Source organism: Prionailurus bengalensis, chromosome E2, assembly GCF_016509475.1.
Source record: "Prionailurus bengalensis isolate Pbe53 chromosome E2, Fcat_Pben_1.1_paternal_pri, whole genome shotgun sequence".
Lineage (NCBI taxonomy): Eukaryota > Metazoa > Chordata > Mammalia > Carnivora > Felidae > Prionailurus > Prionailurus bengalensis.
This window is the reverse complement of record NC_057352.1, coordinates 34,741,481-34,802,499: the sequence shown is the minus strand read 5'-3', so window position 1 is coordinate 34,802,499 and position 61,019 is coordinate 34,741,481. Positions and strand designations below refer to the sequence as shown.

At 52.2% G+C, this 61,019-nt stretch overlaps 3 protein-coding genes across 4 annotated transcripts; all 3 read right to left on the bottom strand.

Annotated features, from left to right (window-relative positions):
• Nucleotides 1–4,391: 4,391 nt before the first annotated feature.
• CCL17 (C-C motif chemokine ligand 17) lies at nt 4,392–7,001 on the bottom strand. Its single transcript, XM_043599279.1, has 3 exons — nt 6,856–7,001; nt 5,307–5,424; nt 4,392–4,670 (listed from the first exon to the last, which is right to left on the bottom strand). The coding sequence occupies exons 1-3, from the start codon at nt 6,920–6,922 to the stop codon at nt 4,559–4,561; spliced, it is 297 nt and encodes a 98-aa protein (XP_043455214.1). The 5' UTR covers nt 6,923–7,001; the 3' UTR covers nt 4,392–4,558.
• Nucleotides 7,002–22,300: 15,299 nt separating this feature from the next.
• Nucleotides 22,301–34,117, bottom strand: CX3CL1 (C-X3-C motif chemokine ligand 1). Of its 2 annotated transcripts, XM_043599276.1 has the most exons (3): nt 33,899–34,117; nt 27,323–27,443; nt 22,301–25,469 (listed from the first exon to the last, which is right to left on the bottom strand). In XM_043599276.1, exons 1-3 carry the CDS (start codon nt 33,966–33,968, stop codon nt 24,359–24,361), a joined length of 1,302 nt encoding a protein of 433 aa, XP_043455211.1. In that variant the 5' UTR covers nt 33,969–34,117; the 3' UTR covers nt 22,301–24,358. The 2 variants fall into 2 exon arrangements, with proteins under 2 accessions (XP_043455211.1, XP_043455212.1); XM_043599277.1 differs by lacking the exon at nt 27,323–27,443.
• A 7,183-nt stretch (nt 34,118–41,300) lies between these two features.
• Nucleotides 41,301–47,595, bottom strand: CCL22 (C-C motif chemokine ligand 22). Its single transcript, XM_043599275.1, has 3 exons — nt 47,441–47,595; nt 45,903–46,026; nt 41,301–43,031 (listed from the first exon to the last, which is right to left on the bottom strand). The coding sequence occupies exons 1-3, from the start codon at nt 47,511–47,513 to the stop codon at nt 42,947–42,949; spliced, it is 282 nt and encodes a 93-aa protein (XP_043455210.1). The 5' UTR covers nt 47,514–47,595; the 3' UTR covers nt 41,301–42,946.
• Nucleotides 47,596–61,019: the final 13,424 nt, after the last annotated feature.

Here is a 61,019-nt window from a genome sequence, read left to right as displayed (position 1 = left end):
AAATTTCATTCAAAATTGTAAAAGTGGAACCGACACCAGTCATAAGAATAACAAAGCAGATGAGTGTTGTCTGTGACCAAAAACACTGCTGCAAATCACACAAATGTACAAAGTGCAGGACAGGGATACAAGAGCTGAGAACTGATTAATAAGGCATGAGGAGAAAGAGAGGGATTCCTGTGATGGAAACCTGAAATAGCAGAGTTGAGGCAAGGCATGAAGAAATCTAAAACCCCAAAGATGAAGTCGATGTGAGAGGGAGAGCTAGGAGGAATGGATAATGCTAAAAACGGGCGGTGAGGACAGGGGTAAGAAAACGAAGCAGGGGCACCTGGGTGGCTCAGTCACTTGAGCTTCCAACTCTTGATTTTGGCTCAGGTCATGATCCCAGTGTCATGGGATCGAGTCTCACATCGGGCTCTGAGAAAACCAAAACGAAGTGTAAATGAGAGAATCAGCTAGAAAATGATTTAGTCACAGAAGGTAAAAGAAACACAGCATCTCAGAATAATCACTTAGAGACAACTCAAGAGGGGCGCCTGGGTGGCTCAGTTGGTTAAGTGTCTGACTTCGGCTCAGGCCATGATCTCACTGTTCTTGAGTTTGAGCTCCGTGTCGGGCTCTGTGCTGACAGCTCAGAGCCTGGAGTCTGCTTTGGATTCTCTCTCTCTGCCCCGCCCCCACTTATGCTCTGTCTCTCTCTCTCTCTCTCTCTCAAAAATAAACATTAGGGGCACCTGGGTGGCTCAGTCGGTTAAGCGGCCAACTTCGGCTCAGGTCATGATCTCGCGGTCCGTGAGTTCGAGCCCCACGTCGGGCTCTGTGCTGACAGCTCAGAGCCTGGGGCCTGTTTCAGATTCTGTGTCTCCCTCTCTCTCTGACCCTCCCCTCTTCATGCTCTGTCTCTCTCTGTCTCAAAAAAATAAATAAACGTTAAAAAAATTAAAAAATCAACATTAAACATTTTTTTAAAAAGATACAATTCAAGGAATTTTCCAGAAATAAAGCAAGAGTGGATCTACACATTGAAGGAAAAAGTGGTACAGAACGTTCAATACTAAAGATAATGGTTTTCCTAGGTGCAGTCCCTGACCCCAGCACATGCAGAGTTCTGTGTGTTATCAAGGAGGCGCTCACTGTTAATTCTGAAGTTCCCTTACTGCTAAAACAGGGTGATGCGATTTGTAAATCAGTGCAATGAAGATTTTTGTGGTCTAGAAAAGTTTCCGGTTTGTGCTTCTCTATTCCCTCAGTCTTCCCTTGCTTCCATGGCTGTTCTGTCACAGTAACAGACTTGGGAACAGGGAGGGTGGAGCGCGGTGGGGACAGCTGGACAGTGGGCTAGGGACCGAAGGCTCCACTCAGCCCCTCCTTGGCGTCAGATCTCACTTTCCGTTGTCACTTCCGGGTGGTCCAGGTATGACCTGACCCCGCACCCACCGTCTAGCATGAGGCCTCCGCCTTGGAGGATCTGGAAGCTGCATTTAGGCTCAGCGGGGCTCAGAGGCAATTAAAAGTCCCTTCCTCCCTTACTCTCTTCTCCGTTTACAATTACTTCAACATTTTTTCTTTTACATTAAGCCAGATTTCAAATACAATTAGATGCACTGTAACACAGCTGGCTTTGTTTGTTTTTCATTCAGATCAACTCTTTAAAAAAAAAAAAGGAGAAGTTTATTGAAAACACCGCAAGGAAGCAGCTGGCAGGACAGCAGAGGAGAGGCCGTCTAGATCAACTCTATTTCTTTTTTTTTAATACGTGTGGCGTTCACAGCTGTGTTAACCCTTTCTCTCCCTTCTCTGCCCTCCCCAGAGGTGTTCTCTCTCCTGAAGTTGATGCATGGCACACCCATGCTGCTTTTATATCATTTCTCTGCAGAAAAGAGCTTATATGAAACGTGTCCTTTTGAGGTCAAATTGGCATAACACAAAATTAACCGTTTAACGTGAACAACAGAACCTCTACAGTGTTGTGCAGCCATCACTTCTGTCTAGTTCCGAACGTTTCCATCACCTCCAAAGGAAACCCTGTACCCGTCAGGCATCTGTGCTTTATCCCCTAGCCTCCCTGCCTCTGGTAACGGCCAGCTGCATTGTGTCTCTGGGGACTTGCCTATCCTGGGCATTTTATTGGAATGGTAGGTGACCGCAGGGACCTTCTGTGTCTGGCTTCTCTCGGCATGTTTTCAGAGTCCATCCGCCTTGCAACCTGTATCAGTACTCCATCCTGGGGCTGAATACTATTCCATCGTGTATATACGCCACTATTTATCCCATCGTCCACTGATGGACATTTGGGCTGCTTCCGCCTTTTGGCAATGGTGAATAGCGCTGCTACGAACATGTGTGTATGGGCACTGAACACAGACACCCTGACCCGGTCCCTGAGTGGCTGCAATCAGAAGTGGGTAAACCGAGCCGGCCCCTGGCGAGAGCAAAAAGGCCTGGCCTTGGCTGTCAGGCACCTCGGCTCAATCTTTATCGGGAAGCCGACGCGCCCTCTGGTGGCCAAGCGCAGAGCAAGTCGATTCTAAATTCCGCTTAAAGGCCAAATTTGAAATCTGGTTGTTTTACCACCGCACCGGTTCCTCCGGGATTGCTCCTTCTCTGTGTCTGCCCCTCGTGGAGTTCAGCCGGGGGCTTGTTGATGAAGATGTAAATCAAATGTCCACTATGCACGAAGCACCTCTCTCCCACCCCCTTACAAATGAGGCAGGGACTGAGTCAGGCAGGGCCTGACTCAAATACCAGCCCCTCCCCCCCCCACCCACCGTGAGCTCATTGGCAAGACAAGCGAGCAATAACTATAATAAAGGGGGCAGGGTATGACAGAGGTCAGGCTGAAGGCAGAGCTGGGGGCTGATGGAGGGTCAGTACAGCCACGCTGAGCTCTGAAGGGACACTGGATTTCAGTCAAGGGAGGGGACGTGCCTTCCTGGTGGAAGGAACAATGTGATGCCAGAGCCCTCACTGTTCTCTGTTCTCTGGTCCCTTTCTGGTCTATTTCTCACCAGTCAGGGGAGTCCGCGAGTCACAATTCCTTAATGGCCCCTTTGCAGAGGGATATGGTGGCTAATCTCTTCTTCTGCGTCTCGCTCGCTGCCCCCCAACCCACGTTCCATCCTGATCTTGCTGTTAAACATCCTCACTGTCCACCACGCAGCTCTACTCCTCTGAGTTTACAAATGGGCCTCTGAGGAAGTTTTCGCTTGGACCAAAAGGTTTTGTTTCTTTTAAAACAACTTTTCTCTGTACGTGGATGAAATGTGTGTCCTCTGAGTGTCTTAGGCTCTGGACGGCAAGGGTGAGGGGTCCCGCCCCAGCCCTTGTTCTCCTTTGCTGTCACAGGGGCTCCTTCTTGCCTCCCTCTACTTTGAGATCATCTTTCCTCCAATTCCCACCCCCCCACCCTGCGGCCCCACCCAGTGGATCCAGAAGACACTTTTTCACAAAGCACTCAGACGAGGCTGTCCCAGGATTCCAGGTCCAAGGCAGTCGTTGGCGGGGTACTCCTTGGGATCAGGGCAGGGGAAGAGCCCACCTGGGGGCAAGGAGACCCTGGGGCTACAAAGAAGCCAGTTCACCATCAGCCTCATTATTGTTGTTTTTCTTTTTTTATTCCTGCCCCTACTGGAAAGTGGGCTTGGGTCTGTCATCTGGCCTGCAAGAAGACAACTGACCACAAGGGGGAAACAGGAGGCAAAACTTTGCCTAAAAATAACTCCTAATTGCAGCCCCCTCGGACAAGGCCGATCACAGACCCCTAGGAAGAGAAGGACCCCGTGCTCCTGCCCCCAGACAGCATCCCAGAGAGAGAAGCCATGAGGCCCCGGCTGATCAGGAGAGTGAAACAGAACTAGAATCCAAAGACCCTAATTCTCCCCAGCACCCTACGCGCTGTGGCTCCAGCCCTGAGTTGGGCTTGCACAGAGGGGTCTGGGGGAAGGGAGTCCATAACTTCCCCACCCCCCATCCTTCTTAACATGTAGGTTGTGGGGTGCCCTGGCTGGCTCACGGAACTCCCTTCAGTGGAGGAGTCAGGACTGACAGACGCACAAAGGGGTCAACTGGGAGAACAATGCCATCATGGCAGGCTGCCCCACGGTCCACAAGAGCCAGAGGCATCGGAGCAGGAGAGAGAACCCGATGGGCAGCCATTCTTGGGGAAGGCCTCCTGGAGGCTGGGCTCATCCCACAGACCCCCTTAGCTCCCCTGCCTGGGCCGCTGTCACCGGGGCCTTTGCTTTCCCTCACATGTAGTCTGCGGTAGCCATGTCCCCCTCTAAGCCTCAGTTTCCCTTCCTGGCCTGGACAAGGCAGGACCAGGTAGATGTTCTTGAGGGCCCTTCCAGTGTTGACAGGCTAGGTGGACAGAACACGCTGGCCCAGACTAAGGTACAAAGAGAGACTTTAATCAGGGCTCTTTCGTGCCATGGTTCCAGACCAGAAAAGAGGGCAGGGGTCTTCTTTCTCCTTGTAGGGTCTTCACTGGATTCAGGCAGCTTGGGGTTGGGGTCGTGAACTGAGGCAGGAAGTCTCCAAATGGTCCAGGCAGAAATCAGGACTCCTGGGGCACAGGGTTCATGATGCTTTGCAAATATCTGACTGTCTTCTTCACCCTGGTGTCCTTGGGGTTGGAACAGATGGACTTGCCATGGATAGTTACAAACCTACACAAAAGGGAGAAACCCCGTCCAGGGGGCGTCAGGGCAAGAAGGCCTCCCAGAGCCCCAGGATCAGCCTTGCTCTGCACTGATCAGGACCCTGAGGCCTTGAGAGGAGCAAGAACTTGCCTGAAGTCACATAGCACATCGGTGACAGATCTGAGACATCAGGCTCTATCCTCAGTGATTCTTGACCTTCCCAAGGTCCCTGCCAGTCCTGGCCCTCCCAGGGAGCCAGAACTGCAAAGCCTCTGCCCCTCTACTTCAGCTACACCCATGCCCACCTAAAGCCTAGGAATTAGGGGTGCACAGGAGGGGCCCGGCTCAGACCAAGCCATGGGAAGTGACCACATTGGCTTTGGACTGCCCGTGTGACATGGGGCTGCTCTGTCTCTCTCAGGGCCTCAGTTTCCCCATAAATCAATGAAGAGTTGAACCTCACAGCCTGGGGCTTTTTGGGTCTCACAATGTGGGGTGCAGGGGCTTCCCTGAGGAGCAGGGCCCGAGTGGGAAGGGGAACACAAAAGCCCTGCTCTCCCCTCTCCCCAGTGGCCCTTCTGGGAGCTCCTGGGTCTGCATTCTCCCAGACTGAGCTCCCAGGAGCAAGGGGGGGGACAGAGGGTGGGGTCAGGGCACACTTACACGATGGCGTCTTTGGAACACTCCCCCGAGGTCCTATACCACCCTGTCAGCTTTCTGAGAGGGATGGCCCCTTTGAAGTACTCTAGGCAGCACTCCCGGCCCACGTTGGTTGCTCGAGCTACGGAGAGGGGAGACAGGAACAGGTGTTCTGTGAGTGTCTGTGTGGGGGGTGGGGGGGGTCCATGGCTGTGGAGGGGAGTCCGTGTGCATGTCTGTGTGCGTGTGTGTGTGTGTGTGTGTGTGTGGTATCAGAGGGCGTCCACGTGTGTGTGTTTGGGAGTCTCTTGGTAGGGGGATCTTGTGAGTGTGTCTGTGTGTGTCAGTATGTGCACACGTGTGTGTATGAGGTCTCTGTGCTTGGGGGGGGGGGTCCCTGTGTGCTTATGTGTCTCTCTGTGCGTATATCTGTGTGTTTGGGAGGAGTTGTGTGTGCATGTCTCTGTGTGTGTCTGTGAAGGTGTGTCTTTGCGTGTCTGTGTGTGTGTGTGTATCTGTGTGTACACATTTGTGTGTGAGATCTGTGTGCCGCGGGGGTCCTGGGTGTTTGTGTGTGTGTGCTAGCACGTCTCTGTGTGTGTTCAGGGGGTCTGTGCACATATACTGGCATGCATCTATGTGTTGTCCCCGTGTGTCTGCATGAGTGTGCACCTGTGCGTGCACACACTCAAATACCAGCCCCAAACCACCCTGGAATTTCCTCCGAGCCAGGCTCTGGGCTGGGCCTCTGCCTGCAGGAGCTCATTTGGTCCTCCGCAGTGCACCTAGAGACAGGTACTATCACTACCCCATTTCACAGATGACTATGGGGAAGCCCAAGGCGTGAAGACACTTTCCTGGGGCTCGGCTTCCTTATCTTTGCACAAGATAAAGTACCAATACTTGCAAACAGGCAAACCAGAGACGTGTGGCTTTAATTAATGCCATGCTAGAGTGTTTTCTAAGAAGCCCCCAACTGTCCTCCAGCCATCTCGGGGGCAGAACTTGGTCTGACTAGCCCACGATGCTGCCCTGGCCGGTGACTTACAGAAGTGAGAGTAAACGAGCAGTCACGGGCAAAGGCTGGGCGCTAACCAGCTGTGTTCCCACATCCCGTCTTACTTTGTCCTTTTCCCCCCCAACTGCATATAAACCTCCCTCTTGCACATGCTCTGGGAACTAGCCGCGTTCATGCTGATTCCCTCAGTGTAGACCCATTAATAAAACAGATGCTAACCAAGACTCCTAAGAAGGGGTCGTGTTCCACTGTCAAAACACAGCCCCTGTCATTGCCCCACAACCACTGCGGCGCGAGACGGGCCAGAACTTTGCTCCTCCCCAAGCTGATCCCCAAGCTCGGGGGCCGCATCCTCTTCTCCGTCCTCCCCACCCTCCCCCTCATTTTCCCTTGACTGCCTCCCTCAAAGTCCTACGGCTGCCACCAGCCTCCCCCTTCTGCAGGACCAGGTGGGCTGTAACTCATGCATAAATAGTGAGTGTTGCTGCTATGATCTCAGTGCCCCCACCCCTCCTGTCCAGGGCGCCTTCCTCGGCCACACTCCTCTGCCCTCACCTGCATGGGTGACCTGCAGAGAAGCCCCCAGGAGGAGCATGACCAGCAGCAGCAGCTTCAGGGACATCGTGGTGCCAGGAGCCCGGGAGAGGATCTGTGCGTGTGGATCCCTCTGCTCCAGGAGAGACGAGGATGACAGCCAAGTGTGGAGGTGACCTATTTAACCTCTTTGGGGACCTTGCCCCACCTCCTGTCACCTCCCCCCCCCGCCACATGCCTCCCTACAGCAGTGGAGTTTGAAGATGATTCAGCACAAATGCGGTCTTGGAATGTTTGTGGCTTTCCAGAGAATGGGCACTCAGCTGAGGACAGAGGTGGGGTATGTGTGTCTGGGGGCTACGACAGTGACATACTTCTCTTTTCACAGGGACATTTCTTGGTTCCTCTATTAGCAGGGCTGAGAAGCCTCTATCCTAAACCGGGTTAGCATCTGCCCCGAGGCTGGTGAGCCTCCTTCAAGCACCATCGCGCCCCGTGTGTGGGGTGGGGACAGCCAGGCAGGAGCCAAGAGGGCTGCTTTGGCACCTGAGGTCCAGGCCTGGAGGAGCTTCCCCCTCCGCCTCCAGGAAGGCTTCCTGTGGGGGAGGGGGAGTCCGCAGGCCGCATGGGCACAGGGCGTCTTCACAGGGAGTGCCCCTGCTCCATCTCATTCTGAGAAAGGCCTGGGGCCCACACGACTTTGGTTGGGAGGCTTCCCCAAGCAGGGCCCTGACACAGGAGACCAGAGCCCAACAGGTTTTAATCACCATTTAATCCAAATGGGCGCCTCTGCAGATTGGAAGCCCGGTTCCCCCACATGGGGCATCCCACCCTGGGTTGCAGAACAGCACGCAAGGGTCTGTGAGGACCTGGTCTACAGTGGACACGTGGTCAGGGTCCAGCGCGAGCCAGGCCCTGAACAGAATTTCCATCCACCCCATGGGCTGCAGCATCCCTGCATCAGGCCACAACCCCGGCCACCAGAGAAAGTGGCCAATTGTCTGCCTAGGGCTCCCCTGGGCCAGACGGTGGGAGTCCCTTAACCAGGAGGAGAGCCCTGTGCCCGCTTCCAGGTGGACAGCATCTCAGCAGGGTGACCCCTGACCTTGGTTTTAACACATGGGATCCGGGCCTGGCTCCACTGTATCCCAAGGGACCAGGAGCAGCTGAGATGAGGCCCCTGCAACATGTTGGCCGGTGCACGGGGCCCTCTCAGCACAGCTGGCTCTGGGTTAACCTGGAGCCATTGTTAAATTGTCATCAGCGGTGATGATAACCACAGCAGGCGCTGTTTGTTGAAACCCAGCCCCACCAAGGGAGGTGCTCAGACTGTAATCCTGCCTGCTGGTCCTCACAGGGCACCTGTGAAAGGAAGCCATGGTCAAGATCAAGGGAGGGCGAGGCCAGTGCTCCTCCTTGTCCCCGAGGGCCACTTTGGCAGGCTATGGCTGCTTTGCTTCATGTGGGGAGGGGTGGGGGGAGTGCCCGTCCATGGCAAAACGTCCCTCGGGCAGGATCCTCCGTCACCATCTTGCTATGTGACTTTGGGCAGCTCATAGACCCTCTCTGGGCCTCACTTCACCACCCGTGGAGGGATGTTTGGACTGTCCCAGGGACCCTGCCGGAATGTCAGATCTGAGAAAGATGGGGTCCTCTCTTAGTGGATCTCACAGCAGCATTTCTCTGCTTCTCATAGGCTCACATCACCCACTCCTCAAGCCGCAGCTAGAGGGGTTCTTGCCCCCAGCCTGTCTGGCTGAGCCATTCTCCCTGTCTCTGGGACAGGCTGCCATCTGCCTGTGCAGCAGAGCGGAGAAGGGAGTGGATCTTCCTGCCTGCGCTCATCTTCGGTGCTGGCTTCCTGCAGACAGTGGGGGTAACCTCCACCCCAAACAGAGAGGTAGCCGGCAGGCCCCATCCTGCAGAGCTGGAGGAAGCCTGTCTGGTCAGGAGAACGGGTGCCAGTGCCCTTGGTGACTGTGCCCGGGAAAGAGCAGCTCTGGCCTGGAGACAGAGCCTTAGGCCCAGCGGAAATGCCAATGACCAGAGGTGCTTGGGGAGGGCCTGGGTCCTAGGAGGGGCAGAGGATGTCTCTGCCGATACTGCCCCTGATGGGCGGAGTGTCTCATGACCCTCTCTGTCCTCCAGTCCCTCTGCCCAGTGGCTTTTCCACCCACCACAGAGGCCACGGAATGCTCTTCTGTGTTGGACAACAGGGGACTGTTAAGATGACAATTAGCAGCTTTATTACCGGCGAGGCCACCCCAGCCCCCACTGCCGGGGAAACCCCCTGAGTGGGGTTTGAGTCCCCCTTGTTCTGCCACAGACTCAGAATTTTTCTCCAGAAGGACCCAAATTCCCCTGTCCCTTCTAGGGAATTGGTTGTGACAGCAGGAGCAGAAGGTTCTGGACTAGCCCTGCTGGTGCAGGATGCCTAGCAAGGGAGGGATCAGAGCAGCAAGCATGCCAACGAGAACCTGCTGCATGTCAGGTGCTGTGCCAGGGGCCGTGGGAGGGTGTGCAGCAGCTGGCAGAGGGGACGAGGCCTGGCCCCACACAGGAATGTGCAGGTGAGATAAAGGACTGGGGCCCAGGGCAGGGAGATATTGCTTCTGGCTGAGAAACCTTGGAGGGCTTCATGGAGGCAGCAGTCAGTGAGTCTTGTGACTGGGAGGATTCACACCGGGAAGCTGGGTGGCTCAGTCAGTTGAGGTCCGACCTGGGCTCAGGTCATGATCCCACAGTCTGTGAGTTCGAGCTCCGCGTCGGGCTCTGTGCTGACAGCTCAGAGCCTGGAGCCTGCTTCGGATTCTCTCTCTCTCTCTCTCTCTCTCTCAATCTCAAAAATAAACATTAAAAAGTTTAAAAAAAAAAGAGAGAGAGAAGGAGGAGGGGGCATTTCACACGAGGGAAGCACTTAGCGTGCAGAGGAGGGTGCAGAGATAAATGAGAGAAACAGCACAGGACTCTGTTGGGGGAAATGGTCCCGATGTGACATGGAGACCATAACCATGAGACACGCCCGCACACAGGACGCTTTCAGTGAGGCTTGACCGGGGAACAGGGGGCAGAAGACGAGGATAAGGAGGTGAGCCGGACCTGGAGTCTGGGAAGGAACCGTGGGGCACAGAGCACCTCTCTGCCTCACTTTGGAGGCAGCACAGACCAGGGACATTTTAGAGGTGGTTTCCTTGCCTGGGATTAAGTGGCTTATTCCTCCTCAGTTCTCCCAGCTATGAAATGGATTCCAAGGGACCTTCCAGATGGAATGTCCTAGAGTCCGTGACTATGCTAAGGGCCTCGAGAGACCTTTACGGCGCTGTGCAGACTCTAGGGCTTGGAAGTCGGTCAGGGGAATCAGGAACGCTCCCTGGAGGAGGCGGTGGTGAGGCAGAGTTCTATGGAGGGTGGCAGCGGAGAGGGTGCTGGAGGAAAGGCCAGGGCACAGGCAGGGAAAGCAGAGCAGATGCAGGCCTAGTAGGACCACAGAGGTAAAGGGGAATTGGACCTGAGTGGGAGGAGGAAGCCAGGGTGACTGCCTGTCTCAACACCTCTGACTCAAGCTGACTAGACGCGCCGCCTGTACACCTGCCACCCTTCCTGCCCCAGCCCCGAAACCACTGCCACGGGGAGTTCCTTGGGGAGTGGAGAGGATCGCTATGTCCCCACTTTAGCTTGAAGGGGCTGCACCGGCCAGAGTCTGGGGCCCTCACCCTGAAAGCGAGGGAGGGAGGGGTCCCGCACCACCTCTGGCTCTGCTGTGGGCTGGGAGGCTGTTGTCACAACCCTGAGAACTTAGCCGCAAGCCCTTGAGCAGGGGTCAGGTTTCTGAGATGGAAGTTCTTTATCGTCTTCAAATTGCAGATGACAGTTGTCACTGGGGTGGCATGTCCCATGTCAGCTGAGGCTCCAGGAGATGCAGTGACTTGCCTGGAACATCCCAGTAAGGATCCGGCCTTTCATCCATCCAGCCCCATCCTCTGACGGCTGAGACTGTATGGTCTTGTCCTGCCCGTGGGGGCTGAGACACGAAGGTCCCAGATGTTACCCCCATCCCCCAATCCCCAAATGTGTCCCACCCTCCTGTCCAAAGGGCCTAATGTGCTCACTGGTGAGCCTTTCCTGACAGGTTGCCGGTCGGCTTGATTCCTTGGGTCAGAAACACAGCAGTAGTCGTTACCCTGGGCTTCCCCTCCCCTCTCATGGTCAATGGGTAAGGCCTGTTCAGCCTGCCACCTGGATGTCTTGAATCTGTCCCCTTCTCCCCACCATCTCTCTGTTGGACCACAGCCCAACACTCGTCTCCCAGCTCCCCCATGTACCCCTCCAATCCACTCTCCTCTCTAAAGCCCAGACCTCTTTCCAGAACACAAATCTGAGCAAGGCTCTCCCCTCTCAAAATCCTTCCATACCTCCCCCTTGCCCTCAGGATGAAGTCCAGATTCTCACGGACTTTTCCAGACTCAACTTTTGCCCCCAGCCCCACTGCCCACACCATTACTTTATTCTAGCCACATGGACCTTCTTTCAGTTCCTTGAAAATGCCAGGCTCTCACTGACACCCAAGCCTTTGTACAGGCTCTTCCCCTTGTCTGGAACACTCTCTCCTGCTCCCCCACACCCCACTTCCTTCCACTCCTACCCTTCTTAGATCACAGCTTAAATCCCCACTTCCTTCCTTTGGCCCCCACCTTCCTCTGCGTCCTCACAGGTCACTGGCTTCCCTATCATGTTTTCGTCACGTTGCACTGTGAGCACTGGTTTGCTTCCCGGGTCTTACATGGAAGATAGTGAACTTGAAAACAGGATCTTTTCTGTGTTCCGATCCATAGCTCCGGGACTTAGCACCCAGTAGGTGCTCAATAAAATATGTTTATTAAATGGATAAGAGGTGGATGGTCAGATGGATGGGTGGGTGAATGAATGGATGGATGATGGTTGATAGATGAAGGATGGGTGGATGGATGGATGGACGCTTACAAATTTCTGAACTATAGCTTGAGCACAGCTTACACTCTATCTCAGGGGCAACTTACATTCTATCTCAGCATGAATTCTTTTTGGTTCAGTGTGTGCCACCACTTCATGAGACACACCTGAATTCTCCTGTCTTGAACGAGGCAGAAGAATCCAACCAAGGCACTCATTGACTCTTTCCTATCTAGTTTACGGCCTCCTTGTGGGTTGTAGCCATTTCCTGCCTTCCGTCAAACCTAAATTTCTTCAACTGTGACTTTGCTCTCATTCCTTCTCCACTCCAGGAGGGCTCCTTCCCTCAGTTACACTCTCCCCTTCTGGCTCTTTGTGTTCCCCCTTTCCGTGGTCCCCTTCCCCTCTGCTGATGACACGATCTAGGGTCTCTGCTGCTATAAAACCTCCCCTTGATCCCCAACACGCTGTCCTCCTATTTCTTCTTTAATTCATGACCAAACTTCTCCCGTGTGTGGTCTACACCTCCCACTACCATTTCCTCTCTGCTCATGTGTGATTTAATTTTTAGCATTAAGGCCCTCACACTCTGGGGAAGCCACTTTCTCTGGGCCTTTCAACCACCCATGGCCACTCTCTGAACTTCCCATCCCCTTTATGAGGGGATGGGTAACCGCTGCCCCACATGGCAGTGGTTACCCGCAGACGCTCTGGAAGCATTCATTCTCTAGAGCCCTGGGTCCCAGTCCCTCTCCCACCTGTTTCTGATTGTGTGACCAAGAACAAGTCCATGAGCCTCCCTGTCTTCAATCTGAAACGTGGGCATGTTGATATTGCTAGGAAAATTAACTGAGATGATTTATGTAACCTTCCTTGTCTCCAGCTGGTTTGATGAATCTCCTTGTCATCACTGGGAACCATTTCCCTTTGCGACAATCGTCTCCATTGGGATTCGGGCTAGGGTTCTTCCCTGCACTCTCTTTGGGCTCCTCTTCTCAGTAGCATCTCTGAGCTTTCACCACAGGCTGGACAGGTTTCTCAGCAATTACATCTATTAGTTTATTTTGTTCTCACAACAACCCTAGGAGGTAAGAAGTATATTATCTACATTTCACAGATGAGGAAATTAGGGACCAACCACAGTGCTTAAGAAACTGGTCTGAGGGTACACAAGGCTAGAAGCATGAAGCGTGCCTGGGGCTCCGTCCTAGGCTTTTTGTCTCAAGCAACCTCTCTCCCTCCTTGATGTCATTGACTCAGGCCTTTGACCTTGAGATGGATGTTTCCTAACTCTCCCAGCCCCAACCAGTTCTGATCAAAGACACCCACTGCACCCCACCCCATCCTCTAGCCTCCTCTTGCCTGCTGTCAGATACCTTAGCTCTCTCTACCTTGTAGCCTGGCCAGTCTAGTCTGTGGGGTCCCCCCCCAAAAAAATCTGTCCCTCTGTGGTTCACTCAGCCCAAGAACAAGAAAGGCGGGACCAAGTTCCTCTTGACCAGCTTCCCCTTTTTTTTTTTTTTTTTGTTCAGGCTGGCGTCATTCCCCACCTCCCATCTGCCCCACTGGTCTGTAATTTTGCCCTTGACTCATTTCTCACCTTCAGCCCCTACGCCGCATCAAGCACTGATTCTGCCAGCCATGTCTGGTGGTGCTCAGCTTCCTCACTCTCTCCTCGTTCTCACTGGCTCAACCTGAATCCTTCACACCTGGGCAGTGTCGACAACTTCCAGACCTATTTCCTCCTCTCTGGTCCTCCTGCATGCCCATGTCTGAGGGGTCTTTTTCAAGAGTTGCTCTAGCTACATATAGCATATATCCCTCAAGAACCATCAATGGCTCCCTGTTCCCTGTCCCTCAAAAGTCTTCAGGTCAGTCTGTACGCCCCGCCATCCCTCCTGATCAGTCTTACCTCAAGGATTCCCACAGATTCGGTGTGTGCCCTCACTAGGTGACTCGGTTTGCTATGTCCTCCTCTTTACTGGATTACCCAGCGCCCTGAACCAAATTATATCCACTTTTCATATACGACATGCCATAAAATATTAAACAAGGGCATCCCTGTGGAAGTGAGGGGCTAGGAGAAAAGACCCTTGGTCAGGTACCCCAGGTTTGAATCAGCTCTGCCATCAAGGAACTGTGAGACTTGGAGCAAGTCACTTCTCTCTGAGCCTCAGTTTCCACATCTGCAAGATGAAAATAATGATAGTAAGTACATTAGAAGGTTTTGGTGCTTATCGACTGCCTTAGCGCCTGTATCTGGCAAATAGTACCTGTTCCTGACTTTAAATATCATCTATATGCCAGAGACTCCCAAATTTCTCTTGCAAACTCCAGGCTTGTATGTCAGCTGCCTACTGAGCATGTTGAACAGGCATCTCAGACCCATCAAGTCCAAAGCCGAATTCCCAATTCCCATCCACCCCCACACGTGCTCCCCCCTGTTCCTTGCCAGCCCCTGCCTTCCCGTTACTTGGACCAGAATCCTGCGCACCATCCTGACGCCTCTTCCCTCTCACCCCCTACTTCCCATCTGTCAGCCGATCTCCTGGCTCTGCCTTCAGAATTCATCCGGAGCCCACCATCCCTCCCCTGGATCCCTACACTGGCTCCTGGCGGTGTCCCTGCCTCCACCCTTGCCTGCTATGCTCTATTCTCAGCACAGTAGTCACAGGAATGTGAATCTCCTCCACTCAGACCATCCCCCAGGCTCTCCCCTACACTCAGAGGAAAAGCCAAAGAGCCTACAGCAGCCACGAGGCCCCACCTTGCGCTCCGCGCTCTGGCCTCGCTGGCCGCCTTCATGTTCCAAACGTGCCCGACACTCTCCCTCCTTAGGATACTTCCACTGTTCTTTCAGCCTAGAATATTCTTCCCCACATGCATGCATGACTCACTCCTTCACCTCCTTCAATCTTTGTTTAAATGTCACCTTTCAATGAGGCCTACCCTATTTAAAATTGCAACCTACCCCACCTCTTTCTCTGCTTGCTTGCTTGCTTTTCCTTTCTTTCCTTTTTCTCTTTCTTTCTTTCTTTCTTTCTTTCTTTCTTTCTTTCTTTCTTTCTTTCTCTTCCCCCCCTCTCCAGCACTTACCACCCCCAATCACTACACCATTGACTTACTTGTTACACCTGCTGTTTGTTGCCTGTCTCCCCCTGACATCCCCACTGGAATGTAAGTACCATAGGACAGAAGCTCTTTCTCTTTTATGCAGTGAAGTATATCCCACGGCACGTGGTAGGCCCTCAATACATACTTGTTGAATCCAGTGAATGGATAAATGGCTGCTATTATTCCCAAAGCCAAGTACATAAACACTTCTCAATGGAGTCTTGCTCTTACTGTGGACTTGTCTCAATCTCTCTTGTGCCTGGGCCTCAGCTCTCCATCTGGGCTCCTCCCTCAGCCCTGTAAATCAATTACTTTCATTCACTGCTCGAGTCCAACCCTCTCTTTCCAGGGAAACTTTGTCCCTGGTTCCAAGTTATCTCACAGGCAAAGCTTTGGTCTCCAGACAGCACTGGCACAATCCAGGGCTGTGCAGCCAAGTGACCAGTTCAAGGCTCACCCCTCAGGGTGCAATGATGGACCCTTCCTGTAGAAGCTAGAGGCCTGCTGCAGCCTTCTCTGAACCTGGCAGGCTGCCTGGGGAGGGGGAGGGGGGAATCTTTCCCACTAAATGGGACCCTCTCTGCTCTCAAGGAAGGGTTGTTCAGCACCAGGGTCAGCGCCAAGAGCCCAGCGTCCGGGAAGAACACACATTCTGGAAGGCACCTTTTCTATGGATCTTGGTGGATCTGGCCCCTTTGAAAGGTGAAGGATCTCCCTGCCTTCCTGTCCAATCTCAGCCACTGCAAATAAGCCAGCAGGGGAAAGACCAGCAGCATTTGGCCATGTGATTCATGGCACAGTCCTACCTGGATCCTGGCTCATCCAGGGAGAGCTGAGGGTGTGGAAGGGTGTGGCCACTTCTGAGCAAAGTCCAGACCTGGAAAGCATGTGCCTCTAGAAGAGAATGAGGTCCTGTTCTCTTTCTAGAAAGAAGCAGGCACTTCAGCAGCCCTCTGGGCCGGGCCAGAACGGGCTGTGATTTGCCCTTCCACAGACAGACGCTCTCTCCTCAATCCCACTTGGCTTAACATAGGGTCCTCCCTTCTTCCTGCTTTGCCTGGGCTTCTTACAGTTCTCAGGACTCGTTGCTTCTTTTTCCCTCAATGAAACGAAACTGTCTAACCTAGCTCCCAAAATAATTTGGTGTTCTTATTGGTGTCACGTTCAATGTGTAGGCCTTCTTAGGGAGCTGTCTTTCCCGTTGGTTTCCCATTCTACTGCTTGAAGTCCTTTTCGCTCTCCTCCCCCAGTCAGCAACTCCTCATTCCAGACCCCAATGTGGGCTGCAGGCTGGGGAGCATGGTGATTGGCTGTGTCCATTGTCTGAGGTTGGGTTCATTAAGGTTGTGCTCCCAGGGGAGGCGGGGAAGAGCAGGGGGGATGGAGGCAGGGAACCGACTGAAGCCCAGCAAAGGTGTTGACCTCAGGCAAGTCCCAGGGGCAGCTCCCTCCTGCCCCCACAGGGGCTCCAGACTGTCAGAAATAAAAGCAGCTGAAGGGGAGAGGCTCTGGCTGGGGCACCCACAGGTCCCCACCACTGGGTTCAGAGATAAATATTACCATCACTGAGGCCCTTTGTGCCTCTCCTATTCTTTCCCTCTACAGACTAGCAGAAACTGAACTGGGCGTCCATTAGTCCCAAGCATTTCTTCATTTTCCTAACACATGCCTGTGTGTCCTTAAACAATGTATGGCATTGTTGATACAGTTTTTTAAGCTTTATATTAATATTACCATATAGTATCTGTCCTTTCACATCTTGCAGTATTGAACCTGAGAGTCATGTGTGTTGACAGGAACCAGTGTGTTTATTTCTTTTTCACCAGTTATGCAATTCCATACAATGACTGTACCAGACCACAATTTGCTTTTTTTTTTTTTTTTTAAGTGGGGTCGCTAGAGAGGGACTGCCTGCTGGCCTAGTCACTTACTAGCTATGTGACTTTGGGTGAATTCCTCACTCTCTCTGTGCCTTGGCACTTCCATCTAGAAAATGGGGCTCATATTAGTAGGACCCATGTTAGAGCTGGGGCAAGGACTATATGAGAAAGTTCCTTCAAAGGCTCACAGCGGTGTGTGATTGGGACAGTGAACCCCACAAGGGGAAGGCTAGTGTCTTATCCATCTCTGGAAATAATTGAATGACTCCTCCTCTGCCCTTGCTTCTCTGCAGGGACCCACTGCTTCTGCCCCTGACACCTTGGGGACCCTAAGCTCTCTACCTGGCATCTCAGCGCTCATGTGCACGGACTCCAATTCCATCAATCTGATGATGCTCATGACCACACATAAAAACTGGAAAACAGGCTGCACAGGTACAGATGAGAAGCGGGGCGTGGGGAGGAGAAGGGGGGACCCAGGAAGATGTCTAGGGGGGCAGACGCTCCCCCTCTCAGACTCCGGAGATCCCAAGGCTGCTAGACTCTACCCTTCCCTGCTCGCTCCTCTGGAGAATTTGGGAGACAGTCAGGGCCTTGACCCAGTTCAGGCCTCCTGGTTGTCCTGGCTGGGCCCGGGGAGCAATTTCTTGACCAAGATGTGATGGTCGAGGGTCAGGGGGGTTCAAGAGTGACTTGGACACACCTTCACAGATGGCCCCTCTCAGTCTCTGACATCTCTTTGAGGCAATTAGATTTTGTTTTTTTTTGCCAGGAAGTGCCTTGAAATGCAGCTCCCCACATGGCTGGGTGGCTTTCCATAAATCAGAAAGGCATGTGGTACCAGCAGCAGGTCAGAAAGCGCCACTGGAACGTGGATGGTGGTGGGAGCTGGCCCTTCCCCTCTTTCACTTCTTCCAAGACCTGTGGTTGGTCACTGGGGCACAAAAGGGAGCAAGACACACAGATCTTCGGCCTCATGGCTCTTACAGAAGCTCAGTGAAACAAGAAGGCACAGCCAGGTCATGTGAGGGTTACTATGGGTGCAGGCACAGTGAGGACCTGTAGCAGGGAAGCTTCGTGAAGCTAAGAAGTCAGAGAAGGCCTCCTGGAGGAAGCGACATCTAAGCTGAAACCAAAGGATGAGTAAGAGTTGCCAGAGGAACAGTGAAGGGGAATGTTATTCCAAGCAGGGGGAATAGCCAGTACAATGGCTCAGAGGCACGCGAGAGAAGTGTGACCTAGGGATATAAAAAAATGTGTGGCCAAAGGTGTTGTTGGTGGCGGGGTAAGCAAGATGGAGGGAAGAGCAGCAAAAGAGACGGGGCTGGAGTCAGTGTGCCAACTGAAATCCTCCAGGAAAACAAAAGACATCAGTCATGGCCTTGGCCCTTAGGACTGTGCAAAAGAGCCCGAGTCCTATGCCAACAGGCCTGGGTTACCCTGGTTGGGCTTTTGGCCTTAGGAGGTCCATGAAAGACTGGCTGATCCAGATCATCTGGCAAACAGCTGGTACTCAGTAATGTTAGTGCTATCTCCATCTACTTCCTTGTCTGCTGACATGATCACCAGCACATCTGAGCCATTAGAACTCCCAAGCATCAACATATCTCGGGGAAACTACAAAACCCTTCTTCCCAACTCCACTTAGTGAGAATTCCAGACAAATCCAGACAGCTGGCAGGATACTGTTGACCACCCCATCTGCAAAGAAAGCAAAGGAAGAGTAGAGACCTAGATAGCAGAAAGCCTATTTATTCCCCCGAAATGAATGTTTCAAGCCTTTAACACCATCGTGAGATTATTGACAAATCATCCCTATAACATACTTCTTTTTCTTCATTGCTGTACCCATCTGGATGAGCTAGGTTATGTTGCAATAACTTTTCCCTGGCTCAAAGTCAGAAAGGGTTGTTTCTTCTGCAGAGATCAGTGGGAGTTTTTTCTGTGGCTGGAGACTCCGGAGCCATCATCGCTCTGAGACCCAAGGTAATGAAGCGATCATTTTCTGGAATGTTGCCAGGGGCTGAGCCAGAAGGACTGAAAGTTCTTAAGGGTCTCTCATCAGAAATTCAATATGTGAATCTTGTGATATACGTTACTTCCACCCCCTAGTTCACTGGCCCAAACTGCTCTTTTGGCCCTCCTAAACCCCAAGGGGGTGGGAAGAGCAGCCCTCCCACATGCCCAAGGGGTAGCAAGCCAGAAATAGGCAAGGAGACTGACTATTGCAGTCTCCCAGGACTTGAAACTAACAAACTTCTCTTTTTAAGTCTGAGATTCAGGCCTCTTGCTCCTCTGGTATCAATTTAGTTGGGATTCAGGAGTTTTGACCTTGTCAGTTTCAAAAGCAATGTATAGAAAAAAAGTTACATCAACTTGAACAGCTGCATAATGGCACCATAACATTTCTTTACCCTGCTTTAGCTGAAAACCAAGAAGGCTGCCTTTCTTAATACTTACGATTCCACAGTCTTGTTTGGGTATCCAGTAACCAAAGTGAATAGAACTAGGATGTTTCAAACCCTTTGGAAACATCCGTTGCATGATCATAGGTTCTATTACCGAGAGCTCACTATGTGCAATGGAGAAAACTGAGGCCCAGAGAGGTTAAGCAACTTGCCCCAAGTTACGTAGCCAGAAATCTCCATGCTGTATTCTGCTCCTGTATTGGTTAAAAAAAAAAAAAAAAAAAAAAAAGCTGCTCATTACAAATAATTCTGTCCTGTCCTTTGCGGGCAAGAGATTCCTTGAATTTAAGAGAGGGGCATCGCTTCCACCAATGTGGTGAGATCAAGGAGATCTCTCATGGGTCCAACCACGGAAGTTTGCAGTCAGTTTAAGAAAGCTAGCCTGGCACCAGATCTTTTCTTAAATCCCAGCGGCTGAAACATTCTTTGTCCGGGAAAGCACATGACTGAGCAGAAGTGAATGGGACACAGGTGGTCTCCTGAGCTCTTGTACACGTAGGACAACAGGGCATGGGTACACACACACACACACACACACACGCACGCACGCACAGCTCCCAGGAGCCTATTCAGCCTCACCCTGGAAATTCCCAGCCATTCATTTCTTTATTTTTCTGCCTGGCCTCACCCATTTAGGGAATGTACAGAGGACACAGGGGAGGGAAGGGACTAACGGCAAAGGGCAGAGAGTGGGAAGGCTGTTAGTGGCTACTGCCCACAGGACCCTGCAAGCCTCGGTGGGGGATGGAGTGGGCGGGCCTTGGACAGGGATGGGGGCAGGGAAGGGGGGGGTCTCCAAAACTTGGGCTAGGTGCCAAATCTCTAACTCGGAAGGCAGTGCAGGGCGGAGGGGGGCAGGCAGGAGAGGAAGGGGTAAGGACAGCAGCTTAAAGGTGCTTTCATCCCTGGAGTCTGGATCCAGTGGCTCTGAAGTGGGGGCCTGGTGTCTGTACTTTTAAGAATCCGTGGTTCAGGGACGCCTGGGTAGCTCAGTCAGTTAAGAGTCCAACTCTTGATTTCAGCTCGGGTCATGATCTCACTGTTAATGAGTTGGAGACCCACGCCCGGCTCTGCGCTGACAGCCGTGGAGCCTGCTTGGGATGCTCTCTCACCTTCTCTCTCTCTGCCCCTCCCCCACTGACTCTTGCTAAATAAATAAACATTTTTTTAATGTTAAAAAAATAAAAAGAATCGATGGCTCATACTTTCAGAAACAAAGACTAACATTCAAGTCCTGGAGAAAGACTGCAGGACAGACCCCCATCTCTGCCACTTAACCTTGGGCTTGGAGAGCCTTCCTTTCCTCAACTGCAAGATGGGCACATTGTATGCAAAGAACTTAGTACACTGCCTGGCACGGGTAAACACTAAACAAACAGTGGCTTTTATTATCTGATGACGTCTCAGAGACCCCACAGCCCTGTCAGAGATTTGAGAGGCCTCTGAGTCTCCTTCCAACTCTGAGTGAATTTGGGCACCACGTGTGAAGTGTAGCCCTCTAAGTGAAAGAAAACCGAATGCTCCAGGATCCCCAGGGAACTGCTCCGGACTGAGCCAGAATTCAGGTCTCTCCCACTCTCCATCCTCTTCTGGAGCAAGAGGAGTTTAAACCTTACCTAACAATGTGATTAAAAAACAAAACAAATTGCAAAGCCTCTGGTCATGTTCCATGTTGCCGAAAGGATGGGGTTCGAGAGGCTGGAGGCTTGTGACCTTGCCTCTGAGCTCCTCCTTGGGTGTGGAGTGGGCAAAAGCAGGAGGAAATGAGTTTGAGGGGGCTCGGGCAGAGCTGTGGCTCGCTGCTAAGGGACTTACTAGGATGGGCAGCTTGCACAGAGGCAGCAACCTCAGATTCACACAGGACCCTCACACCCACGTGTCTGTGGGGGTTGGCAAGGTAGTAAAATGAAGGAGGAAGGCAGCAGGGTATAAGAAAAGTCATGTGCCCATCATGACCTTGTCCCAATTTCGGTGCAGACTTGGGTTTGGACAAAAATATCCTTGCTCTCAGATAAACAAGAGAAGGGTGATGAAAAACGGTACTTGACATGGTCACAAGCTCCAAGAGCACTAAGCAGTTAGGGGATGCTAGAGAACTGGGGGTCTCACCCTGGCCTGCCCCTTCTCAAGAGGAAGCTGCTGCTGGGGACTGACCCACTGATGTCGTGGTAGGGCCAGACCTTCTGAGTCACCCGACAGAACACAGAAGAATAGGTTTGTGTGTGTAATTTCCTGATTTTTACATACTGCCTCTAATTTTTAAAAACACCGTGTAGATATCTAATCTAAAATGCCATTGGCTGTAGGGCACTTTGATATTTAGTAAACTACTAATAAACAAAAAAAAGACCTGTCAATTAAACTATGACAAGCCATGGATTGGAGGACAAATCCCAATTCCAAAGATGTCACAATGCAAAAAAAATGTGCATCTCAGGATCCATGAAATATTGTGTAATAATAGGCTGGACTTGATCGGTAGAAACTTGTGCAGTTCCCAATCTACACAACTGTACATAGCAGCTCTTACGATGCCACCCTGGGACATTGGACGGCTTAGGGGCCACCAGGTTTGTGTTTGGGTCCTATCTGTGAACACCCAAGTCCTTTGGGAAGTAATCTCTTTTTGATCTTTATCTGGACCAGCAATGAGTCAAAGTAGCCAAGAAGAAAATGTGGCCCACTGTGCTCCCATGGATGACCGGATCACTAATGGTGCTACTAAGGCCCGGGAGATGGAGGTTTAGTAGGCACGGGGAAGCACAGGAGTGGCTTCATAAGAGATTCTGATTCCTGCCAGGGAAGGGAGCCACTAGGAGAAGTCTCAGGCCTGATGTTTAACAGGCCCAGAGAGGTGAAGGCACTGCCCAAAGTCACACAGCGGAGCAGAACAAAGCCAGGCCAGGGACTCAACCCTCCTCACCCCTATCCCTAGTGCTGCTTCTCCTGCTGACTGTAAAGGACTCCTCCTCCACCCCAGGCGGGCTGGACCCAGAGATCCTAGGCCCCTCCTTTATGCCATTGCTCCTGAGGTCTGGTTGCTGAGCCTGCCCTAGAGCAAGTTACTTTATTCGATTCACAAGACTTTTCAATTTTATTAGTAAAATACAAAATGGCACAGACATTGGTGATAGGGTTGGAAAAGCAAAGGATCAACCAACTCCTTCCAAAGTCCCCCCCCCCAATTGTCCTTGCCCATGTCCTGCTTGGGGGGAGGGGGACTAATCAAGTCCGCGGAAGGGGAACTAGCCGCTCCCAGCTGTCTCCTCACAAAAGTAGGGAGCCCCATCATGGGCGCTCCACTCCTTGAGGGCTCTCCAAACCTGGAGGAGCCCAAAAAAGTGCATTTAGACCTGCTGTCCGCCCTCCAAGCCATCAGAGTGCCCCCCACTAGAGCCAGGCCCCAACATCCCAGGTCATGTGCAGCAGGCGGTGCAGGAGGGCCCCTCTCTGTGGGCCAGAGCTGTGTCCGCTTCCTCTGAGCATCTGTCTGCCAAGTAGAGTGTCACCCACACCTGGGGGAAGCCTGGCCCATGGGAGGCTCCCCAGGTGGGGGGCAAGGGTCACCGTCAGGGACAGAGAGAGGGGGAGAGCTGCCCCTGGGGACTCTGAGGGGTGAGGCCCGCAGGCCCTGTCAGGCCTGCCTGAGTCCTCAGCACCCAAAAAGGGAACCCCTGACTTGGTGCCCACAGCTTCCCTCCCCACAGGACGGAGTCTTTCAGAGGTAAACACGGAACCTCAGGTTTCAGCGGTGGACTCTGATCCCATGGAAAATGTCCTTGCAATCCTGGCCCTGCCTGTTCTGGGCTGGAGGGTGAGGGAAGACCCGGACCGGAGGACAGCAGTGTTGTTAGGGAGTGAGAGAGGCAGAAGAGGACTCCAGGCTGCAGAAACGGCAAACGCAGGGCCCAAGTCCCTCACACAGGCCAGCGGCTGCCCCCTGCAGCCTCCCCCTTCCTTTTCCTGAGCGCCTCAGCCCCCCGGGGAGCCCACAGGCCTCCACTCCTCTTCAGCCTGTCACACATCACTTGGGCTTGTCCGGGTGTCCCTCCAAGCCTGGTGACCCTGGGAGGGCTGTTCTCAAAGTCAGGCAGGGGCCTGCCCCTCACATACGCCAGCCCGGTCCCCCCAGGGGGCCCACAGAGCTGACTCCCTCCCACAGAGCAGGACCTGAGCTATCAGATCTCTCTCTGGCACCGCTCCCAGTCTCAGAGCCCAGCAGCGTGCCGGGCTCCCCGGTGGGTGAAGACCGGCTGAGGTGTTCTGTTGTGAGGCCACACCCAGGGTCTGGGAAAAGGGGGGTCTCTGGACCAGTGAGTGAGGCCCGTCAGGACAGGTTACTGTCACACATTTGCCATGACTCTTTCCTTCCCCAGATGGAAAACCAGAGGTACGGATGCCTTGCTGGGTTGGTGATGGGCCCGGGACTAGAACCCCAGCTTTCACGCTCAAAGTCAACGTCCCTCCTCTGCACAGCATCGACTGAGAAGAAACACAAATCAAAGCCACCAGGTCACTTGGTCTCCCCTTCCCACAATGCCTAACCGAGGGCAGAGCCTTCCTGGGGGCAGTCCCAGGAAACGCCACACTAGCCTCATGCAAGAGAAGACGGGTCCCCGGCTGGGTGTGGGCTCTGTACAGTGGATGGGGGAGATAGCACCGCAGGTAGCCGGGGTGACTGGCGACTGCAGCGGGACCAAGAGACACGATGAGGTCTGAGGGAGTGGGGCAGGAGGGGCCTGGCCTGAGGCTCATTCGTGAGATGGGATGACCGTGGTAACGCGTGGGCATGGGAACCGGAGGGGCCGGGCGTTTGTTCAATAAATAATTGTTTACTGGGTCTGGGACTGTGTCAAAGGGAACCTCTAACCAGCCAGCAGCAGAAGTTTCCTGACTTGGGGACACGGGAGTGAGTTGCAAAGGCCACCACTCCTGTCCCGGGTAGGTCAACAAAGGTGAGGAGCGGCCTCCTGGGGCGTGCCCGGGAGCTGGGAGCAGTTCCTTGCAAAAGATCCTGCGTCCTTGCTCTGATCATCCCAGCTCAGGTCAGGCCTTGGGGGAGGGTGGATATAAGGATGGGGGACCCCAGGCAGCTGTCTGAGTTGAACAACTGGACGCAGGCAGGTGGGCAGCTCACACGGGCACCAGGACGTACGAGTTACTGCCGCAGCTCCGGGGGACATAGCGAAGCCCGTCCACCATGTCCCCTGCCATCTTGCGGGGGCAGCCCTGGAGGCTTTGGTAGGCGAACATGGCCACCCCCAGGCAGAAGAGGAGGCCGAGGAAGGCCAACAGCCCTACTGCCTGCCTCCGGGTGGCTGCCTGGGAGTCAGGGACAGGAGTGATGAGGACTTCCAGCCGCTGGGGGTCCACAGTGGCATGGACGGGCTCCTCAGCCTTAGGGGTCCAGCTGCCTGAGGCCACTGGCTCCCTGCTGGGAACACTTTCTGAGGAGACAGGGACCATGGAGAGACGGGGCATGCTGTCAGACCCTCTGAGAGCATCCATGTGAGCTGAAATGGGACCCATCTCCACGGGCCCTAGAGAGTTCTCTGGCATGGGGCCAGAGATCCACACAGGTTGGTCCTCTGAGGCTGTGTGTAAAATGGTGGGGACCTGGGTAGAGGGGGCCTGGGTAGGGAGGGTCTGGGTGGAGGGGGCCTGGGTAAGGAGGGTCTGGGTAGAGGGGGCCTGGGTGGGGGGGGCCTGGGTGGAGGGGGTCTGGGTGGAGGAGGCCTGGGTGGGGGGGGCCTGGGTGGGGGGGGCCTGGGTGGCGGGGTCCTGGGTGGGGAGGGCCTCAGAGGCCTTTCCCTCAGCCCAGAGGCCCGACCCAGGTTTGTAGGCAGAGCTCTGCCAGGACGCCGGGGTGGTGAGGGCAGCGGCGTTGAAAAGCTCAGTCCTCTGGGACCCAGCTGGAGGCCCTCCATCTGGAACCTTTGAAGTGGAGGGGAACCTGGTCCCCCAGGAATCAGCCACTCCTGTCGACAGCTCTGGGGAAGTCCCCAAGGCCCTCTGTGCCTCCTGGCCACTGCTTTCCCGGGTAGCTTTGGGCTCTGTGACCGTAGACTTGTCCATTCCCCTGGCGGCCAGGGTGGTCCTGGGTTCACCCACGCCAATTTGCTTCTCGAACGTGCCGCCATTTTGCACCGGCATAGCAGTCTGGCGCTCTAGATGTTCCATGGCTTTCTGGACCCATTTCTCCTTTGGATCAGCACAGAAGATTTTGTTCTGTTTGGTCCTCAAGCTACAAGGAAGGAAGACAGGGGCCTGGTGATGCCCAGATGCCATGTGGAGTAGAGGCATCGTGCAAATGCTCTGCAGGTGAACAGACCCAGCCGGAAATCCTGCCCCCAACACGTATTAGCTGTGAGCTGTGAGCTGTGAGCTGATTAGCTTGGGCAGCTTGAGTTCTGGGCATACCTACCTTCTGCGGGGTGACCAACCTCCCCGCAAAAGCTGGGACGGGGGGGGGGGTCCTCAAGATCTGGAACTTCTCTGTGAAAGTCCCAGAAAATTGGGACAAGTTGGCCACCCCACTTTTGTGTCATTGTAAAAAAAAAAAAAAAAAAAAAAAAAGAAAGAAAAAAGAAAAGAAAATGATATAAAGCACCTGGCTCAGAGTGGGAGACTCAGAGGACCACTGTTAATAAGAATATCGTTACCATTAAGGCAGGGGACTCTGGGCTGTGAGTCTTCTGACTAGGGGAGCCGTCCACAGCTGTTCCCTGCTGTCAGGTGTGTGACTGGTGAGCTCTGGGTAAGTAAGGCCTCCTCTCTCTGGAAGGAGCTGATTTAAATGTCCTCTTCCTCCTCTCCCTCAATTACAGGCTGCCCTCCAGACCTCTACCTCCTCTCTTAGTGTGCATCCTCAGGCTGAAAACATATTTAGTGAGCTACAGCCACATATATGGTGGTCCCGTCGGGACCCCGGGGGCCATCCAAATCTTGAGCTTCCTCTGGCTGGCTAACTGCCGAGCACACAGCTCAGAGCTGCCTGGGGCTCACGCTCCATGCCACCGTGCTAGCAGGCATTTTGCCTGTTTCAACCTCACACCCATCCTGAGAGGTGGCTACCACACCCATCCCCATTTTACAGATGAGAAAACCGAGGCTCAGAGAGGTAACGCGAACGTGCGTGGCTCCGGCACGCTGGGAAACCAGAGAAGTGCAGGAAGCAAGCATAAGCCTGCAGGCCCCCACAGGCGAGGTGCTGCCTGGTGCCACAGTCCCCTCCCTGGGGCTGCCTACTTCCCCTTTACCTAGAAAACAGAAGCAAATTTGTGGGGGAGTCCGGGGGAAGCAAGCCCTGGCAGGTGAGCAGAGAGGTCAGGCAGCAGCCCCTCGTGGTAACTGTGCAGTCAGTGGAGCGAACGACACGACTTCCTTTAGCTGAGCCTAGACGTTGAGAGCCTGCTGGCCATTTCCTGACGCCAGGCCCGAAGGTCGGTCTGGGGAAAGGTCTTGGGGCTGGGTGACTGGGCAGGACCCAAGAGGGACCCCAGGAGAGCAAGCGGCCAAGACAGCCAAGGGTCCCGACGGTCGGGATGGGCGGGGGGCCAACGGGGGGGCTGGTTCAGGTTGGCCCCTGCCCCAAATCTCACTGGAATCCTGTTTCCTCATCTGTCAAGTGCAGATAATAATCTCTGCCTTTCCCATTGGTGGCTTTTGGGCACCCTGCCAAGCTGCTTATTTACATGATCGCCTCTCATCCTCCCAACTACCCCATTTTGTAGATAAGGAAACTAAAGCCCAGAGGGTAGGGAGTGTGAGCAGGGCCACGCAACCTGTCAGTGGTGAAGCCAGGATTTGCACCACATCTGTTGGAGTCTGGAGCCTGCCCTTGAGACCACAGTGCTTTACCTGCCCAGCAGGTTCAAGGGCTGCCTAAAACATACCACCCCTTGGTGGCTGCTCCAGACCAAAGGCCTTTCAGGAAGCCACTCCCCACTTTTATCTTGGGACACAGATATCAAGGTCATCGAGGAGTCAGGGAGCCAGGAGCAGGAAGGGCATTTGCTGAGGCCCTTGGCGGGAGCCCAGGTTGAGGAGGAAGAATGTGGACAGGGATTAGTAGAGGCCGAGAGCCCGAGTACCTACATGATGGCATGCTTGCCGCAGGATTCTTGATTTCGTTGGTAGTGGACTAGTAAAGCCACAGGGATCTCCGAGGTCATCTTGCTGCAGGTGACGTTGCATTTCTTCACACCGAGGTGCTGTCCTGAGCCCACAGAGGCCCCCCAGTCAGCAGGACTGTCCAAGGGCATCTGGCTTCCCAGTCCCAGGACACAGCCGATGCCCTGCACACCCTGGTCTTCAAGGCCCTTGACCTCAGTCCCCCATCCCCGGCCAAACCTCTCTATGCCTCAGTTTCCCTACCTGTGCAATAGGGACAGTGATAGTGTCTACCTCATAGGGATGTTATATAAATTAATGAAGATGTAGTCTCACTTATGAAGCTCTTAGTGCCTGGCCTGTAGTAAGGGTTCATTTTAAAAATCAAGTTGCGGGGCGCCTGGGTGGCTCAGTCGGTTAAGCGTCCGACTTCGGCTCAGGCCATGATCTCACAGTTCGTGAGTTCGAGCCCCGCGCCTCTGTGCTGACCGCTCGGACCCTGGAGCCTGTTTCAGATTCTGTGTCTCCCTCTCTCTCTGCCCCTCCCCTGCTCATGCTCTGTCTCTCTCTGTCTCAAAAATAAATAAACATTAAAAAAAATTTTTTTAAATAAATAAATAAAAATAAAAAAATAAAAATCAAGTTGCAGAGCGCCTGGGCGGCTCAGTCGGTTGGGTGGCCCACTTCGGCCCAGGTCATCATCTGGCAGTCCCTGAGCTCAGGCCCCATGTCGGGCTCTGTGCTGACAGCTCAGAGCCTGGAGCCTGCTTTGGATTCTATGTCTCCCTCTCTCTCTGCCTCTCCCCCACTCGTGCTCTGTCAAAAATAAATGTTAAAAAATAAATAAATAAAAATCAAGTTGCCAGCTAGGGTGCCTGGGTGGCTCAATTGGTAAGCATCTCTTGGTTTTGGCTCAGGTCATGATCTCATGGTTCCTGAGTTTAAGCCCCACATCTGGCTCTGCACTAATGGTGTGGAGCCTGCTTGGGATTCTCTCTCTCTCTCTCTCTCTCTCTCTGCCCCTCCCCCACATGCTCTCTCTCTTTCAAAATAAATAAATGAAAACTTTTTTAAAAGCTATAAAAAATTTTTTAAATGAAATTAAGTCACTGTCGTTGGTCAGTGTACAGAAGGGGAGACAAATCGGAGAGTGACAGGGACCTGCCTGAGGTCACACAGCCAGCAAGTGATGGGACAGGCTCTCCTGTGAGGCCAGGCTCTGATCTCTTCTGGGCCCATGGGTCTACGCACCCCCCCCCTTTCCCCCAGTAAGTCACCAGCTCAACTATCAACCCCCCGACCCTCCCTCCACCCCCTGCATACACACCCCACTCCTCCCTCATAGGCTGATTCATATTCGTGGATTTCCATGACCTCTGAGATACACCCAGACCTCTCTCCACCACATCTCATGTGCCCACCCTATGACACATACACACACGTACACACACACACCAACAAACAGAATGCACACACATACCACCCCCAAAAAACACATAACGGCATACATATGATCAGGCACGTGTAATAGATAAAAAATTTTCAATGTGCAAGTACAACCACCTTCTAAGGAAGCTGGGAGCTGGGTCTGCTGAGTAGGGGGTAGGGGATCCTTTGTTCTGCCATTAAGACCCAAGAGGAGTGTGGGAGTAGTTGCTAAGGGGAACCGAGGGGCCATTTGGAGCCCCCTGGGCAAGACAGGGGAGCAGGAGTAAGGAGAAGGGGTGGAAGGTGGGGGCTGTGCGTGGGGTGGGGGCACAGTGGGATGGCTAATGGCCTGCTGATGGCATGTAGCCAGAGAGAAACCCCAGGACAGGGTGAGGGTGACTCAACAGAGAGTTGAGAGCTCAAATATTTTATGTAAACATTTGAAAAGCTGTTTCCATGGCTTTTCCTTTCCTCCTTCCTCCTTGCCCTAAAATCGCCAGCAACATTTATTCTGCTTGGTGTCTTCTCAAGAAGGGTATGTAAAAAATAAGGAAGAGCCTGAGTTTCGGAGCTGGGTCAAAGTCGTATGCAGCAGAAGCAAGACCCCAGAGGGTTTTGCAAAATTCTAGAGGCCAGGACTTCCAGGGCAGAGGAGTCCGGAGAGCTGAATGAGAGCCCAGCAGAACCAGGGAGGACCCAGCTGATCCTTACTCATGCACAAGTATTTACACGGGCATGGATGTGCAAACAGGCTCTGCCTTCCCAAGTACGGGTGCAAGCACACGCACATGCACCCCTTCTAGAATGTGCCACCTCCTCTCCCATCGCTCCCCCGTAGCCTCAGCCCACCCCAACTGTGGAAGGGTGGTTCAGGATCTGCAGGGCTGCGCTAGCCTGGGCCATCAAGGGGCGGCACTAGCAGCTCCTGAGGTGGGCAGGAAGCACTCCAGTGGCCGGTCCCTAAGCCACAAGCTGCCCTTTCTCTCTGAGGAACCAGGATGTGAAAGCGACTTTGCTGCCTTATCACCTGCCTTTGGAATGACTCGGCTGCATACTCCATAGACCCTGTTGAACAGAGCTGGGAAGGCAATCCCCTGGATTGGTCTGGTAGGTGCCCTTCTCTGAAAAACCCCCGGAACAGTGCCCTCAGGTGACCTAGAGCCACGGGGAGGCTGCCAGTGGGCAGGAGGGATATGGTAGGTTTTGTGAGTCTGTGTCCTCGACTCTATGTCCCAGGATGGGGCAGGCCACTGCTTACTCCTGGGGCTTTAAAGAGCCACAAAGTCAGCCTGTCCCCAAAGTCCCCACCTTCTGCCACAGTGCCTAAATGCCCTTGGCCAGGTTCTGTTCCTGGGGAAGGGTTGTATAACTAACCTAAGCAGGCTTTTCTTCTCGGAACTGAAATTTTCTTTCCTGTCATTGGAGATAATTCTTCCAACCAGCCAGCCATTTACTGTCATATGAGTTTTGAGAAGGCAGGGACCTTGCCAGTCTTGGTGTCACAGTGCTTCCCAGCACAAAGTAGACATTCAAAAAATAGTAATTGAATGAAATAATGTCTCAGTTTACTTACCCCTCCGCCTACCTCCCCATCTGTCCATCCGTCCATTCATCCATCCATCCATCCATCCATCCATCTATCCATCCATTTCCTGATTCAGCCAACACTTACTGAATTACTTTTGAGCATCTACAAAGACCTGGGCCCTCTTGTTCTTAACCCTGAGCCCTTCCTTCCTCCCATTGGTGCTGGTGCTGAGCTTAGAGAGAGTGCCTCAACCCCACACTATTAGCTCGTGGTGTTTTCTCAGTCAAATGCTGATTTTCCCTCTTGCCAGGCCCCATGCTGGGTGTTGTGAGGCACAGTGAGTTGAAGGCCTGTCTCTGTCCTCAGGAGGTCTCAGCCTGAAGGGCAGCCAAGACATGCCCACAAAGTATCACGACTTATTCTACTCTGTACTGGACCCTGTGCTTAGCACAGGCACATCTGCTCTTATTAATTCCCAGCACCCCTGCAAAGGGAGTATTGTTACCTCAATTTAATTGACGCAGAAGCTGATAATCAGGGAGGTTAAATGACTTGCCCGAGGCCACACAGCTGCTTAGTGGCAGATCTTGTTTTCCTCCCAACCTCTGGACCTCCCCCCCCCCCCCCCCCGTTCTAAACAGCCTTAAACACCAGGTGGAAACACCATGTTCCAGCATATACCCTAAATGTGCTGAGATTTGCATGAGGGAGAGACCACTTCCCACTGCAAGTAATCAAGGGAAGCTTCTTGGAGGAGGTATCCTGTAGGCTGGACCTCAAGGACTGCTAAGAGGCTTACGGGCAGGAGGAGACAAGAATGTTGTGGGTCTCTGGGTGAGGCGATAGAGACAGGGCTTGAGCCGTTGCTCAGGTGTGTGTCCTGGACAAGGCACTTAGGCTGTCTGAGCCTCAGTACCCTTATCTGTAAAATGGGCGTGGTAATATCTGCTTCACAGGGTGGTTATGAGAATGAAGATTTTTAAATATCTGGACCGGGGGTTTACTCAACAGCAACACCATTGACATTTTGGACCAGATAATTCTTTGTTGTGGGAACTGTCTTGTGCACTGTAAGATATTCAGCATCATCCCTGCCCTCTACCCACTAGATTTCTGAGCATCCCCCCACCAGAAATTTGGGGACATTTGTAAAAACAAAAATGTCTTCAGAAATTGCCAAATGCCCCTGGGGGGGGCGGTGCCAAATCACCCATTGAGAACCACTGCCTGAAAGAGATACCCATGAAGATCTTCCCTCCCCTCCCTGGATGACTACTTCTCCGGGAGTCCCTCCTGACCCCTACTTAAAATTTCAACACCTCCTCCCCGCCCCCCGTAACCCCCCTCCATGTTTTTTTAAATCACAGCTTGTTGGGGCACCTGAGTGGCTCAGTCGGTTAAGCGTCCACTCGATTTCAACTCAGGTCATGATCTTACGGTTCTTGAGTTTGAGCCCCACGTAGGGCTCTGCTCTGGCAGCGCAAAAGAATTCTCTCTCTCTCTCCCTCTCTCTCTCTCTCCCCCTCCCCCACTCGCTCTCTCTCACAATAAATAAACATTAAAAAAATTTTTTAATGTGAATAAATCACAGCATGTTTTTCTTTCTAACAGACCAAATGGTTTACTGATTTATTTTTTTGTATCATCTATCTGTCTTCTCCGGTGAGTGTTCAGCACTCTGAGGACTGGGATCTTTGGCCGTTTTATTCGCTGATGTGGCCCCAGCACCTACAACGGTGGCTGGCACCCAGTCGATGCCCAACGAATATTTGTTCAATGAATGAACAAAATTCACAAGAAAGCACTCTGTGGCACATACAATTTGAACCAACGAAGAAATAGAGGAATTTTTATTTAAATTCCACCGGGGCCTGGATCTGACAGTCTGAATTTATCTTCCCGTGCCTTCCCCATCCACCTCCACAGCTAATCGGGGGACAGACTACGGCAGCTTAAAACAGGTTTTTTTTTTCCCCCTCTTTCTTGTCAGGGTTTGAGTAGGAGTGAATGCGTCAGTGCTCGGGGAGAAAATTCTCTGCTCTGACTTGTATCTGCAGGTTTGTTATATAAAGCAGAGGAGCCTCCCTCCTGCCACAGCCCCGCAAACCCACATTTGGGGACTGACGCACCTGCCCCCCCGCACCAGCCAGAGCTGCAGCCACAAAGCTCCCAGCACCCCCTGGGGTGTCTCTGGCTTCTGGACCACGCCATACACTCCTTCGTCCTGTGGGGCCTCCCAGGGGGTCTCTCAGAGCCACAAACGTCAGTGCGGGTGAAGACCTCCAAGGTGAGTCTAGCCCAATCCCAGGAGGAAGAAGTGAAATTGAGGCTCAGAAGGGTTGAATTCGTGTATCTTCCGGCAAAGTCAGTGACCAAGATCAGGGCAGAAATAAACAGAGTGTCCAGGGTCCCCCCCAACCCCGACCTGGGATCCCTCTTTATCTTACCATACGAACCCTTCACTCCAGCACCCGTGCTCCTCCCGCTTCCAAAATGCCTTCCTAGGCTTTGGGCCTCACCGCACAGGAGGCAATAGCTATATTCGAGGGTGTAGTCGCTGGGACCAAAGAAGGCGAGACCCCACTCGGGGTCACGGCCATGGCAAAGCAACTTCCATCTGATTCCCTGTCTTCTAGTGCTCACTGCCTCCAAACACCTCTGGCTTTAGGGTTCAAGCCCAGGAAGCCAGCAGCACTTAGCCTCTCATGCCCCCCATCACCACCACCTGCTCCCTGGTCTGCTCTTGGTTTCCCCCACATAGAAGGACTCGAAAGGCAGTTTGCTCCATGGAGGTGTCCTGGCAGCTTGAGACGGCTCTCATTCCCTCAGACTTGCTGTGTGTCCCAAGGCAGGCTGCTAGCCTCTCTGAGCCTCACCCTGCCAGATGGTCTGGCTCAGACCTCCCTGGGTCTCCATCTTCGTCGTGTCAGTGGGATGCATACCTCATGCCCTACCACGTCCTACGCTCCAGAAAGCAAGTATTTGGAGGTGAAAGCATTTTCTAAGCTATGCTTGGAGGAGGAGGATGCTATCATGGTCAAGATACGGGCAGAGGGACTACAGAGCAGAGCAACAGCAACAAGCCCAGTCCCTGATCTGCAATGACCTTGGTCTCCACGGTTCCTGGGCCCCCTACTCAAAACCAGGGCAGGAGAAAATCCTAACCATGGCCTGGGCCGCGGCCACGGCTGCGACTCAGGAATCGGGGCTGCCAGTTACACATTAACCCCGGGGGGAGAGACCCAGCCCGCTGTCAGCCAGGGCCCCCCACCCAGACACCCGGCAGGAACTTCCTCAGGCTTCCCTGCCCCCCTCCCTCCTAAGACCCCCTTTGTGCCTGGCACCCTTGTGCGGTCCACACCACCTCTCGTCACTGCCGGAGCGGTAGCTACCTTGCTCACTGGGCCAGGCGGGCACAGTCTCCGAGCCTGGAAATCTTTCTAGGGGGAGGGACAGCCCTGGATCTGGGGTCAGGGAGGAGCCCAGCCCCCTGTATCACACCCTTTGGAAGGAGCGGCTATGGACCTTACCCAGGCGGGGTCTGCCCCCCACCCCATGTCAGGCCTGAAGGGCACGAGTGGGGCTGCAGTCTCCCCCACACTCACCGGCTAGAAGCGCAGTCAGATGGCAGAGGGCGGCCAAGCGGAGCAGCCACGAGAGAGGTGGTGAAGCCATGGCCGAGGGCGGGCGGGGGTCCGGGCGGGGGTCCGGGCAGGGCCGGTGTCTGGGTGTCTGAGCTCAGTGCCGTGCCCTCGCCGCCTGAGCTCTGTCGCTTTTTATAATGGGGCTTGCTGCCTCTGCCTCCGCCTCCAGCCCCCGCAGGCAGTCGGTGGGAGGGGAAAGGAAGGGAGCCAGCGTGCAGCCGCTGGATTCCTCAGGACGTTGCCAAGGAACGGAGCTGGCTCGGGCCTGCAGCAGGGGAGGGGGGGACCGGGCTGGCCGCTCACTAGGGTTCCTCACATCAGACCTGCCTGGGAAGCTGGACCGGGCTTGAGAGCATTCAAAGGGCATCCTCAACCCCCCATCTGCAGGGCTACCCACGTCCGCCCGCCCTGGATTCTGGCCTGGGACCCCAGCCCTAAGTAAGCATTAAACAAAAGGACGGAAGAACAGAGTGCCGGCTGCCAGCAGGCCAGGAGGGCCTCGGGACCCTACAGTTTGGATCGGACAAGCTCTCCTTTGATCTGGGAGACACATCCCTCCCACCTCATGAAAGACCCCCCAACCTTTCCCCCTCGAAGCCCCACTTCCCCGGGGGATCTTGTTCATCAATGTATCCCTGAACCCCGCATGGAGCCTGCCAAACAATAGGGCGTCAGTACAGTACACGGTTGCTGGAAGAATGATCCGGCCCAACTTCGTAGGGACAGATGGTGAAACTGAGGCCCAGAGAAGGGGTGGAATCACCTCAGGTCATTCAGAGCACTAGGGTGGAGAACAGACTAGACATACACAGGGGCGCGAGTAGTTTAGGCCGCAGGAAAGAGCCCTGGCCTCCCTGCCTCCAGCTGCTCGACCTCTCCTTTCCTCCTTTACACCTGCCGCCACGCCCAGCTCTGGCCCCGCAGGGAACAGCGTGGCTGCTGGTCTCACCCTGGGTGCAGTCCTTGACTGCACCTTGGTAGGTGCCCTGAAGAAGGCCTCCCTCTCTTGGGGGCGAGGGAGTGGCTCGGTTCTCCCCCCTCCCCCTCCCTGCCGCACAGGAGGGAGCTGGGCTCACCCACTGGGGAGGGGGGCTTCACAGCTCTGACTTTCCAGGTTCTCCCTCCGTCACGTGACGGCCGGCCAGCCAGCTCCCACCACACTGGTGGAAATGCATGGAGGCGTGTGGGTGCAGCACAGCCCGCTTTGAGGGCGGCCCTCCCTAAAGGCAATGGCAACAATTCCTGACACCCTGGAAGAGTTCAACGGTCGCCTAGCCCAGATGCCAGGAGTTATCAGTGAACCCCACTCCTATCTAGGTGTCTTTGGCTACCAGCCAACTGGGAACCAGTTTGTCCCTGAGCCACTGCCCCAGGCTACAGAGCCAGTTGGTCTAGGCTGGGCTGGGCAGAGAAGTCACAGCCCCTATGGCCAGAGGCCCCCTCGCTCCCCCAAGCACAGTGAGGCTTCTGGGGCGTGGAGGTAGGAGGCTAGACGCCCCTTCTCGATGGGGAGGAGCACCCCTGGCTCGGGCCCATTGCACCAGGCTTGGAGAACCCGTCCCAGCCCAAGCAGATATAAAGCCAGTGACCTTCATTTTTCCGTCATCCAGCCCCTCATCTTAAGACTGGGAAAACGGAGGTGCTGAGAGGGACAAGCAGTGTTAACAACTGAAGTCCAAGGTTCTTTCTACTCTGCCCATGGAGGTAGGAGCAGATGAAGAAGGAGGAGGGGCAAGGGAAGGAAGGGGAAGGGGGGAGGCAAGGGACAAGTCCTAGGAAGCCCTCCACTTCACAAAGGACAAGAACCAGGTTGGGCCAGGTGTTTGGGGCGTTAAGACGCTTGTTCCCCTGGCCCCAGACTCTGCTCCAAAGAAGTATTTAGAAAGCATTTGGAACGGAAAGTATTTGGAATCAGTTGGCCCTGGCGCAGGACTACTTCTGTGTGATCCTGGGCAGCTTTCCTACCTCTCTGAGTTCACGCTTAACTCTGAGACAGGCACTGTGTCAAGCACTTTGTATGAGTAACTTGGGTCACCGTGACCCAGCGTGTAAGCAAAACACTATCACGGTCCATTTTATGGATGGGGAAACTGAGGAATGCAAGAGTTAAGTAATTTTTCTGAGGATCACCAGCCAAGAAGTGAAGGAGACTGGATTTGCCTCAGCCAGCTGGCCCTGGAGTCTGAGCTCATGACCACCAGGCTACACAACCTCTCTCTATCCCCACTGTGAGGACTGCTGAGGATTAAGTGAGTTTACACCCATAAGGTGTTCAAACACCAAGTACGGCTCAGCTTTTCCTTGTTCAGCCCCTGGGGACATCTCTACCCTCTTCCGGCCCAGCTCCTCCCCCCCCACCCCCGCCCCTGCAATATCAGACTGGTCATGACTCCCCACTTATCTCATCAAGGTGTTAAGGACTGAGTTTAGGTAATTCAGTTCGGACACAGTAACTAGACTTGCAAGTCAGCCAAGACCTGAAGCCAAACATGACTCCGCCACTTGTGAAAAGAATCACCTTCACCAAGTTACTTAATCTCTCCAAGCCTCAGCTTCCCCATCTGTAGAATGGGATGCTAACAGCGACTTCACCAAATCGCTCACTGGGGGAGTTCATAAAACTAACGACTTTCACAGGGCCAGGCAGGCAGGAGCCGTGAGCATTTGCTATTGAGCCCTGGTGTGTGCCTGGCCCTGTGGTGGCACGGGGACTCAAAGGCAAATACACGGAGTCCCTGCTCCAAGGAGCCCTAGCTCGGTAGGAAAGAGAAGTCCTACCACAGACTCTAAGGCTGTGGGCCTGGGACAGGGAGAGAAGGCTTTACTCTTGTCCAGGAATCAAGGAAAGCAGGGGTGAGCAGGAGAGAGAGATCATGTTTCAATCAGAAGATGGGCAGAATTTTGCTTTGTTTCTTTTACAGTGTTGTTTTGAAAAATTCTAAACAGTAAAGAAGAAGGAAGGGAACAAAGATCTTTCATATCTTCGGCACCTAAATTCAATGATTAGCATTTTCCCACATTTGCTTTTTTTTTTTTCCTGCCAAGCCATTTCAAAGTAAATTATGGATGTCTGAAACTTTGCCCCTAAATCCTTCAGCATGCATCTCCACAGTATAAAGACACTGTCTTACATAAATATACTATTACCCCACCTAACAAAATTAACAATAATTCCTATATGTCATGTAATATTTGGTTAATACTCAAATTTCTCCATTGTCCCCAAAATGTATCTTATAGCTTCACCTTCCTTTCTCTTTCCTTCTTCCCCCACTTTTTTCTTTCCTTCTTCCTCCCTCCATTCCTCCTTCCCTCCCTCCCCTCCTTCCCTCTTTTATTTTTGAACCAGGGTTCAATCTAGGTTTCTGCCTTGCAACTGGCATTTATTTTTAGTCTACAAAAGATCCCCTGCACATCCACTTTCTGAAGAGTTTCAGAACTATTGTCTTACGCACTGATCTCATAATTTGTCTAATGGTTTCCTTGTGATGTCATCTAATTCATTCCCCTAACCTGTTCACTTCCTGTAAATTGCAGTCAGATCTACAGGCTCTATTAGACCCCAGCTGCATGTTCTTGGCAAGACTCTGTTATGAATAATGCTTTATCTTCCACATTACACCTGTTATATCCATCATGGCACACAGGTTGTTCCACTGCCCTTGGTGGACTGATTGATGGGCACCTACCCTCGGTCTCTCTGCTGGAGAAGGGTTATCCCCATTGTGATTTGTTTTTGTTTTTTGTTTTTTTTGTTTGTTCGTTTCGTTTTTTATTTGAGAGAGAGAGAGAGGGAGAGGGAGGGAGAGAGAATCCCAAGCAGGCTCTACGCTCAGCACAGAGCTCAATGTGGGGCTCGATCTCACAACTCTGGGATCACGACCTGAGGCAAAATTAAGAGTCAGATGCTCAACCAATGGGGCCACCCAGGCGCCCCTGTCCCCTTTGTGATCTGTAAGTAACCCGCACTGGGCAGATAGGCAGGATTTTGACATACCATTCCTGGCAGAGGGAAAAGCTAACCAAGGGAAAAAGGGGATAGGGAACGGTCCCATGCCATTGGCTCTGAGGACGAAGTGGGCAGGGAGGCTGCTTTGGACACCTTAAAGCTGGTGTGAGGAGTGAGAGTTCTGTTCAGGGGCAGAGGGGAGCTGGGGAGGTTCTGAGATGAGGAATAACTAAAGCAACAATTAGAACAGCGCTGGGTGGCAGGAGAAAGGGTTCCTCGGGGGTCGGTGGAGAGGAGGGGGAGGGGGCATCCTCCCCACACCTTCCTCAGGCCATCTAGGAGCCCGCCTGGGTGTCCCAGGCAGCAGGCAGCCTGAGTGTTCTTGTGGGATGGGCTGGACTCCCCGAGCCCCCAGAGCAGAACAGAAACAGCAGAGCAGGGTGCCAGGGACACTCCTGTGGGGGCCCAGGATAGTAGGAGGGACGGGGTGGCCAGTGAGATGGCCATCTCCAGGGCCCCTGGGGGACAGTCCTGCCTAGTTCCTCCCCACCTCACCCAGCTCTGCTCAGCTCACCTCTTTTGGTCCACGAGAAGAGTTGTTCACATGCACTTGGCCCTTCCTCCGTCTGTGCACAGCCCTGGCCATACCTTCTTTTATACTGTGGCAAGATACACACATCGTAAAATTCACCTTTTGCACCATTTCTGAGTGTTCAGTGACATTCACACGTCTGTGTAACCATCACCACCATCCATCTTGAGAACTTGCTTACCTTGCGAAACAGAACCGCGGGGCCCATTAAACAGTAACTCCCACTTACTCCTCCCCTGGCCCCCACAACCCCCCAGCCTATTCTCTGTCTCTATGACTTTGACTACTTTAGGTGTCATAGGGTGTACGTCCTTTTGTGACTGGCTTGTTCCACTTAGCAGAATGTCTTCAAAGTTCAGCCATGCTGCAGCAGGGCTCAGAATTTCCTTCTGAGGAAGGAATAAATTTTATTTATTTTTTTTTTAAATATTTATTTATTTATTTATTTATTTATTTATTTATTTTAATGTTTATTTATTTTTGAGACAGAGAGAGACAGAGCATGAACAGGGGAGGGTCAGAGAGAGGGAGACACAGAATTCGAAGCAGGCTCCAGGCTCCGAGCTGTCAGCACAGAGCCCGACGCGGGGCTCGAACTCACAGACCCTGAGATCGTGACCTGAGCCGAAGTCGGATGCTTAACCGACTGAGCCACCCAGGCGCCCCCTGGAATTTCCTTCCTTTTTAAGGCTGAGTCATATTCCACTGTGTGTGTGTACCACCCTTCTGCTTCTCCATTCACCTGTCAGACACTGGGGCCCTGCCCACCTTTTGGCTACTGGGGAGGACGCTGCTATGAACATGGGTGTCCAAATAGCTGTTCCAGCCCCTGCTTTCGATTCTTTTGTGTACATCCCCAGAAATGAGATTACTGGAAGAGATGATAATTCTACGTTTGATTTTTTGAGGACCCACGATACTATTTTCCCCCATGACCACCCTACTTTACAGTCCCACCACCAATGCACAAGGTTGCAATTTCTCTAGACGCTCACCGATCTTGTCTTTTTTCTTTCCTAAGATTTTATCTTGATTTTTTAAAGACTTACTTTATTTTTTTAATGTTTGTTTGTTTGTTTGTTTATTTATTTATTTTGAGAGAGAGAGAGAGAGAGAGAGACAGCCAGAGCTCGTGGGTGGGGTGAGGGGCAGAGAGAGAGAGTGGGAGAGAGAATCCCAAGCAGGCTCCGCACCGTCAGCGCAGAGCCCAACACAGGGCTCGATCCTGCAAACCATGAGCTCATGACCTGAGCCAAAATCAAGAGTCAGGTGCTTAACCGACTGAGCCACCCAGGCACCCCAAGATTTTATTTTTAAGTAATTTCTACACCTAAGGTGGGACTAGAGCTTACAACCCTGAGATCCAGAGTTGCATGCTCTGTTTTTTCCTTTTTTAAAACAGACATCCCAACGAGTGTGAGTGGTATAGCCATCTGGTTTTGATTTGCATTTTCTTGATGACCAGTGATGTTGAGAATCTTTTCATGTGTTTATTGATCATTTGAATACACCTTGTTTGGCGAAATATACATTCAAGCCTTTGCCCATTTTGTGTATTAGGCTGTCTTATCTCACTGGCTTAGGCTTACCTTAGGCTATACCTTCTTATCTACTGGACTCTCACAATCTCACGTACTCTTGCTAACCTCGTGATAACTGCTTTTATTGCCTCCGTTCACAGAGGGAGAAATTGAGGCTCAGATACCAGGTAACTTGCTCCAGACTCCAGTGAGAGTTCCTGTGCTTATCTGAATGCATGGCGTATGCTCTTCTCGATGCTTCTCCCTGCCTCCCAGGCAAGTGCTCTTGGGTGTCTGAACCCACTGCCCTGGAAATCCCACCATGAGAACCAGATCTGAAGGGGAGCAAAGGCCACTTGTGCCAAGATGTCCACTGAGAAAATAACGAAGATGTCCCAGGGACAGCAGGGTCCTTTTCTGTTGTTGGGGCAGAATGAGCTGAGGGTAGAACTCCAGGAAAGCAGGTCCAGAGGAGTTGGGGAGCACACGAAGGAGACGCTCCCCATACCCACTGCCGCTTTCTCCCCGCGCACAGCTTGGCTGTGCTTCCCAGCATCCCTTGCAGGCAGGGTGGCCACGTGACTGAGTTCCGCCAATGGCAGGCGGACAGAGGCGAGGCGCCGCGCTTCCTGGCCTGGCTCGTGAAGTCCTCGCACAAGTTTATGTTCTCTTCCCCCATCCGCGGGAGGTTGCGGAGCCGTCCGGGTCCCGGAGGAGGGTGGGGCCGTGAGGAGGAAAGAGCCTGGGTCCCTGAATGACCCCGTGGAAGGTAGGAGCCCACAGACCAGCATCAGGTGTCACACGCGAAGAAAAAAGCTTCTGTGCAATTGAGCCACTGAGATTTTGGAGCGGTTTGTTGCAGGAAACAGCCTTTCCTGACTAATACACCTTCCTCCTCCTCTGCGGTGACGCTTGAAGGGGGAAGGCTGAGGTTGGGTTATTGAATCAGTGACTAAATGACTGACTGACTGGCTGGCTGAATATGCTGGTTAAAGCTCTAGACTTAGGGACCGAATGAGTGATTTCATCAGATCCTCCTGACAAGAGGGTGGGGGAGGAGGATGGGGGGCGGGGGATGAAGGTGAGGCCCGGTGGACGAATGTCTGGAGCTTTCTCTCGGCACCGGCACAGCTGCTCCCCAGGTCTGATGTCTAATCCTGGCTTCCCACCGACTCACAGGGTGACCTTGGGCAGGCCAGCTCACAGGTCAGTAATGTTAAGGGCTTCCCCGTGGGAGAGAGGTGGCGATCGTGCCCCCTGCCCCACCTCCCAGGGACAGCAAATGCCAAGGCACAAAGCAGACACTGTGGTAGAGGGTTTATTTTTCAGAAGGCCCGAGGGACCGAGGCAGGACAGGAGGGGAGAGCAATCCCAGGACGCTTGAGGGCCCTATGCGCGGGCAGTGGGCAGGTTAACACTTTCAGTGTTCACGGTGGGCAGATGACCCTGGGCTCCGGGCCCTGGAAGACACTGAGTTTTGCTCCCCATGTCTTGGACCTGAACCCCACAGCAACCCCATAATATGGGTCTTCTCATTCTCAAGCGAGGCTCAGAGAGGGTCAGTGGTCTCCTCAGATTCACACAGCATCAACCACCCTGCTAAACTGCACCACGCTCCCTTGGAGAGAAACGAGGACGTGTAAAGTTTATTTCCTTGACCTGGGGAATCTATTGTCCCCAAGGAAGTGCAGAAAAGCCCCAAGTCCCAGGCCTTATCCTGGCCCCTCCCAGCTGAGAACAATCTCCACCCAAGGCTCTTTCCCTTAACTATACCCTACACACTCCCAGGGCCAGGAAAGTTCTACCTCGTCCCCTCCCAAACAGCTCCTAAAACTTTTCCATTCAACCCTTTGGCCTCTTAAGCATTTGCCCTCTTTTCTTATAGAAATATAATTAGAGCTTGCAATATCAAGCCAAGGGTAGTCATTCACACCGTAGCATAAAGTTGGTTATCAGTTATTTGGGGAAGGAGAAAGGGAAAGTGGGGAACTCTGAAGAGGTCAAGCCTGGGTGTCAGAGGTTAGAGGAGCAAGAGGGAAACAAGAAAGAGTCAAAAAGCCCAACACAGAGGTAAAATGGGGAAGAGAGGTGAATCTGGGTAAATTTGAGGTTTCACAATTGACTCAACTGGCTGCTTTCTAGATGAACTTGAGTCTCTGTATTGATGTGCGAGGGCCTTTGGGGGATGGGTCATGGCAGAGGAACATTATTTTTATTGATTCAGTCTGTAGCCATTCATTGAGCCCTGATTCTGAGCCAGGCCCTGTGCTCTGCGTTGAAGGCCAATGGACAAAGTAACAGGTGTGGGACCTTGATCCAGCCAGTGGGGCGGTAGGACGAGTTCCCCAAGTCCTGAGAATTCTGGGTAGACTGTGATCAAGGCTGTTAAGAGGGGACAGAGGGCCAGGGGACATCTGAAAAATAAAACTCAATTGCTGGCTGCTTGGGTTGAGCAGTGCCTCGGAGGGCTGGTAGGGGTGGACACACACAGGTGGTGGGGAGGCATCCTGGGCGTCAGGTGCAGCCTGGAAAAAGACTTGGAAGTGGACATGTATGGCACGGATTTGGAGAACAGGGAGCTGGAGTCCAACATGTGTGAAGGGAAATGAGGCAGGGCTGGGGACAGGGGTGCCAGGCTCAGGAGCTCTCACCTCAGCTTGGGGCAATGGGGAGCCATGGAAGAGTTTTGAGCAGGAGAGTAACTGACCAGGATTGCGGCCCCTCTGGCTGCGGTGGGGCAGAGAATGGGTTAGAGGGACAAGAGGGGAGATGAGTGACAGTGTGGAGGCTCCTCTGAGGGTGACAGCTACAGGCACAGAGATAAGAGATTGCGGAGAGATCCATCGGCACAGGCTTGTGTTGAGGGGCGGCTGTAACGGCCAAGAGGTGGGGCTCTGTGAGCCTTCCTGGAGGAGCCAAGGCCACGGTCATCAGGGCAGGGCCCTTTCTCATGGGTTCATCTTCTGCAGAATCTTCTTCACCCAGGGCAGCCTGGGGTCAGCACAGATCTCCCGGTCCCTGACCGTAAGGAAGCTGGAAGGAGACACCAGGGAGGCAATGAGGGAGCATTAGCATGCAGCAAGAATGCCACATCCCTTCTCTGGAAGCTTAACATTTATGAGTCACTTACTGTATGCAGAGATGCCCACTAGACAGAGTCACTTCACACTTATGAGGCACCCACCCTATGCGGGGGTACCTGCTATCTAGAGTGGTTCAAAGGTTACGAGGCCTCTGTTGTATGTAAACTTACTTCTTAAGCGGGGAGAGGGGAGAAGAGCAGCTAGAATTTCCTGGACTCTTCTTCTAGGCTTGAGGGCCAGGTCAGGCCAAGAAATAGAATGCCCAAGAGTCTCGTGATCATTGCTGATATTGCCTTGGAAGAGAGCCAAAAGCATGAACTTTGGAGCCAGATCCTCTGGCCCAGCTCTGCCATTGTTAGCACGTCCCTTAGTTTCCACATCTGTGAGATGAGGATAATAATCGTGGTCCTCACAGGAGCTGAATGAAGATTAGATGAGTTAATATAAATGGAAGTGTTCAGAGCAGTAGATAGTAGGTGCTCTGGAACCCCGTAACTGCCAGGAGCTGGCCTGGACTTTCACCATTGATTTTCTCTTCTTTTCCTTGTCTTGTCTTTTTAAAGGTTACTTCAATGTTTATTTATTTTTGAGAGAAACAGAATGTGAGCAGGGGAGGGGCAGAAGGAGAGGGAGACACAGGATCCAAAGCAGGCTCCAGGCTCCGAGCTGCCAGCACAGGGTCCAAAGCGGGGCTCAAACTCAGGAAACTGCGAGGTCATGACCTTAGCCGAAACCAAGAGGGAGACGCCACTCAACCGGTTGAGCCACTCAGGTGCCCCTTAACATTGATTTTCTTAATAAGTCCTTACGGACAACCCTATGAGGCCCTATCATTCTATCCATTTCACAGGTGAGGAAAGTGGGGCCTGAAGGGGTAAAGCAGCTTGCCTGAGTGCCTGAGCTGGTCAGATCTGATTCACTGTGCCCCCTGGGGGCGCAAAGCACAAAGCAGAGGACTAGGCACTGGCCCAAGATCACTTAGCAATTGCGGGCTAAGTCTCCCACTTTGCCCAAGGTGCAGTAAGTACCAGGCCAGGCCCTTGGGGCTCTCAGCTGTTGTGGGCAGGAGTGGACTTAAAGCTGGCCAGTGGTCAGAAACATCCCCCGCCCCCCCAGCTCTGCTCCCTTCCTGCCTCTGAAGAGCTTGTCCATGAAGCTAGAAGCTCTGGCTTCTCTTACTCCCCTGATCTGCCCCCCACCCCGCAGAAAACCAATGAACAGAAAGAAAAAGAAGGCAGCAGTGTTGATCTTGGCCTCGTGGGCAGCTTGCCCTGGCTGCTGTGTGACACTGGGCAAGACTCAGCCCCTTGATCTCCCCATTTGTCAAGACACATCCTTTCTAGAGTCCCTTCTGGCTCAAAATCCAATTATCACATGTGCTGTCTTTGAGTATCTGTTATATGTCAGGCATCGAGCATCACACCCTCTACTTACTATTACTGTGCCCTGTGACACTCAAGAGGCCCCAAAACCTCTCTGGGCCCATCTCCTCACCTGCAAAAAGGGAATCATAATACTACCTACAACATAAGGCTGTTTCAAGGATTAAATGTGTTAATATTTATAAAGTGGTTGTAACAGTGCCTGCATTTAGCAAGCGCTGTCTACATGTCTGATAAATAAAAATAAATGAAGGTGATCACTCCTGTTACACTGATGGGGAAACGGAGGCTCAGAGTCAAAGTGACAAAAACCCACTTCAGCCTTCTTTGTTATTCACCTGCAGCACCCCCCCACCCCCGCCCACGGTGAGGGATGGTCAAGAAGTAAGGAGGAGCAAACGAAGACATAATGAAGGAGCCCCAAAGGGGGTCATGAGCCCCTAAGCCCAGACACCCTGGTGAGGGGCTTGGCAGGCAGCAGTCTGGAGGAGCTGGAGCCCCAGGGACAGGCCCCGTCACTTGGCCAGTGGCAGGCACAGGCCCGGGCTCCAGGCTAAAGAAAGGGAAGTAAAGAAATGGAGGAAAAGAGGCAAAGGAGAAAAAGAACCCCAGGAGAAAGCCCTGGACAAGGACCCAGGAGTCCTGGTTCCAACAGGGCAGCCTGGAGCAAATCACTTCCCCTCCCTGCACCTCTTTGTCCATTCGTAAAACGGAAACAGAGGCGCTCAGCTGGTTGAGCGTCTGACTCTTGATTTCGGCTCAGGTCGTGATCTCCCGGTTTGTGAGATCGAGCCCCTCCTCGGGCTCCCTGCTGACAGCGCAGGGCCTGCTTGGGGTTCTCTCTCTCTCCCTCTCTCTCTGCCCCTCCCCCACTGACACTCTTTCTCGGTCTCTTTCTCAAAGAAATAAACTTAAAAAAAAAAAAAACAGAAATAATCGCGCTCCTAGTAGTTTTGCGGGGAGGGTTACCCGAGTTAGCACGGTCACCCCAGAACCACGCCTGGCCGTAGGACGCGCTCTCTGTCACCTCAGCCTTCTTCTGGTAAGAATAGGCTGCCTCCGCCAACTCCCAGGGTGCTGGGGAGGATGGGCCCCAGATGCTTCTGATGGGAGCACCCCGCGCTACGGCTCTGCGCTGCCTCCACGCACTAGGCACTGGATCGTGTAAACCGCCAGCTGGTGCCCTGCTCATTCAGCTCTGCATCCCCGGAACCCGGCAGGCCGCCTGGCAGGCAGTAGGCGTCCAAAATAATTTGTTGAATGATCGCATGATTTTTTTTTTTTTCTCGGTACACCCCCGGGCTGGGCCGAGCCGTTTCAAGGACGGAGACCAGCTGCACTCCTCCCGTCCTTGGGTCTGCCCACCCACCTGCTCCTGGGCCCTCCTGAGCCAGCCCGGCAGGCTCTCCAAGCCCCTGCGTCCCCAGCTCCGTACTCACACCACGCCGGGCCTCCGGCAGGAGTCTGAAGTCCAGTAGAAATACTTCAGCATGCGAGAAGGCAGGGGGTGGCGGAAGTAGTCTCGGCAGCAGACGCTGTCTTCCACGTTGGCGCCGTAGGGGCCTGGAGGAGGGAGACGTGCAGAAGACTCACCGGCGGGGCACAGACGGGTGGCTCTCAGCCCCAGCCTCTGAGCCGGCATTTCTGTTCCCGTGTGGCAGGCTGGTGCCCGGAGGACTCCGAGTCCCCGGAGTCCCCATTCTCGGGGTCTCTGAGGGACACTGAGGACCCAGTGTCTCCGATCCGGGTCGGTCAGGTGGAGGCAGGGGGATTCACAACCACTGAGATTCAACGATGCCCGGGGCCTCTAGGCGGGACCCAGAGACTCTGCACAGGATGAAGCCCCGGCTACTGCAGGCGAGGTCCGTGGGCCAGCGCTATCAGTGTCACCTGGAGCTTGTCAGAACCGCTCAGCGCCCAGCCCCGGCCCTGCTGAGTCCCACGCGCGTCTTGACGAGTCCCCGGGCAACCCAAGAAGTCTGCTGCGGCTCACGCCTCCCGTGACCTTCACGGTGCACGCGGGGAGGCTGAGATTCAGAGAGGGAGACGATTTGCCCAGAGTCACACAGCGGGACTCTGGAGTGTCAGGATAAGGACCCGGCAGAGTCCAGTCATGCAGACCTGGGTACGGGGCCTGCTCTGCCCTGAGTCACCAGGCCTTCCTGGGCAAGTCATTTAACGTCTCCGAGGCCCAGCTTCCTCCTCTGGTGGAAGGGGTGATAATGGCACCAAGTTATGGGGCCTTCGATGCAGGAAAAGCCCTCAGGAAACCCAAAGACGGCTGCCCGTCTCCCAGCCCAGTGCTCGTGCCCTTATCCAACTCAGGGCAGGAGGATTTACACTGAGATGGAGAAGGGAAGGGAAGGCCTCGGTGCTGAGGGCAGGTTCTGGAGCAAAAATGTAGTGGTAGAAGAGCAGGACCAGTTTTCCAAGGGGACACCCCTCATGCCAGCTCCTTCCTTGTCCCGTCCCACATGGCTCCTTCTGGTGGCTCCTTCTCCACACCCCAAGCATCCTATGCTTGAGTTCTCTGGAGTAGAAGGACAGCAGGCCGTGTCCACCACAGCCCCCCACCCCAGCCGAGACAGACCCTAGACTCCAGGCCTTCAAGACTACCCATTTAGGGCGCCTGGGTGGCAGTCGGTTAAGCATCCGACTCTTGATCTCGACTCAGGTCACAGTCTCAAGGTTTGTGAGTTCGAGCCCCGCGTCAGGCTCTGTGCTGTTGGCACAGCACTTGTGCTCATGCTCCCTCTCTCTCTCTCTCTGTCAAGATAAATAATAAGCTAAAAAACAAAAGACTACCTATTTAACAGATGTGTAAACCGAGGCCCAGAGAAGCCACATGACTAGTCCGGAGCCAGCGGCAGACCGGGGTCATCTGCTCTCAGTCCACTCCTCTTTCCGCTACGTGAGGAAGACACCCCAGTGTCTGACCCTGGCCTCTACGGGGAGTCCTCCCTCTCCCCAGCCTCACCTGCCTCAGTTGCCTGAAGTGTCATAGCAAGGAGGACAAGGACAGCCAGGAACAGAATCTTCGGGCTGGCCATGCTCTTGTCCTATGTGTCCCAGCTCAGGTGTCTGTAATCACCGGATGACAGGAGGGCCGAGTATTTAAGCACTTCTCGACACCCACGAGCCCCAGACACTCTTAGTCACCGGTGGGTCCAGAATCTCTGACATTCACATTACGAAAGAAGAACTCCCGCTTCCTCCAAATAAAAGGAAATTCTCTGTGGCTTGGAACAGCTCAGAGGGGACCCCCGCCTTGTCCTTCCCTCTGGGTCTCAAGAGACTTGCAAAATCCCCCTTGAGCTGGGCCTCTTAGAGGCCTGTGCTCCCCAGAGTCCTCACACTGTAGGGCCTTCACCATGTCGCTGGATATCTCCGGGATCAGTTCGCCCATCTGGAAATGGGGGAGATGGTTTCACAAGCCTACCTATTTACCCCAGTGGTTGTTTGTAAGGCAAGTGAGAATGTGGACAGGAGCTGCCCAGACCTTAACCCTCACCTGGAACAGAGGCCCATCTGTACCCTTGATGAACTTCATCACTGATCTGTCTTCAAAAGGAGAGGCGTGAGAATCTCCTGGGCTGGTTTCTGTGGCCATTACTAGCATCTTCCGCCGCTTCTCCCCAAATCCCAACTTGGGCCAATGCGTGATCCCCTCAACAGTTTCAGAGAGCTTCCACACATTTCCATCTTGCCTGTTCTTTCTTCCCGGCGGTCTCCAAGCTCTTCCTCACCCATCCCCTTCTCCATCTCTCACCATATCCCACTGATTCTACTTCCTACGTGTCTCTTGGATCTGTCCCCTTACTTCCGTCCCCATTGTCACTGCCTAGTCCAGGCCACCTCCACCTTGGGCTCAGATGCTGGCCCCCAATCCCCTCTCCACACCACAGTGGCCAGAGTGTGGCCCAGATTCAGTGCGCAGGCCTCTCTCCTGTTTGAAAACCCAGCTCTGGCCCTTTGACCTGAGGACAGACCCCAAGCTCCTGACCGTGGCCCTCAAGGCCTCCTTTCCAGACATGCTCCCTTCCACACTGGTCTCCCTCCCCTAAGAGATCACACCACATTCCCCATAGTTCCTCAAAGAGGTCTACAGACCGCCCCTGGCCGTCAGTGCCCTTTCTGCTTCCCTACCGCACGAACTCCTACTCATGCATCATTTGAAATGTCACCTTCTAGGTAAGCACACCCCCTCAGGACTTGAAAGTTCAGTGGGGTGACTTGGAACATGGGCCTGAGCAGATTATGTCAGGTTTGGTCCTTCTCATACCCCTTCCCAGAAGCCAAACTCTACCTCTGGGAAGGCGAGGGGCTATTGTTATTTGTGTTGGTATTCCCAGGGTCCACTGAGAGTGGGATACGCTGTGGGTGCCCAGAACACATCTAATGAAGGAGGAAACTGCAGCTCAGAGAAAGAGGGGATTTACCCAAGGCCACACAGCCAGTAAGTGGCTGAGCCAGCCTTGGAATTCAGGATTCACCACTCCATTTGCAAAGGGGCCCATCCATTCACTTAGCCATTCATTCAGCATGTATTTAATGAGCCCTGTGGTGGATAAAATCATGGTTCTCCCAATGTGCCCGCATCTTGATTCCGAAACCTGTGAATATGTGACCTTACAGGGTAAAAACGACTTTGCAGATGTGTTTCAGTTAAAGAGGGTAAAATAGGGAGACTTCCTGGATTCTCTGGGTGGGCCCGGCGTAATCACAGAGTCATTATAAGAGTGGGTCAGACTCAGCAGGAGACGGAGTGACAGAAGCAGAAGTCTGGGCGACGCAGGACTGTGAGCCCAGGAGTGCCGGCAGTCTCTGGAGGCAGGAAAAGGCAAGGAAACAGATTCCCCCCTAGGGCTGCCAGAAGGAACACAGTCCTGCCAACGCCTTCACTTCCATCCGCTGAAACTAATTTAGGACTTCGGCCTTCCCGAACCGTAAGATCATAAGTTTGTGTAGTTTGAAGCCACTAAGTTCGTGGTCATGTCTTCCAGCAGCAAGAGGGAACTAATGCAAGCCCCTGTCGTGTGCCCAGTGCATTGCCAGGATCTGGGACACGCCAGGGAACAGGTCCCTGCTATTGTAGATCTTACCCTGGAGGCTTATGGTAAGCAGGCACACACCAAACGGGATATAATATCAGGCTATGGTGAGCGCCAGGAAGAAAATCGAACAGAAAACAAGAGACCGTGACTACAGGGAAACATTTGGGCCTCTATGAAAAGGAGACATTCGAGCTGAAATCTAGAAGATACCAAGGAGCCTGCCAGGGAGGAAGAGGCAAGTGCTAAGGCCGTGGCAGGGTGAGAGAGGGCTGAGCAGCTGGGGCAGAGAGGTTGGGGAGCAGGTGGTGGCCAGATGGGAGAGGTGGGCAGGGGCAGGCAGAGCCTGGCAGCGGCTATTCCTATGAGCCTCCTAACGGAGATGCAACTTCAGTGCACGGCATCGCCTGGGAAGACCTCTTGGCAAAAGATGTCACCCAAAGCCGGCCACAGAAGGACAGATACTGTATGATCCCACTCCGATGAGGTTGCTAGTAGTCAAATTCACAGAAACGGACACTAGAATGCTGGTCGCCAGGGACTGGAGGGAGGAGGGATTGGTTAGTGCTTAATGAGTCCAGAGTTTCAGTCTGGGAAGATGAGAAAGTCCTGGAGAAGGACGGTGGTGATGGTTGCACAACTATGTGAATGTACTTAATGCCACTCAAAAATGGTTAAAATGGTGTTTTATGTGATATATATTTTACCAATTAAAAAAAGAGAACAGGGGCACCTAGCTGGCTAGGTCAGAGGAGTGTGCAACTTTTTTTTTTTTTTAAAGTTTATTTATTTTTGAGAGAGAGCGCGAGTGGGGCAGGGGCAGAGAGAGACGGAGACACGGAATCCGAGGTAGGCTTCAGGCTCCGAGCTGTCAGCACAGAGCCCAACACGGGGCTTGAACTCACGAACTATGAGATCATGACCTGAGCAGAAGGCGGATGCTTAACTGACTGAGCCACCCAGGCGCCCCAGTAAATGACTCTTAAAGAAAACAAAACCATGTGAAAAGATGCTCCACATCATATGTCGTCAGGGACATACTAATTAAAACAACAATGCGATACTCCTACATACCGATCGGAATGGCCAAAATCCAGACCACACACCGGCAACACCAAATGCGGGCGAGAACGCGGAACAGTGAGAGCTCCCATTCATCGCTGGCGAGGATGCAAAATGGCACAGCCACTCTGGAACGCAGTTTGGCGATTCCTCACAAAACGAAACACACTCTTACCATAGGATCCAGTGAGCGTGCTCCTCAGCACGGGTAAATACCGAGACAAGTTACTTATGTCTGCAGAGAGGCCTACGGCATCGCAGTTTTATTCATAAATGCCAAAACTTAGAAGTAAGCAAGATGGGAGTACCTGGGTGGCTCAGTCAGTTAAGCGTCTAACTCTTGATTTCAGCTCAGGTCGTGATCTCACGGTTCATGGGACAGAGCCCCACGGAGGGCTCTGCGCGGACAGCGCGGAGCCTGCTTGGGACTCCCTCCCTTCTTCTTTGCCCCTTCCCCACTTGTGCACAAGCACTCTCTCTCTCCCTCAAAATAAGGAAATAGACATTTAAAAAAATCTTTAAAACATTAAAATATTAAAAAAAAAAAAGAAGTAACCAAGATGTCTTTCAGTAGGGGAATGGATAAAGTGTGGCATATCAAAACAATGGAATATTATTCAGTGCTAAAAAGAAATGAGTTATAATGAGATCTCAGGCCATGAAAAGACATGGAGGAGTCTTAAATTTACTTAAATGTTACAAAGTGAGAGAAGCCAGTTTGAAAATGCTGCATGCTGTATGATTCCAACTATATGACAATCTGGGAAAGACAAACTATGGGCACAGTTACAAGACCAGCGTTTGCCAGAGGTTAGGGGAAGGGAGGAGAATAGAGAATAGGGAAATAGAGCACAGAGGACTTTTAGGGCAGTGGAAATACCGTGCATGATACTGCATCGATGGATTATGTGTCATTAGCATATTTTTGTCCAAAGCCATAGAAAACACAAAGCCAAGAGTAAACCGTAATGTAGACTATGTGCTAACGACGTGTCAGGATAGGTTTACCTGTGATAATAAATGGACCACTCTGGTGCGGGATGTTGATAACCCGGGGAGCTAGGCATGTGTGGGGGCAGAAGGTGTATGGGAATTCTCTATACCTTCCTCTCAATTTTGCTGTGAACTTAAAAATGAGCTCTAAAAAAATGCTCTAAAAAAGTCTTCAAAAAAAAGAAAAGAATCTCATCAAGTTTCTAATCCTAACTCCCAGTTTATAAGAAATACAGAGGCTAGAGCAAGATAAATAGCCCCATGAGAAGACAGACATGTCCAGAAGGTGGAAACTTCCAGACCCTCTACAAGATAACTATCCTGGGATCAACAAAAAGTCAATGCTGTTTTTTAAAAAAAGCAGATAGAGACATTTAAGGTTAAAGAGATTTAAGAGACATAGCCGAATATGTGCAATATGTAGACTTTGACTGAATTCTAGTTTTGGAAAAACAGCTATAAAAGACCTTCTGGGGGTGACCAGGGGCTCAGGAGGTTAAGCTTCTGACTTTGGCTCAGGTCATCATCTCACCGAGCCTGCATCAGGCTCACTGCTGTCAGCACAGAGCTCGCTTTGGATCCTTTGTTGCCCTCTCTCTGCCCAACCCCCATTCCGGTACACATGCTTTTGCTCTCTCTCTCTCAAAAATAAACATTAAAGGAGCACCTGAGTGGCTCAGTCAGTTGATCGCCTGACTTCAGCTCAGATCATGATCTCACCATTTGTGACTTCGAGCCCGCATCGGGCTCACTGCTGTCAACGCAGAGCCCGCTTCAGATTCTCTGTCCCCCTCTTTCTGTGCTCCTCCCCCACTCAAGTGTGCTCTTTCTCACAAATAAAATAAATATTCAATAAAATAAAATAAAATAAAATAAACATGAAAAAGACCTTTTAGGGACAAATGGGGAAAATTAAATATTAGATTATATTAGGGTTTTATTGTTGACCTTCTTAAGTGGAATAAAGACTTTAAGAATACGTAGGAGGATGTTCTTGTTCTTAAGAGATGCACACTAAAGTATTTGGGGGTGAAGATCGTGATGACCTTACTTTTGAAGAGTTCTTGTTCAGGGGAAATATGTGTGTGTGTGTGTGTGTGTGTACGTTTATGTGTATATATAGATGTGGGTGTATATATAGATATATGAGTATACGTGTGTATATATGCATGTGCATGTGCAATACATGTGTGTGCATGTATACATATTGCATATATGCGTGTTGTATGTATGCATATATGTGTGTTTGTATATGCAGATGTATGTGTATAAGGGTACATGTGTATATGCTTATATATGTATGTGTATGTATATGTGTGTGTGTACACATATATATGATTGTGTATGTCTATGTATTTATATATGCATATTGATATCCCAGAGATAGAAAGAGAGAGACAAAGTGAGTATAGCACAATATTAACAACGTTGCAGCTAGGTAGTGGATGGGCTAGTGATCACTGAACTACAAAATTCCCAAGCATGTAAGTGTCCCTTTAAAAACGTGAGGAGAGGGGCGCCTGGGTGGCGCAGTCGGTTAAGCGTCCGACTTCAGCCAGGTCACGATCTCGCGGTCCGTGAGTTCGAGCCCCGCATCGGGCTCTGGGCTGATGGCTCAGAGCCTGGAGCCTGTTTTCAATTCTGTGTCTCCCTCTCTCTCTGCCCCTCCCCCGTTCATGCTCTGTCTCTCTCTGTCCCAAAAATAAATAAACGTTGAAAAAAAAAATTAAAAACGTGAGGAGAAAAGAAGAAACGTTTTTTAAATGTGGCAGTCATCCCGTGAAAACTTAGCCGTCATTGGAAAATTGCAAGTAACAGGCAGAGAACCGGTCTGGTGGTTCATCTGAACCCGGGGTTTTCTGACGTGGGGCCCTCCAGCACTGAGGCCCCTCCATGGGTGGGCACAGGGGCTCCCCCTGGAGAGCACCTGCATCCCCAGGGACTCAGCAGGGCCCCAAGCCCTTCCTGCTGGCTCAGCCTCTGCCACCCCATCACCCCATTTGCCTGTGGCTGGGAAGGAAGGCGAGCCACACCGGCAGCCAGCCAGCCTCTGCTCCCCCAGTGCCCTTGGCCTCCCTGGAGCAGGAGCCGAGGCAGGTACAGCGTTCAAGGAGCCCTGAGTTCCCAGGCAGGGCTCAGGGGACCAACTTTCAAAGAAAGGAAAGGGGAGTTCCTCTCAGGGCTGAAGGTGGGAAACACCAGTGGTTGCCCATGAAGGGGACATTTTCTCTCCTCCTAGGGGGCGGCTGATGCTGCCCCTAGCCTTCTGAGCTGGCTCTGAAAAGCTCCCAGATCAGATCCTCTCGCTAAACTTCCTTTGTTTAGGTTAATTTTTGGTTATTAAAAAATACATGAAGGTGGAAACAACTCAAATGTCCACTGACAAGCGAACGGATAAACAAAGTGTGGTATGTACATATAACAGAATCTCATTCAGCCTTAAAAAGGAAGGAAATTCTGGGGCACCTGACTGGCTCCGTCAGTTAAGTGTCCAACTCTTGATTTTGACTCCGGTCACGATCTCACGGTTCGTGAGATCGAGTCCGGAGTCCAGCTCTGCACTGGTAGCACGGAGCCTGCTTGGCATTGTCTCTCTCTCTCTCTGCCCCTCCTCCATTCGAGATCGCGCACGCGCTCTCTCTCTTCCTCTCAAAATAAAGAAATAAATATTTTTTTTAAAAAAAAGGAAGGAGATGGGGCGCCTGGGTGGCTCGGTCGGTTAAGCACCCGGCTTCGGCTCAGGTCACGATCTCATGGTTTGTGAGTTGGAGCCCCGCATCGGGCTCTGTGCTGACAGCTCAGAGCCTGGAGCCTGCTTCGGATTCTGTGTCTCCCTCTCTCTGCCCCTCCCCCGTTTGCACTCTGCCTAGAAATAAATAAAAAAAAAAAAAAAAAAAAAAAAGACAAATGCTGTGATGATTCCACTTGTATGAGATACCGAGAGGTAGTCAAGTTCACAGAGACAGAAAGTGGCATGGTGGGTGCCAGGGGCTGTGGAGGGGCGGGGATGGGATGTTTGATAGGACAGCGCTGGTGGGGAGACAGAGAAGTTCTGGAGATGGATGGTGGCCGTGATGGCACAACCATGTGAGTGTACTTAGTGCCACGGAACTGTGCACCTGAAATGGTTAAAATGGGAACTTTTATGTTATGCTTATTTTACCACAATAAAAGTTTATGTGATTACATACAAATGTGCATTTGCATAAATACCTAGTTTAAATCCCATGGGTTGGCCCCTGGGGCAAGAGCGGGGTATTGGGTATGTATGGGTGGGTGTTCAACGGAGGGGAGACTTAACTTTCCACCAAATATCCTTTTGTAGGATTGGAAATTTTTTTTCCATGTACATGATCGAGTTACTCAAAAAGATACCATTTTGAGGGGTGCCTGAGTGGCTCAGTCAGTTAAGCCTCTGACTTCAGCTCGGGTCATGATCTCACAGTTGGTGAGTTCAAGCCCCATGTCAGGCTCTCTGCTGTCAACACAGAGCCCACTCAGATCCTTTGCCTCCTTCTCTCTCTGCCCCTCCCCCTGCTCGTTCTCCCTCTCTCTCTCTCTCTCTCTCTTCCTAAATAAAGAAATAAACTGTGCTGATAGCTCAGAGCCTGCAGCCTGCTTTGGATTCTGTGTCTCCCTCTCTCTCTGCCCCTCGCCTGCTCACACTCTGTGTCTCTCTCTTTCTCAAAAATAAATAAACATTGAAAAATTTTTTTTAATAAACTTAAAAGATACTTTTTAAAAAGAGACCATTTTTAATTTATGCAGCACAAAAGGATAGACTTTTTGAGTCCCACCTCCCAGAGGTGGGAGTAATTTTCCCACCTCTGCCTACCACCCCCTCTCTGGGTTTTATTTGTTTCCCTCAGAGAAAAACACATTGAATGATTTCTTGTTGGTCCCTCAGAAATACTGCATGTGGGGTACCTGGGTGGCTCAGTCAGTTAAGCATCAGACTTCGGCTCACTCAGGTCATGATCTCACGGCTTGTGAGCCTGAGCCCCAGGTCGGGCTCTGTGTTGACAGCTCAGAGCCTGGAGCCCACTTTGGACTCTGTATCTCCCTTTCTCTCTGTTCCTCCCCTGCTCACACTCTTTCTCTCCTTCAAAAATAAACATTCAAAACAAAAATTAAAAAAAAAAAAAGGAAATACTGCATGTATATGCAAGCACATATATAAAAGCATTTCTTTGAAAGTAACAGAAGAGAGGGAAGGAGGGTGGGAGGGCAGGCAGGTACAGTAAATACGAAAAGACTGTTCTGCACCGTGTCTTTTGCACCCGAAATGCATCTTGGAAGCAGTGCCCTGCAGTTCATCAGGTACATCGTTCTTTCCAATGGCTGTGTGCTTTCCCACTGTATGGATATACCAAAATGTATATGGCCAGTCTTCTATTGATGGACATTTTGGGTTTTTCCAGTCTTTTTCACTTACATAAAAAAAAAAAATGCCAAAATAAATTTTGGCTTACAAAGCTTACAAAGGGGAATGCATCTGGCAGATGGATTCCTAGAAGTAGACTGACCGGGCTTTGGTTTCCACTGAGATGCGAAGAGAAAGTCCCTGCCTCGAACCGCTGCCTGGGAGCTTCCCCTTTCTAGCAAAGGCGGGAGTGGGGGGTGGCCCAGGAGGGGGCTCCACGTGGGGCTGTGAGAAATCACCAGGTCCCTGATTTTGGAGTGGCTGTGGGCCCCACCCCGCCCTGAAGCCTCGTGGGGGGCATCCTGCCATCCCCCCAACTTGGCTGGGTGAAGATCAGCGCCTCAGTTTTCCCCGGAGCCGGAAGGAAGGATGGGCACGTCTAACTGAGGCACGGGGCAGCGCGCTGGCAGTTCTGGGCGCTTGTGGGCAAAGAGAGTCAGTCAAGAGCCCAACCAGGAGGCAAGGTCTTTGAAGGTCCAGGCCACCACCTGGGCCAGACAAACAGACGATGAGGCAAATGGGAAATCCTGATATGGACAGAGAGGGGTGGGGAGGAAGAAGTAAAAGACTTGGGGCCACTAAGATGGTGACGATGGTGATCCCCCCCCCCCAATGTTGCTTTCTGAGTCCCAGGTGTACTGGGTCTTGTACCTTACATTCACTGTCTCCCCGTCTCCCTTCAACCACACTTAGAAGGGGCCACTGTTGGCATCCCCCCTTCTCAGTTAAGGAAACGGAGATTAAGGTCACATAAGGACAGAGACAGTCAGAGCCAGCGAGTGGTGGGGCTTGAATTTGCGCCCGGGTATGACACCAGAGCCCAGCTGCACTCTAACCGCTCACCGTCTGCAGCCGTGGTCAGATTAGGCACAGAAGCACCAGGGACCGTCGCAAGCCGCGCGTGGAGTTTGTCTCAGCCGGGTGCAGCCTGAGTTACCAACGCCTCGGATGAGGAACCGAGGCTCTGAGACCGGAAGCCATCTGCTGGGGCCACATGAGGGAGTCTGGATTCGATCCTAGGTTTGGTGTTTTTGTTAAGATGCTATTCACGTACTATAAAAGTCACCCTTTAAAAGGGCATCTACTTCCGTGGCTCTAAAGATATTCACAAGGTGTGTAACCACCTTCCCTATTTAATTCCAAAACGTCTTCATTACCCCAGAAAGAAGCACTGAATCCATGAGCAGTCACTCTCCAATGTCCCCTGTCCCCAACGCCTGATAGCCACTCATTTATTCTCTGTCTCTACGCGTTTGTCTTTTGCGGGCACTTCACAGAGAGGAAACCTCGAAACGCGTGGCATTTTGTGTCTGGCTTCTTAGCCTGACTTCTCAAGGTTCACCCGTGCTGTCGCTTGTATCTCTACCTCATTCTTTTTTATGACTGAATAATATCTTCTTGCGGGCCTACCGTCTTCTGTTCATCCATTCATCCATTCGCGGACGTTTGGGCTGTTCCCACGTCTTGGCTATCGTGAACCATGCTGCTGTGAACGTTGTGTCCGAGTTTTCGCGTGAGCGTGTATTTTCAGCTCTTTGGGGTGTGTAAGGAGGAGTGGAATTGGGGTGTCATGTGATAATTCTACGTTTAACTCTTAGAGGACCTGCCAGACGGTTTCCAAGGAGGCTCCTCCGTATTAGATTCCTTCCGGCAACGCCTGAGGCTCCAGTTATTCCACTCTCATGCCAACCCTTGATATTGTCTGCCCTTTTGATTACAGCCCCCCTAGTGGGTGTGGAGTGATACATCATCGTGGTTTTGATGTATGTTTTCCTAATGACTAATGATGCTGAGCGTCTTGTCATGTGCGTGTTCGCCATTTGTATGCCTTCTCTGGAATGTCTATTCATGTCCTTTGCCCTTTTCTTTTTTTTAGTATTTTATTTTCAAGTGAACTCCACCCCCAACATGGGGCTCACACTCACGACCCCGGGACCAAGAGTCACATTCTCTTCTGACCGAGCCAGCCAAGTGCCCCTGTCCTTTACTGATGTTTAAATTGGGTCGTTTGTCTTTTTGGTGTTGGGTTGTAACCATTCTTCGTGTTTCCTGATCCTAGATCCTTATTGTCTCCCATTCTTTGGCTTGTCTTTTCACTTCACTGATAGGGTCCTTTGGAGCACCGAAGTGTGTAATTGTGATGACATCCAATGTATCTACTGTTTCTTGGATTATTTGTGCTTGAGGCGTCATCTCTAAGAAACCATTGCCATATCCAAGGGTATGAAGACTTATCCTTATGTTTTCTTCTAAGAGTTTATATTCTTACCTCTTTCATTTTGGTCTTAGATCTATTTTGAGTTAACCTTTGTATATGATGGGAGGTAGGGGTCCAACTTCATTCTTTTGCAGCTGTGCCAGCGTCACTGGTTGAAAAGACTATGGTTTCCCCCACTTTATTGTCTTGGCACCTTTGGGGAACCTGGATGGATCGGTTGATTGAGCATCTCTTGATTTCAGCTCAGGGCATCATCTTGCAGTTCACGGGATTGAGCCTTGCGTCGGGCTCCGAGCCGACTGCGTGAAGCCCGTTTGGGATTCTCTCTCCCCCTCTTGTAATTGTCTTGGCACCTTGTCAAAAGTCACTTGTATGCAGTAATTTCTGGACTCTCAGTTCTAGTCTATTGAACTTCCTACCTATCCTCAGGCCAGTACTACACCGTCTTGATTACCGCCCTTGATTACCGCGTCTTGATTACCGCCTGTGATTACCGCCCTACCACCCTTACGGCCTCTGTTTTTTTTTTTTTTTAATCTTTTAAATTTTCACATGAGATCTTTCAAACATACAGAAAAGTAAAATAGATCTTGGGACCCACAATCTAGATTCAATGGGAGTTGATACTTTGCTATCTTTTGGTTTGTATTTTGGTTCATTTCTCTCTCTTTCTTCATGAAGAAGTAAAATATTTGCAATACAACCAAAGCTACCTTAGCCCTACGCCCATCCATTTCCCCTCCCTTGCTTTCCAAGTGTAACCACAAACCGCCACACTGAAACTGCTGGGGGGCCCTCCCAAGGATGTCAGTATCCTTTTATAGCTTTATAAGTAAAGATGGTATTGTTTTGTGTACCTTACGTAAGTAACCTTTCACAACTTGCTTATTTCACTCAAGTTCATGTTTGTAAACTTCTTTTCCATTTTGATCCACATCGATCTAGCACATTCGCTTTCACTGTTGTGTGTAGCAAATTTTATTTTGGATGGATCTATTATTTATTTATCCACTCCCCTGGCAATGGACATTTAGGTTGTTTCCAGATGATCACTAATACTAAGAGTTCTGTAATGAATGGACATCCTTGTCTGGGTCTTCCGGTTCCCTTCATCTTTTTGCTTTTTTTTTCTTTTTTCCTAAACTTGGTTCTCCTCTGAGGAACCTGCTTCCCCTGCAGGCTTCTTAGCAGTGGCTGTTCTCACCATGGGGCCAAGGCTGGGATAAGCATCCTCCTTGCTCTCCAAATCTACTTCCAAGCTAGCCATTCTTCTTCTCTCCTCCTTGAAGCCCCTAGATTCTTTGAAATGGATGTCGCCAGACTTTACCGCCCCTTACCATTTCTGGTCACAGAACCCTCTCCGCCCCCACTCGCTGACAGTTGTAGCTCCCGGATCGTAGTCATTCTCTCCAGTGTGATTCTGTCCCAATACTGGTGATTTCGACAATCACCTTCTCGGCTCCATGATCTCCGATGAACTTATCTTCCACCCACCTCAGCCCCTCACTCCCAAGGTCATACCCTTGACCACATCATTACCCATAACTGCACTGGGCGTGATCTCGATTTCAGACACTTCTCACCAACCACCACCGTCTATCAGTCCAGTTTACTGACTTTGAGTATCCAGTTCCAACAATCCTTCCACCCCTCCCAGACCAATCCTGTCCCCTTTCCTTGTCTCTTGCTCCCTGCTCAGGTCCTTACTTCTCTCCTTACTGAGTTCAACTTCCACAGTCTTTCATTGCAAACATCGTTTGCCTATGCCCTCAGCTCTCTTGCCCAAATAACTTCAACTCCCAATCTCCTTGCTGCCTCCTGGCACAACTACGACTGGAGTAAAACCCAGCGCTCCATTCAGTGCACCTGCACCAGTGCAGATGGACATGGCTGGAGAGAAGTACGAAGTCATTCCAACTGTCCATTCAAGATCACCAGTCTGCCGTGGTCCTTTGGTGCTGCCCAATAGTCCTACCACGTTTCCCTGGCTCCTTCACCCTCCCTCTGCCCCCGAATCATTTCATTCTCTCTTCCCTCCACTCAAACCTTCAACCCTTCCTCCTCGGTCTTCACTCTCAGCTGATGACCCTGATTCTGATTTCCCCAAGAAAAGTTATCAGAAGTTATCAGCCACGGCATCTGCCACAGACATGAATCTCCCTTGCTTGACTAATCCCCTCTCCTACTCAAGGACATTACTGTCCATTTTCCCATTTCTTCCCGGCAGCATCAGTTTCCCCTCTCTTCTGGAGCATCTCATAGACATGTACCATACTGTTATTTCTCCTGTCTTAAGAAAACAGTGTCTTGACCCAACGTCACGTTCAGACACTGCAATTTACAGCAAAACTCAGAAGCAGAGTCTACACCTGCTACCTCCATTTCCCCTCCTCCAATCTCTGCATCCCAATTCTGATTCTGAAGATCCCCTGGGAATTCTCTGTGATGGCAGATTCATGAAAGGAAGACCCACCCCAGGGAGAAGGATGGGGGATGAAACATTGGCACCATTGTATTTCTAAGGTACAGAGAGAGGTTTAAGAAAATATCTTTAGTTAATGTGAGATGGAGAAATTGTTAAACACATGAAGGATATACGTTCTGTTGTAGCTTAAAAAAAAAAAAAAGACCATTGGAAGCAGGTAAGCTAACGTGCTAGAAAATGTAACACCAGATGCTGTAACAAATAAGACTCCAACTAAATAAGGGCTCAATCGTGATAGATGTTTATTTCCCACCACATAGGGTCCAAAATGGGTGTTCCCGATTGGTGGGCAGCTTTTCTGCAAGTGGTGATTCAAGGGCCCAG

Excerpts from the sequence above, each read along its gene's own strand:
- CX3CL1 (XM_043599276.1), bottom strand. The coding sequence starts at position 33,968 with ATGGCTTCACCACCTCTCTCGTGGCTGCTCCGCTTGGCCGCCCTCTGC. Across the intron at positions 27,444-33,898 it reads TCTGACTGCGCTTCTAGCCG|GACAGCACCTCGGTGTGAAG; the intron begins GTGAGTGTGGGG and ends CTGTGGGCTCAG. Across the intron at positions 25,470-27,322 it reads TGCGGCAAGCATGCCATCAT|CTTGAGGACCAAACAGAACA; the intron begins GTAGGTACTCGG and ends CCTTCCTTGTAG.
- CCL22 (XM_043599275.1), bottom strand. The coding sequence starts at position 47,513 with ATGGCCAGCCCGAAGATTCTGTTCCTGGCTGTCCTTGTCCTCCTTGCT. Across the intron at positions 46,027-47,440 it reads ACTTCAGGCAACTGAGGCAG|GCCCCTACGGCGCCAACGTG; the intron begins GTGAGGCTGGGG and ends TCCCTCCTCCAG. Across the intron at positions 43,032-45,902 it reads TGCCGGAGGCCCGGCGTGGT|CTTCCTTACGGTCAGGGACC; the intron begins GTGAGTACGGAG and ends GTCTCCTTCCAG.
- CCL17 (XM_043599279.1), bottom strand. The coding sequence starts at position 6,922 with ATGTCCCTGAAGCTGCTGCTGCTGGTCATGCTCCTCCTGGGGGCTTCT. Across the intron at positions 5,425-6,855 it reads TCTGCAGGTCACCCATGCAG|CTCGAGCAACCAACGTGGGC; the intron begins GTGAGGGCAGAG and ends CCCTCTCCGTAG. Across the intron at positions 4,671-5,306 it reads TGTTCCAAAGACGCCATCGT|GTTTGTAACTATCCATGGCA; the intron begins GTAAGTGTGCCC and ends CCTTTTGTGTAG.